The 60,948-nt window shown below is 40.7% G+C and overlaps 2 protein-coding genes across 4 annotated transcripts; one reads left to right on the top strand and one right to left on the bottom strand.

Annotated features, from left to right (window-relative positions):
• Positions 1–8,540: 8,540 nt before the first annotated feature.
• TRAPPC11 (trafficking protein particle complex subunit 11) lies at positions 8,541–45,522 on the bottom strand. 2 transcript variants are annotated; one of them, XM_052661347.1, is made up of 30 exons: positions 45,385–45,522; positions 40,198–40,422; positions 39,179–39,348; positions 38,388–38,458; positions 37,455–37,569; positions 36,603–36,702; positions 36,167–36,240; positions 34,510–34,606; positions 32,407–32,540; positions 31,611–31,758; positions 29,492–29,585; positions 28,467–28,546; positions 28,287–28,365; positions 28,126–28,180; positions 27,618–27,763; positions 27,073–27,134; positions 26,845–26,977; positions 26,129–26,259; positions 24,743–24,898; positions 22,271–22,458; positions 22,018–22,166; positions 21,712–21,833; positions 20,290–20,409; positions 19,128–19,193; positions 18,863–19,019; positions 17,873–17,984; positions 14,852–14,943; positions 13,074–13,207; positions 11,429–11,596; positions 8,541–9,482 (listed from the first exon to the last, which is right to left on the bottom strand). In XM_052661347.1, exons 2-30 carry the CDS (start codon positions 40,399–40,401, stop codon positions 9,438–9,440), a joined length of 3,402 nt encoding a protein of 1,133 aa, XP_052517307.1. In that variant the 5' UTR covers positions 40,402–40,422; positions 45,385–45,522; the 3' UTR covers positions 8,541–9,437. The 2 variants fall into 2 exon arrangements, with proteins under 2 accessions (XP_052517307.1, XP_052517308.1); XM_052661348.1 differs by having other exon boundaries at positions 8,541–9,476.
• A 307-nt stretch (positions 45,523–45,829) lies between these two features.
• RWDD4 (RWD domain containing 4) lies at positions 45,830–55,371 on the top strand. 2 transcript variants are annotated; one of them, XM_052661419.1, is made up of 8 exons: positions 45,830–46,016; positions 47,380–47,460; positions 49,446–49,555; positions 49,640–49,787; positions 50,928–51,045; positions 51,902–51,951; positions 52,091–52,093; positions 53,523–55,371. In XM_052661419.1, exons 1-8 carry the CDS (start codon positions 45,993–45,995, stop codon positions 53,553–53,555), a joined length of 567 nt encoding a protein of 188 aa, XP_052517379.1. In that variant the 5' UTR covers positions 45,830–45,992; the 3' UTR covers positions 53,556–55,371. The 2 variants fall into 2 exon arrangements, with proteins under 2 accessions (XP_052517379.1, XP_052517380.1); XM_052661420.1 differs by having other exon boundaries at positions 45,999–46,016; positions 49,450–49,555; positions 51,902–52,093.
• The last annotated feature ends 5,577 nt before the right edge of the window (positions 55,372–60,948 follow it).

Raw genomic sequence — 60,948 nt, 5'->3', positions numbered from 1 at the left:
TTTTCCAGAAGGTTTCTACTAGTCTCGTGAAGCTTTGCTAGGTCACGAGAAACAGTCGTCACCATGAAGGATTTTAGTGCTTTTCTAGATATGAGGAAATACAAGAATTGGGCTCATAAAATTAGTTCCTGAGCATAGCTAACTCTCTGAAGACCTGTCCTGCCAGTTCACCCCAAGCACAGAGTGCCTCGTTTCTGCTCTCCTCCCCCGGCCCTTCGGGGGGTATCGGAGGTCAGCAGTAGCACATGATTTAATCCTTGTAGAGGTGGATGGGGAGCCCCCACAGCAAGTGCCAGTCAGCAACTGACTCCCGGTTCAGATACTAGCCGCCTGCCTTCTGGACACAGAGCTTCTCCACTCTTCTATCAGCATCTGAAGCGGTGGGGGTGAGCCGGGAGCTCGGGAAGGCCGGGGTGTTAGGACACCCGGTCCCTACATCTGCGGGTGGCCTGGAGGTTCTAAACTGGACACAACCTCTGTCTTTCTGGACTATGATGCCTCCTCCTGGAAAGAAAAGGTAGATTTAATTAATAGGGCTCCACACCCTACGTGGGCTTGGCAAAATCCTTAGAAGCTTTTTTGCATTCACTTTGAAAACGCCCCCAGGGGCCTCTCAGAGTAGCAGCTGGGCCGGCTTTCTGGAAGGGGCTGCACCACGTTTAAGCCAGGGGTGATCCCACTAGGGTGAACATCCGTCTCAGACGCGCTAGGGGTCCTCACGCTGGAGCCCAGCCTGGTTGCCGCTGCAGCGGTGGTATCCTTTCAGCGCGCGCTGCGGGGAGGCAGGGAACTGGGGGTGCAGGGACCCGGGGATGGGGGACCCGGGGACGCGGGGACCCGAGGATGGGGGGATCCGGGGGTGCAGTGGAGGGGAGCCTGAGTGCGTGCCTGCGTGCGGAGTCCGCGCTCACCCGCCCAGCCAGGGTTTCTGCAGGTCATCCCAGCAGGTACAAGAAAACCTTTTCGCTGGCTCGTCACAGCTGGGTTCTGATTTTAAAACATAAAGGCGCCTTGTCCTGAAGTCACCCAGCCTGTCTAACCACTTTGGAAATTTCTTTCTGCTTCGAAGAACTCGGAGTGGAGTCAGTCATGCGACGACGTCCTCCTGCGTCCTGAGCTAGCATTGTTCACGCACTGAGCCTCTCGCAAGGGGAGGCCCTGGTTTCATCTTCTGGGAGGCAGCTGGTGGCAACACTTGAAAAGAAAGGTTCAGCTTACCCAACCCTCTCAGACACTCTTGACTTTGAAAGCAGCAAATACTCTACTACCTGATAGAGGAAGAATGATTAACCTGAAAAATAAAACATCGTGGTTAATGGTTGTAAGTGGGCACCTACCCCTCCTTTGACCAAACTTTAATCAGGCTCCTCTGGAGACCTTTGCTCAACCAGGTCTGACAGGCTTCTCTGCCTGTCCATGGAGAATGGTACTCGACCATCTCCGCTGCCTTCAGCCGGCATTCTGTTGAGTTGGTCTAGCAAAAATCCCTCTTACCCCTTAGGGTTTGCCTCAGCAATAAAAAAACAAATATCCCCAGGTGGCTCAGTGCTAAAGGATCCACCAGCCAATGCAGGAGATGAGGGTTCGATCCCTGGGTTGGGAAGATCCCCTGGTGAAGGAAATAGCAACCCACTCCAGTATTCTTGCCTGGGAAATCCCATGGACAGAGGAGACTGGTGGGCTACAGTCCATGGGGTCACAAAGAGTAGGACATGGCAGAGTAACTAAGCAACAACAAATTTCCCATCCACTGATGCCCACCGGCTCCTTGCCTTCAAATCCACACTCATCTCTGTCAGAGTTGAATCTGATCTCGCTCCCCTACAAAACCCCATCGCAATAGCCTCTCTTGAATAAGTCTGGCTAACCGTCATTAACAAGTATCCCAAATAATTTTTTAACAGTATCTGCGTCTGTGTTGAAAGATCCACCATGCTGTGATCATCGGTTTTCAAAGAATTCATAGAAAATCCATTTATTAAACATCATTGAATCTTTCCTCTGTATCAGGCTCTTGCACTAATTCCTCCAGGGAATCACTTGGGACCTCTGTAATATTGATTTGTAATGTGTGGTTGGCCCAGGTTTGCAGAAGTGAGTGTCTGACAGAAGTTTGTAGAAGTTTTCTTGTTGGTCTCATTCTCACAGCTGAAGATTCCTTGCCAACTTTACTTTTCAAAGCAGAGACTTTACAGGGGTAAACACAGGCGTAAGAATCCCTCTGGGGACCTCCCTGGTGGTCCAGCAGTTAAGAATCTGCCTTCCAAGACTGAGGACATGGGTTGCATCCCCGGTCAGGGAACTAAGATCCCACATGCCCTGGGGCAACTAACCCACGTGCTGCTACTGACCCCATACTCTGGAGCCCACGCCCTGCATGAAGACCCAGCATAGCCTAAATGAAATAAAGTTAAAAAAGAAAAAAAAAAAGAATCCCTCTGTTCAGATGAAGCCAGATGGAGGGCACTGAGCGTCCCTATAGAGGGGACAACAGTCACCAAAATGTAGAAAGTCCTCACACCAGCTCCCCTGTGTTGCAGTCTCTCATTTACGATTATTTCATAAGATAGAAGAAAAGGAGAGGACCAGTAAACCAAAACAAAAACCAAAGCTCTTGGCTAACAAAGAGTTAGTTAAGGCATGCCTCATTACCCTGAAAATTATAAAGAGAAAGAAGTTATTAAAAATTCTTTCTTTCCTATAGGAACTATTTATTAGAGTAATTACTAGACCTAGTAGGTGAGGGGGGAAGAATGCTTCTCAACAGCATAATTCTAGCCAATAAATGCAGGCTAGCATATTAAAATTATATTTTGCAACTTCTAATTAAGTGACTGATTCAGACAATTGCCACTGATGGATGTTTAGCTGAACCTTATAATAAAGGGATTAGGCCGTCATCCTGTAAGCCCACTAATCCATTTCAGCATCACTAAAAGTGAGGCAATCAGACCTGTGTGGCAATAGATATGCATGAGATCAACTGTGAGATATTCTTAAAAAAAAAAAAATGGGGAAAGGGAGGAGGTAGGTAGAAAGGGACTCGGGCAAGCTTTAAACCCTAATTCCTAGTCCACAGGAAATCCAGGGGAGAGAGAAACAAGCTCAATGACACAGTGGGAAGCAACCAGCCAACACCAGGGTGTGGACTACTTTACAGGACACTGACCTCGTTTCTTCAACAGGTCAATGATAAGGCATAGAAGTGGGGAAGGGACTGTTCTACAGTAAATGAAGCTCAAAAAAGCCTTGGGACATAATTAAACATAACGATGGACCTTGTTAGGATGCTGATTGAAACAAACCAACTCTAAAAAGACTGCTTAGTCCATTAGGGAAAATTGAACATATATTGTATATTAGGCAACTTCTAAGGAATTACTGGCAACTTATTAGATGTAATAATATTATTGCATTGTATGTTTTTTTAAGTCCTTTTATTTATGGGTGAAATTATACAAAAGGGGAATAGATGTGGGTACAGTGCTATGTAGACGGTAGATAGCAAAGTATTCATGGTTACAGAGCTGAGTAGAAGCATGGAGGTGTATTATAGCCTCTTCTCTTGTATATGTTTGGAAATTTTCTCTATAAAAGAGTAAAATGAATTAAGTGGTAGGAATTACAACCAGAGAAAATATTGTAAATGTAGTCTGAACAACTTGTAGGCACTAACACCTCTGATAGACATATGAGCTGCTGCTGCTGCTGCTAAGTCGCTTCAGTCGTGTCCGACTCTGTGCGACCCCAGAGACGGCAGCCCACCAGGCTCCCCCATCCCTGGGATTCTCCAGGCAAGAACACTGGAGTGGGTTGCCATTTCCTTCTCCAATGCATGAAAGTGAAAAGTGAAGTGAAGTCGCTCAGTCAACACATGAACTATCCTGTGTTTAAACAATTCAATATTTAAACACATCTTGAATGTAGGGCTCCCTACTGTTTCCTGGTAAGTTGGGTATTTGGGATTCAGTCCTTTGTTCAGACTATGGTTTTTGATTACCATCCAGGGTCAAACATTTTTCAAGCTGCAACTCAATACTCTGATGAGAGCATTATACAACTAACAAGAAGACAGACTTTGTTCAAAATTATCAAATTCTAACAGAAATAGCTCTGCTCTCCAGAAGCAGCAGTGCTGAAGAGCAGCGAGCATTCTTTCAGTTTTCAATGAGTTTCATTCCTCCCCTAATTCTCTTTATCACTAAATGTGAACCTCTCAGGCAGGGAAAACAAAGCCAGCGCTACTCAGCGGTGCAAGTCTGTCTACATTAAGAGAGCTTGGCGTGCGAGGAGGTGGGCAGGAGCCGATACCAGCCAGCACCTCTTCATCACCTGACCTGTCTAGTTTACAAACTTTTATGTCTTAAAAACCCAGCTCCTGGAAACAGTGTTGGTTCAGCGGCGATGGAAACACATTCCCTACAGGAAAAACTCCCAGGAATTTCATTAGGAACGTGGAAGCCACTCCAGTGTCACTCCAGGAGTCAGCCCCTCCTCTCTGCTGCTTCCTCACTCACACTCTATAATCACCTCCACTGGGCTTCCTCTCTACCTTGAATCTTTTATGAATTTTTTTATCATGGAAAATTGCAGACATATCCAAAAGTACAGCCCCCCAGGCACTCTTTACCTGCTTTAAAGAATGATCAACGTTTTGCAAATTTTGTTTCATCCACTTCTTACTGACCTAGGTTGTCTTCCGGTTTTTTGTTTTCTGGAGCATTTTAAAGCCATCCCCACACATCTCATCAGTTCACCGGTCTTGTGCCCACCTCTATTGCATTCATTGCATGGCAGCATCTTGTGCTGGACTGCTGGTCCTCAGGAAGAGGATTCCTTTATGCTTTAGCCGCTGACACAGAAACTGGCCCATGACAAGCGCTCTGAACGCTTGGAAGTCAACGTGTAATTAAGGGCAACAGCGTTGCTGCCAGACTTAAGAATAGGTCTCAGTCACAGAGTGTGCAATGCCTCAGTCATCAAACCCATATTTAGCCAAAATTCATTTATTTAGGAGCAAACACTGGCAGCCTTAGAGCCGTAGCTGTGTAGCGTGGAGGTTCAGCACGTGGGCTCTGCAGGCAGAGGGCCTGGATTTGAATCCCAGCTCTCCCACCACGTGCCATGTCATTGGCTAAGACAGGTTGCATTTTCCAAAGATTGCAGTGAGCTCTCCTGTCCCTGCTCTTCTTCTAGGATGTGACCATTTCCCCAGCAAGAGGTAGGGTTCATGTTCCCTCCTCTTAAAGGTGCATGGGCCTGTGAGCATCATGGAAGTGACGTTCTGTGCTACCCAAGGCCAGGTCACAGAAGGGAATGAGGCTTCTGTCTTCCTGGCTGCACCAGCCACACCGGAGCTCTATGCCGCCATGTAAGCACCCAAGCATTCTGAGACCGCCATGCTGTGAGGAAGCCCAAAGACCACCTGGAAATGTCCTGGGACTACATGGAGAGATACCTGGCTAACCCCATGCGGCTTCAGCCTCCTTGTTCTCACCATCCTATTTCCTACTTCACCTACTGTCAAACAGCTGCATGAGTGAACCCAAACCAGAAATGCCCAGACAAGCTCTTCCTCAATTCCTGACCCACTGACAGCATAATGACTGACTGTTGTGTTCAGCCATCAAGTATTGGGATGATTTGCTGTGCAGTGATAACCAGAACATTGGGCAAGTTACTTAACTTCTGTGCCTCAGTTTCCACATCTTTAAAATGGGGATGATAATAATAGCATCTACTCCACACTGGGCTTTTCTGAGTATTAAACAAATGAGGTTAAGACCAAAAATCACCTGGTACTCTGTGGCCCTCAATAAATATTGGCAATTATCATTTTGGAAACATACATGGTTTAGAAATCCTGGCCAACCTAATAGATATCATTTGCAAGGCGATGGCATCCCACTCCAGTACTCTTGCCTGGAAAATCCCATGGACGGAAAAGCCTGGTAGGCTACAGTCCATGGGGTGCCGAAGAGTCGGACATGACTGAGCAAGCTCACTTTTATTTTTCGTTTTCATGCATTGGAGAAGGAAACGGCAACCCACTCCAGTGTTCTTGCCTGGAGAATCCCAGGGACAGCGGAGCCTGGTGGGCTGTCATCTCTGGGGTCGTACAGAGTCGGACATGACTGAAGCGACTCAGCAGCAGCAGCAACACATGCCAGGCAGGCTGATACATTCTGTGTGAGAAGTGTTTTCCATAAATGAAAAACCAGCTGCAAGGTGGCTATGAGTTTTGCATTCTCTGAACGACTGGGGAGAAACTAGAATTTAAAGCATGGCTCAACCTATCATTTGCACGGTATATGTCACCGGAAACGCAGGCGTGCCTGGCAGGGCTGACTCTGGTAAAACACGCTTCAGAAAGCAGACACAAAAGGCCCGGTGAACACTGTCTCTTTCGCTCCCAGGCGCAAGTAAATTGAGTGGAAGGGAAAGTTTCTCACCAATTTGACCTTGGAAGAGAACCTGAATGTACTTAAGCCAAGAATTTCTTTTCTCGTGCGTGAAAACACGGGGCTTTACACTCATTTGGCGAACTGTATGCAGCCCTTCGGTAGCTGTCTGAGAATGGCATCGTTGACTAAAGTACAAAGAAGATGGTGGGAATGGGGCTCACTCATCAAAGGATGGCATGAATATCCCCTGTTGGAAATGTTTCAGAACACAAATGCACAGCAAGAGCAAGTCACACTTCTATTTGCTATCACATGTTCATTCAACAATCTCTAATCACCAATGTTGCACCTAACCACTTCCTGAAAATTACAGTCGTTACTATCAATTCTCTCAACCGGTAAGTAACACAATCCATCTTAAGCTTTTTTTTTTTTTTTTACTTAGTGTAAAAAGTACTAGGAGTTGGGACACTTTTGGTGCCTTTTCTGGGGTTTTAGATCAAGAGAGGAAGTTTCAGAAAGGTACATGTGGAGGCCACATAGACGCTCCTCACTGAAAGAGTGAGTTTAGCTTTCCCACTTGTTTCTTCCTTGAAAGCACCCCCTCTTTCTTTGCAACACCAATGTGGAAATTACAGCGCAGAATTCTTCAGAGCTATTGTTAGGGACAGCATCAAGAAGAGAGGCCTTTCATATTCTGGGTGGAGCTATGAACGGGCCATGAAAGAAATGACTGAATGAGAACAAAAGAATCTTTTTTTCAAGTAAGCTGAAGACATTAAAAAAAAAAAAAAAAAATCCATCCAAGAGCCATGATCCCATACAGTCCCTTAAAAAGAAGAATTCAAAGATAAGGAACCTAACACTTCATGAGGAAAACTGAGTTGAAGTTATAATTTTAGGATCGTAAGAATATAAAATGAAGCAAACTGGAAATCATTTTTATTCCAAAGACATTACTGTCCTCATCCTCTTGGTAACACTCCACACTGATTAAAAACCAGTGCTTACTTTCAAGAATCAGAAAGCAAACTTTAGTCACTCCCCGAAAGCCAAAATTTTAAATCCTTTATTTAAAAATGTGTTCCCCTGAGTGATGCATAGTACTGGTAAGGAGTAGTAGTGAGACCCAAATGGTGACACCGGGGTCAGAGAGGAGACAGGAGCCTCTCAGGAGGGACAGAGGGGCTGTGGCTGAAGCACAGAGGCTCCAAGGGAAAGGCTCTGCGGTCCTTCTGGACACTTGTAACCTCAGTGAGTCAACGGCTCCTGCAATGCTGTGATAGCTCTGTTTGGGGAACCCAGGCAAGATCACCATTTCATGTATTTCTGAATCAAAATTTGCTGTAATTTAAGTAAATGGAATACATGTGCAGTAAAATGAACGACATGGGAGGATTCCTGGTTGAGAAAGGATTACGCTCCTGAGGGGAAGCGCAGGCCGATTTATGCGGTGTATTTGCACTCACAGAGATCACACTGACATCACGGCTAGTGATGCTGAAGTGGATGCCAGTGACCCACGTGTCCTAACACGCCCTGGGTACTTCGTGTCTGACAATGGCGGTGTACACACAGGAGACGTTTATTATGTGAGTACGGCATCAGATGCACCTTTGAGTTTTTCAAACTGCAGGTTACATCCTGTTAGTGAGTCATGAAATCAATTCGTTACACCAAGAACATCTTTTAACAAAACAGAGTAGGATATAAAATAAAAGAGCATAGAGAAAACATAACTTCATGGCAGTTTTGTTTACAGTCCCTCTGGTGTTTTTATCATCCTCATAACATGCCTCCCAGGTGGTATTATCATCATATCATCCATGTCTTCCAGGTAAGAAGCTGAGACACACAAAGGGCAACATAAGCAAAGTCACCAGAGCTGGGACTTGGCCCTGGAACAATCCAATGAGCTGCTGTGGTCTCCCCCTGAGCAGCGGGGACAACAGGGAACTCAGATTCCCCCAGCCCATCACAGCCCCTGGCTCCAGAACACACCCCCCACCACACACACTTCTGCAACGGTGTTTCCCAGCAAAAGCCGCTCCACAGAGCAGCTATCCAACAAGCTCAAAATAAATAAAAGATACACACAAGCATGTGTGAAAGAGAAAGTTATTTATTTACATCATTCTTTTCCTTTTTACAACTCCTATACTTTTAAATAATAAAAATTTCTGAACAACGGGGGAGTTTTACATTAAGATATTTTAACAGAGGATTTTCACAATATGTTTATGTACATGAATTTTCAAGAGTTTTAAACAGTTCTTTTCAACCTGCATGACATAACTAAAAGCTCTAGAACTTTAGATTTAGACCTTGCATCTTCCTCTAAAACTTTCAGTTTAGAAGATTATGCTGAGCATCTTGCAGTTCAGATCCTGACAGGTGAGGATCTTGTTTACGAACCTGCTTTATAAACGAACCAAGCAAGCTGAACCTATCTGAAATGTTTTGGTGGTAAGCAAAGGTTGTTTTTTTAAGACATCTTAAACTGCTTTCATTAAAACTTTTTGGAAGCTGTCTCTGTCAGTCCCGTGACTGCTTTCTGGTTCCTCTGTATGGACTCTGAACAGACGTTAGATGCATGAGAACAGATTTATTCTATTCCATCTCTGGTTTAGCCAACTCTCAAAGGCACCCACGGGGATTCCAAGCTTTCCGGGGGAGACACTGGTGCTTGACTCCCCTTTTCCAGGCGTATTTCAGAGACTTAACTTTCTTCGGCTACTGCACATATAAAACCCCCTTAACTGGGAAGATGCCCGTGTCCACAAAACAACTTTCAACAAAAACAAAGGGCTAACACCCTTTCACGTCACGCTGACAGATTTCAAATATTTATTAGTCAAACTAGAAGAGAAATTTTCCTAATATTTTAGGATGACTTCCTCTGAAGAGTTGGTGTAACATCCATTAAAAAATAGAGAAGATTAACCTGTACCATGATCAAGTACAGCTCACCAGGAAACAATCACACAGTTTCTGTCCAGTTTCTCCAAGAACGGCTGAGGCCCGTCCTGAATCTCACGCGGCTGCGATGGAGGCATCGTCCATGAGCCGGCCCTGTGGCTTCGGAGGGGAAAACAAGGAGGGTTTGCAAGGTAAGAATGACGACAGAAGTGCTGTTAACTGGAGAGAGTCTGCAAGTACTTGGAACTGTTTCACAGACACAGAATAAACATGTGCAAGTTTCCAAACAAGCTTATGTTCATCTGTCTCCTTTCCCCACCTTTTCTCGCCACGTGAGCCTGGGGACAGCGACCTCGCAGCCTCCGTGTGGCCCGCTCCCTCTGTTCCTGGTGGCAAGCTTACCAGCACATCACATCCTCTGCCCGTGGAGTCCCCTCGCCCCCTAACCTGCAGCCACCACCCACCCGTCAGTGTACGGTGGGCGACAGGGCGCCTAGCCACCACTCCTGCTCGAGTGGGAAAGCTTTACCCTCCCTCTCGTGCTCAGCCTGTGTCCCGAGCTTTAAGCAGGCCACAAACCTGAGCTGCCAGCAAGCTCCTTGGGACTCAAGGGCTCCCCTTCTCCTGTTTGGGAAAGAGTGATGTGTCATGAACTCTACGGTGTGTAACTACAAATACTGCGAGGACCGAAGCAGAGGATAAACATAGAATGCCCCTTTCTCGAAGTTCACTGACCGAAAAATTTTAAAACATGACATCGGAAGAGGAAAAGGTAACAGTCAATAAAAGATATCGTGACTGCTTTTAGGTGTAAAATTTGACAAGTCAGAAAGTCTGACAACACCCCAGAGAGTCATCAAGTAGTTAAAAGAATGAGATTCCTGCAAATGACCATATTATGCTGACGGACTTTAAAAGCAGACCTTTGTGGGGAGAGCAGGAGGGGCACCAGACCAGCGTGAGAACCACAGCACCACAGGCCGACGGCTGTGCGTTAAGCTGACGGTCCTGGGGGTTCCCTGAGGCAGGGAAGGGGTCCTCCTGCTCTGCTCTGTTGCTGGGAGGTTTCATACGTGTAGGTACACATGCATGCATGTGTGAGTGAGGCAACTGAAGCTCAATGCAGGAATGGAACGAATAGAAGGCTAGGTCAATCAAAGCACAGGAACCTGGAAATCATATCACGGTTTAAAAAAATCAAAACATTAAGCCCGAGTATAGTTTCCAACTGGTGATCACTTTTAGAAAAGACCCAAATCCAGTAGCATTGCACAGTTATTAGAATCAGAAAAGTTCAGGGACTGTATTCAGAAAATTAATCCATTTTGATTAAAAACGAGTTACAAATTGACTACAATTTTAAAATATATTTCTAAAAAATAAATTATAAAGTAAAATAAAAAATTTTTTAAAGAATAAAATAGAAATATATTTTACTAAGCCAAAGGAAACACATGTTTAAGGATGCCATGAAGATAAATCTTCATTTGCCCAAAGGAATAAAAACCTTTAAAATTAGATCTAAGAAAAAAATCTATAAAATAGAAAATAAAAAATTGATAAAATAGTAACTTAGTAAGAAACAAGTAGCAATATTGCCAAATTTATGTAGTAACAGTCAAAATACTAACATTGCTAGTCTCAAAATACTACTTAGTGACGTTTACGTGAAAAAACTGTGGTGTTGGAGAAGATTCTTGAGAGTCCCTTGGACTGCAAGGAGATTAAACCAGTCCATCCTAAAGGAAATCAGTCCTGAATATTCATTGAAAGGACAGATGCTGAAGCTGAACTCCAATACTTTGGCCACCTGATGAGAAGAACTGACTTATCTGAAAAGACTCCGATGCTTGGAAAGATTGAAGGTGGGAGGAGAAGGGGACGACAGAGGATGAGATGGTTGGATGGCATCACCGACTCGATGGACATGAGTTTGGGCAAGCTCCAGGAGTTGGTGAAGGACAGGGAAGCCTGGCGTGCTGCAGTCCATGGGGTCGCAAAGAATCGGACACAACTGAACAACTGAACTGACTGACTGACGTGAAAAAACATCTACTTCCATTTGTTTCCAAGACAATAAAAAACAGAAAATGTCTAAGCCTCACCTTTACAAAAATACTGGTTGGTATGAAGCGCCTGAGCAGTTGATTTGTGAAGTTGGGAAACCTGAGCAAGTTGATGTTGAGAGACGGCAGCTGCTGGTACCCAGCCATCAGAGGGTAGAAGTTATATAACATCTCCTGTTCCGTGCCAGGGAGGATACGTAATCGAATCTAAATCACAAAGTGACAGAAAAAGATAAACACATCCATGTATCAGAAAAACTTCCAACAGCTACATGTTGTTACCTGTCGCATTCTGGCAAATGATCAGACACTTAAATCCTGAGAAATATTTGTACCCTCTCCTATTCCATCTTCTAGACAGACACCAAAATGTAGGGCTGAATTAATGAGGCCAGAACCACACAGGTAACAAGTGTAACACAAACATGTGCATGGTTTCTCAGTTTCCACCAACAGCAAAAGGCAACCTGTACTTGCTTAACAATCCAAACACTAGACAGCTCAGCATTTCCTGTGTTTCAGACCAGGCAGGCGTTACAGCCACAGTGCGCTATGGGATAATCTATAGAAGAGCATCTCTGCAGACACTATGTTAACAGGAGAGGAGCTGGCTGTTTCCTGTGTTTTGTCTTAGGGATTTTACCTTTGTGGTAAGGCAAGTACCTTCAGGGCAAAAGGAAAGAGAACTACCTGGTAAGATTTTCAGTACTTTATCTAATTATTTTCAAGTCAATATGTGAAAGAGATCAGGACAATCAAGAAAAGCCTACTCATTTGCAAATGAATACATAAAGGTATTCATGTATCATGCATCAGAGATAATACATGCGTGTGTGAACCAACATATTCAGCCAACAGTATACTTTGAGTATATTAATATTATAAATTTATATCAGTGTACAGACTTATAGTACACTTCATGAGTAATTTTACTTTCATTTAACAGCAAACACAGCACTCAGGACATGCTAGCCAGATGGTTGACTCAGGGTGAATACTACTTGGCCTTATTACAAGTTTACACCCTTATTATTACACCCTTATTATTAATAATAAAAAGCATGTCCTGACCACTGAGGTGTATCTGTTGCCATTCTGACAGAGGAGGATAGTATTCTTACTGAAAACATGGTTTTGCCTGAGAGCATGTTCCACCCAAAAATCTGATGAACTTTTCCACCTCTGATATGAAGACATGAAGAAAAACATCTGAATCATGTATTTCTCTATGTGGATACAAAATTGTGCCTACACGTAACACAGATAACTCTATGTAGGATCAAAATCTCTAAAAAATTATACTGATAGTTCAGAAGCAAATTAGGCTTTTAATCTGTGCAGTTATGCTTCAAAAGATCTCAAATTTAAAGATACACGCACACAAATGCATTAGCAATAAAAGGAATAGTTTTAAATTTTCAGGAATTCTATCAGTCCAGGGAATTGTGAACTCTTGTTTTATATGGAGAAAGAACCTCTATGTGTGATCTCAATATGGAAAGGGTGGCCCATTTAACCCACTTCTACAGCAAGTTGTAATTAAATCTTCAAAAGTACTTAAGATTCACCACTATCAAAACAAGAGGGACCACAATCAGCCTTATCAATTCATTTCTGACAGCTCTCCACTTTCTGGCCACACTCCTGTGTCTTCACAAGCAACCCCGTGAGATACAAAGTGTACCTGTTTAAGCCCTGAGAACATGAAGGCATCACTGGGCTCCACGGAAATCTCCACATCTTGAACTAAGTCAGTCTTATTCTGCAGGTGATACCTGACAGGTAGCGACTCTCTGACACGCCCGAATGATGGCAGATCTGCAGAGGTGACATTTCTCTTGGTTAAAAAAAACAACAACAAAGCTCACCATTCATGGTTTCCTTTTGTAAATAAAATTCATTCCATAGACATGGAATTATTTAAATTAATGATAGCACTGCATTGTTGTTAATGTATGGATGCGAGAGTTGGACTGTGAAGAAAGCTGAGCGCCGAAGAATTGATGCTTTTGAACTGTGGTGTTGGAGAAGACTCTTGAGAGTCCCTAGGACTGCAAGGAGATCAGCCCTGGGATTTCTTTGGAAGGACTGATGCTAAAGCTGAAACTCCAGTACTTTGGCCACCTCATGCGAACAGTTGACTCATTGGAAAAAGACTCTGATGCTGGGAGGGATTGGGGGCAGGAGGAGAAGGGGACGACAGAGGATGAGATGGCTGGATTTCGTCACTGACTCGATGGACGTGAGTCTGAGTGAACTCCGGGAGTTGGTGATAGACAGGGAGGCCTGGCGTGCTGTGATTCATGGGGTCGCAAAGAGTCGGACACGACTGAGCGACTGAACTGAACTGAAGAAAATTCTCTGATTGGAAAATAGCCACAGGGCTATGATAAAGCAGGCTAAGAAGAACCAAAGTCTCCTTCTACAATTGATTTGGCTCAGAAAGGGTCTTGGCTACCAAAAGCTGAACTACCTTTTAGAAATAATTTCTTAAACCCACAAAAAATTTCCCTAAATATCAATAATGGCTTGAGATGGGATGACAGACCTTATGGGCTCCTTGGTGGAAATTATGATGTATTTTTGTCACAACCTTTAACCTGAATTTGATCAAGACTATAGATCTAACTGGGCTTCCCAGGTGTCACAGTGGTAAGGAATCTGCCTGCAATGCAGGAGACACAGGGTTGGGAAGATCCCGGGAGGAGGAATTGGCAACCTGCTCCAATATTCTTGCCTGGGAAATGCCACGGACAGAGGAGCCTGGCAGGCCACAGTACATGGAGTCACAAAGACGTGACTGAGTGACTGAAAGCGCACACACGCACAGGTCTAACTACCAATTTACAGGGGCAGAGGAATACTTAAAAATGATGCAATGCAAGTCAGCAAATCCAGACTGCTGGCAGCTTTACAGGAGAAGGACAGTTTCTTCAACAAATGAACATCAAGGAAGTGAAGGGGGAGGTGAAGGGCGTAGAAGAGGTGATGGGGGGTAGAGGCAGCGCAGAGGGGGAGAGGCTGCCTGCCTGCCCAGGGCTTTTAAGAGTCTAGACACCAACACCAATCAACAGCAATGCAGAGGCCTTAGAACAAACTATGAAGAACATTCAGAGTCAGCTAGGGAAATTTCAACACAGCAATTTGATCATATTGCAAAATTATTGCTAATTTTTAAAGTTATCATAATGACTCTGTGATTACGTTTAGAAAAATGGCCAGTGATGTTAAAGCTGCATACTGAAATCTCTATAGATGAAATAACATTCTTGCATTTGCTTCAAAATGTTGAGAGCAGAAGGGTTTTGTAGAGGTATAGATAAAACAAGACTGGTCACTATCTACTTTTTGTAAATAGTGGGCATTTCTTGTAACGGGGAAAGTTAGAAAGAAAAATCTTAGAAGCTAAAATAAATATTCTTTTAGGATTCCATAAATCAAATAAAATGTGAGTCAGGTCACCTGCGTTCACGTGGAGAGGGATGTTTTCCACGATCACGTGGGGCAGGGTGATGACGGTGCTGATGACGGGGACGCTGTCCATGGCTGAAGTCCTATGGCAGAAGAGAGGCCCCTTAAATCCACGTTTCATGTGAAAATACATCAAAACCAGGGAACAGGGTATTCACCAACTCACTACAAAGCAAATACAAATGACCCCTTTTCTAAAGGTTTAATGGAAGGAGTTTTGTGAAGTAGGAGCTTTTCCAATCCCATTTTTGAGAACTTCCAATGAAAGAGCGTTACAACTCAAGGCTGCTATTTGGTCTCAGTGATGAAGTCAGGACTCGCATTAGAACCTAAGTCAACTGTACCAAAGAGCACATCATCTGACCCAGCGTTTTGGTAGCAAAATGTCCTCAATCGGTAGCAGAGTGGTGTAACATTACAACACGACGCCTCCTCCCACTGAGGACCGTCCCCAGAGGAGCCCAGGCCACCGGACACGCGCTGCTGTAACGGCCATGTGGGTGTGCAGGAGAAACTGAAGACCTAAAAATATTTCACTATCAGCAGACACAGTGGCATTCCAGCATTACTGAGATAAAGTGAGTAACGTTATGAAACGGTCAGATACTTTCCCCGTAGGGCAGTCAGGGTGGGAACCACAGGGGCGGCTGGCAACTATCTGACAACCCGTGGGAAGAGCCTGTACGCAGAGGTGGAACAGGTGACACTGTTTCAAAAGTGCAAAGCATTACTGAGCAAACGCCACGGGCAAAAACAGCCAACCCCTCCCTTTTAAGAAGTACCTGTCTTTACAGTATTACGGTAACACGACAGAGTAAACTAAGCAGTGCCTTCAAAACACTGTTTTAACTCCTACAAATGGGAACTGAGCTAAACACAGACATGGTAAATTCAGCAGCGTGGAAAGAAAGACAAGTTATTTTTTTAAGAAAATTATTTTTTCTTTCTTACTTTTAATAATTAGTTTTAAGATTTATAAAATAATTAAGCTGCACAAAAAAAATAGCACATGCAATGCCATGTATCCACCTCCTAGTCTAAGAGAACATAACAACAGAGCTGAAGCTTCTCGTGGATCCATTCCTGCTTGGAGCCCCCTACCCTCCGCTCCAAAAGCAACTACTAGCTTGAATTTGGCATCTAACATTCTGGTTTCTTTCTGCTTTTCCAAATTACACATAAAGCCTAGGAAGCATATGTTTTACACGGTTTCCAATTCTGCACAATCTGTTCATATCCTGAACATCTGCAGTTGCTTTGTTTCATTTACCATTGACAGGCTGTTAGCCGTAGCTCTGACTCCTTCACTCTCACTGATATACAATATTCCACTGCACAATCGTGCCACAATTTACCTAATTTCCTGTTGGTATCTAGGCTGCTTCTAATATTTTATTATAAACAGTGCTGCTATGAACACTCCCAACCATGTTCCCTTCCTGTATGTTTGAATCTTTTCTAGGACTGCATGGTATAGCCATCAGCTTACCAGGTATTGCCAAACAGATTTCCAGAGCAGCATTCCAATCATACTTCCCCTTGTGACAAACTCTACATTGTTAAACCTCTTTATTTTTTCCAAGTAGTGGGAGTACACAAATTTCAGATTACTTGTAAGGCTGACCTTCTTTCCCCTGTGTTTAGTGACCATTCAGCTTCTCCTGATCACTATGCCTACTCAAGTATTTTTCTCAACTTTCAGCTTAGAGGTTTCTTTTTAATGACCTGAAAAAGTTCTTGCTCTGAATTCGAATCCTTTGCTCATTTCAGATGTTGTTAAGTAGCCTTCCCCACTTTGTACTGTCTTTTCACATTCTTCATGGCATTTTCTAATGAACTGAAAAACTTAATTTTAAGAAATCAAATTCATCAATTTTAGAGGCTCATACTTCTAGGGTCTTATTTAAAGAAATTCTTCCCTACACCAAAGTCATAAAATGATTCTCTTATTTTTCTCCTAAAAGTAGTAAAGTTTTGCTTTTTTACAGTCAGAATTTCGATAAATCTGAAATTAATTTTCATATACAATGTACAACAGATATCCCATTTTCTCCCCAAGTCAATACTCAGTTGTTTACCACCAATTCTAAAACAGTTCATCCTTCCCCCAGTGGTAACAATGCTACCTCTATGGAACGTAGTTTCCACCTGTGCATCTGTGGAACAATTTCTAGACTTGTTCTTCTGTTCCACTGGTGCCCCTGAGCCCTGAGCCCACACCACAGTGATGGCCATAGTAGATTTACGAGTCTTAGAGTCTGAACACCTAGCTGCATCTCTTCTGAGAATTGTGACAATTACTGACATTTGGCCTTTCTATACAAATTTTAGATCCAAGAGTGTCAAGTTCCACAGAAACAAAACAAGCTGCTGAGATCTTGAAGGAAGTTGCACTGAATCTACAGACAGTTTATAATATTAAATCTTAGCCAAGTCCTATCAGAGACTACTTCGTACCTCTCCCATTTCTTTAGGTCTTCCTTTAATGTTTTAAATTTTTATAATTTTTTCCATAAAGGTAGTATGTATCTCCTACTAGATATGTTTCTTATCATTTTGCTGTTACATAAATGATACCTGTTTTAAAAGTACTTTGCCTCGAGGTTTATTATTAATATATAGAATCTGATTTTTGTATACTGATGCTATATCCACAGCAGTCTCGCTAAAACTCTTTATAATTCTAATAATGTATTGGTCCCCTTGGGTTTTCTGTGCAAATAGTCCTACTGACTGCAAATGAGGCCAGTTTCTCCTAATGCGTTTACTGGTCCTGTCGTCAGAATTTGGCTAAAATCTCGTCAGTATATAGATCACAAGCTGTAACAAACATGAATAAAAGGTATCCTTTTCAACCTTTGTGTTTCTGACAAATGGTCAGTGGCAGCATGCAGCTTCTCATCTATTCTACAGGCTGGCAGAAGCTCTCAACTATTAACTGACAGTGACACACAATAAAGGCGTGAGAATCACACAGATAATGGAGAAAAGGCAGGGCGCACACGATCCTACCTCTTCCAGGAGATAATATAATGCCCGGTTGCTACTCCGCCTTCAACATTTCCAGCCGACGGGCATCGCAGGCAGAAGCACTCGCTGGCGCTCTCTCCAGTCTGCAAGACGACTGCAAGACAGAGACTTTATAATCCTCCCATCATTCCATCTATAAACAGAGCACTTTACATCCAAGTAATGTAACAAAGAAAGGACACTTATCAATTTTCTGTATGTTATCTATAGAGACTTGGAGATGTTAAATGACTTTTTCAAGGAAGACAGGTAAACAGAGCAACTAAAATAACCTGCTTATATTTGGTCTTGGGCTTCCCTGGCAGTTCAGATGCTCAAGAATCTGCCTGAAAAGCAGGAGACCCAGGTTCTATCCCTGAGGCGGGAAGATCCCATGGAGAAGGGCATGGCTACCCACTCCAGTATTCTTGCCTGGAGAGTTCCATGGACAGAGGAGCCTGGTGGGCTACAGCCCATGGAGTCGTAAAGAGTCCGACACAGCTGAGCAATTGGTATTTGGTCTTAAGACTACATCGTGATTTTTTTAAACCCTCAAAATATTTGCCCTTATAATCCAGTTGACCACAATTCGGTTGGGCTAACATTCAAACTAGTTTTTATTCCTTTTAAGAAATACAAGAAAGCCCAAAGTACCCTGAACCAGAAAGGTATTATCTCCTCTATAAACTGTTTTACTTTTAGTTGGATGATTTAGAAAACTTGTCTACTTTTCTGTTTTCCAAAGTTTCTTTGATAAACACCTTTTTCCATTTCAAATTATAAACAATAGTAAACATCAATTAAAAATTAATAGGAAAAAAAAATCTATTAAAAATCCAAACAGGAAAAAATACTGTATTTTCAAGTATATTTCTGAGTCACTTTCTTAATGTATCAAGAACCTGATCCTTTAAAACAAGGTCAACTGTAAACGATGCTAATCGTCCCCCCCACTGCCTTCTGCTAGTGAAGGGGAATGAGCCACATTCTCACCTCTGTCCACCTGGGACTCCAGCTGGTCCATGGAGGTCATGGAGGGAGCTAGCTGCAGCTCACTGGAGACGATGGTGAGGGCCCAGGGGGAGGCGCTCAACAGGTCCGTCATGAGCAGGAAGGGGATGTCCGCATAAACCCTTTCCAAGTGCTCGAACTGTCGCAGATGGAGACAAAGGTCTGTCAGGAAGTACACTAGCCCATTTCCTTTTTTCTGTTAATTTCTATCAGCTAAGTGATTTCCAATATGCTTCCCAGGACATACCTTTGTAGAAACAAATTTAACTGCAACGTCAAATGGAAAGACCGTTTCTATTGTTACAGTTTCATCCTGCAAGGAAACGGAAAGGGTACATCAATGGCTTTTCTCAGTCTTAACAAAAGAAGATTACAAAACACAAATCGATTACTGATCAAATAATCCCAACTTAAATATTATGAAACTAGGACCTTTCCCTTAGACAATATTTGTAAAAACCTATGTTGAGAGTCCAGGTTAGCATTGCTAACAAGGCACCTATGGTTGTGTAACGGCTCACCCTGCAGAGCGCTTTCTCATACATTATTTATGGCAGGATCCAGCAACAGCGGGCAGGGCAGGCGCCATCACCATTCCACAGAAGAGGAACCAAAAGTTAAAGACTTAGCAATTGGCCTTAAACCATGACGCCAGTGGTATGAAGCCTAGAATCTGGGTCTTCTTCCTAAGTCCCTTCCTTCGCCTTGGCTCCAGGCGACTAGAATAAGGATGATGATAACAGCAATAAGGTAATATGACATAGCATCACTGTGTGTGGTCAGTCCTGCCTCTCTGCAACCCTGTGGACTGTAGCCCGGCAGGCTTCTCTGTCCAGGAGACTTTCCAGGCAAGAATACTGCAGTGGGTTGCCATTTCTTCCTCCAGGGGATCTTCCCGACCCAGGGATCTAATCTGTGTCTCCTGCATTGGCAGGCGGATTCTTTACCACTGAGCCACCTGGGAAGCCCCTTATAATCGCTGTACACGTACTGTAATGCTCGCAGTAACTCAAGAAACAGATGTCAGTACTACTGTTGCTTTAAGATGGGTGGGCGCGGGGGTGGCGGGGAGTCACAAAGCTAGTAGGTGACACAGGCAGCAGCTGAACGGAATCTGACCCTGGAGTCTGGACTCCTAACCCACGTTCCATCTCCTCTGCCAGGGTCTATTCACAAAACAATGGGCTTTTATTTATCTTTGCTTCCCAGTGACTTTTAAAAGAGCCCGCAGCCCAGACTCTCTGCAGTGACAAAACTAAAAACCCCCAGATCTCTGGGTCTTCTCCTCTGTTGGGCTGGGAGGACGCTATAATCACCTAAGCTGCTTATTTCACAGGTTAACTAAAATAACACGAAATAGGAAAACACTCCACATATGATATTTCCCAAAGTCGCCATGAAAAAAGTACCTTGTGGCACTTGCAAACAATTTCTTTTCCTTCAATCGTTGTATTGATCAGGTAAGAAACATACACAAGAAACATTCTCGAGCCCACTGTTCCACAGCGAACATATAACGTTTTCTCCAGCTGCAACAACATAAAAGTATTTTAATTAATATTACAGAGACTGCCTCCTGATACATATTCTAGGATAATGCTCCCACCTTCCAGAGTTTACTGGACTAACTGGGTAAACACCTGAACACTTTTTTACAGCTGTTCCTGCCACAGCCTCAGAGTGGGGTCATTATCACACCAACTTTTTTTTCTATTATCATTCTCAACTTCTCATGAACTCTGTTTGCTTTGGAAATAAAAATTGACTGAAAGGTTCTTTTACGAAGTTGTAAAGTTTATGTTATTTAGTTATTTTATCAGGCAATGGATTTCCTATATTAGGATCATTTGTTATAAAATCCCTTGTATAAAAACTGCTGAAGATATTTTATACATTTAAATATGTGACACCACCCTATGGCAGAAAGCAAAGAGGAACTAAGAGCCTCTTGATGAAAGTGAAAGAGGAGAATGAAAAAGCTGGCTTAAAACTCAACATCCAGAAAACTAAGATCATGGCATCCGGTCCCACCACTTCATGGCAAAAAGATGGGGAAACAGTGGAAACAGTGACAGATTTCATTTTGGGGGGCTCCAAAATCACTGCAGATGGAGACTGCAGCCATGAAATTAAGATACTTGCTCCTTGGAAGAAAAGCTATCAGCAACCTAGACAGCATATTAAAAAGCAGAGACATTACTTTGTCAACAAAGGTCCATCTAGTCAAAGCTATGACTTTTGCAGTAGTCATGCACGGATGTGAGAGTTGGACTATAAAGAAAGCCGGGTGCTGAAGAACTGATGCTTTTGAACTATAGTGTTGGAGAAGACGCTTGAGAGTCTGTTGGACTGCATGGAGATCAAACCAGTCAATTCTAAATGAATTCAGTCCCAAATAGTCATCGGAAGGACTGATGCTGAAGCCAAAACTCCAATCCTTTGGCCACCTGATGGCAAAGAACTGACTCATTCGAAAAGACCCTGATGCTGGGAAAGATTGAAGGCGAGAGGAAAAGGGGACGACAGAGGATGAGAGTGGATGGCATCACTGACTCAATGGACATGAGTTTGAGTAAGCTCCAGGAGTTGGTGATGGACAGAGAGGCCTGGCGTGCTGCACGCAGTCCATGGGATTGCAAACAGTCAGTCACGACTGAGCGACTGAACTGAACTGAAATATGTGAAATATGTGTATAAAATGTGCATTAGTTAAAGGACTTGTTTAGTCTCAGGATGTGCTGTTAAAATGTGCTAAAGCTGTCTAAAACCCACTCCATATTTAACACTACAACCTGACCCATTTCCTCTGAGTCCCGGCTGGACGAATTCACCTGTTCCCCGGGCTGTAAGTCCCCGACAGGAATGTCAGTGAGCAGAGCCGGGTAGGACTCGTCACACAGTTCTGTCCCATGAAGAGTCACATGCGTTTTCTGAGTTAAATTGGCATCCTGTCCTGAAAGCACAAATGTTGACATTTTAAAAAAACAGAAGATTCAAATGTTGTCCTGAGAATCAACACTACTGCAGAGAGAGCACTCAATCATAACCATTTTCAAAACAGGTTTCCTGAGGTTAACACCGTGATGTTCATTTCATGTTGGATCAACACAGATGAAATTTTAAAAAGAAAAGTTTACCAGGTTTTAAACCAGCAGTGAGCTTCACATCTCTGATCGGGGTCTTCTCGTGGGACTGAACGGTCACAACCAAACAGTACATTTCGTTAGTCAGGGCGGGGGGGTCATGTCGCAGATGGACCGAAATGTTTGGAACTCTGGATATGATCCTTTGGGGGAAAAAAATGCTAGCTAAGTAACTGATCTAAAACCAACAACAAAGGATTCAAAGAAGTGAGACGACCTTCCACGACCGGCCCGCGGCCCAACTCACATGGTGCTCGCCTGGATCACGATGCCGTCCCAGTGGACCTCGCTGTCGGGGAGCCTGGGTCTTCGTTTGAAAGAGCGCGAGGCCTGCAGGGCCTCCTGGGCGGACGCGGCGTCCCCGCCTCCTCCCTGCCAGTTCAGGACCACACACCTGCCCGCCTCGCTGCCCAGAACCAGATCCACGGACGTAATCTGCGAGGAGGAGGTCTGTCAGAGATGCCAGCTCACACAGTTTGTCACCATCCCCTCCCAGGAAGTCTCGGGGTGGGCTGCTGGGCTGTGGCGTTCCTGGGACCTGCGACGTGACACACAGGTCGGAACACCCATTCGGAGAGCCCGGTCTTGGGCTCCCGTTGGCTGGGACACTGGCTAGTAACCCTGCGCCAGGTTTCAACCTCTCCACCTTCACACGAGGACAATAACCCGACTCTCCAGCGGAGATGGGCCGTGTGGCAGTTACCTCAGCACCTGGGGTGGTGCCCGAGGGAGCAGACACGCAAGCAGTGGCTGCTGAGCGAAATTAACGAATGTTCTGGTAACCACTCACCTCCTCTGAACCTAACTCCTAGCTCCACACGGACCTTTCCTGATGACATCAACAGCACAAGCAAGGAAATTTTTTACTAACTGAATAAATGTCCTTTCCACTAAATCTATTTGCAAATATATCTAATAGCATTATTAATTTTGACTTGCATCTCGTAGGCTTCCTTGGGGTAGCTTGCAAAACGGTTTTTAAAAATTTACCTTAGTTTCTCATAAAAAATTAAAACATGACATTAGGGGTTTAGTCAAAATCATGAAGAATTTTTTTAAATGAACAAGCAAAAACTCTGGATACTGGTTTACAGATTATATAATAAACAGATTCACAAAAATTGTTATGGGAATACTAGGGGTGCAGTCTTATGCTTCTGTTTGAGAAATGGTTCCAAGTTCAGATTAGCTTACCTGTCCCATTCCAGCCATGGGAAAGCAACATTTCCTGAGAGGCTTACCCCGTCCTAACCTCTATTCCAGGAAATTTACACTAACTGATTTAATCCTCATGAAACACTAAGAGGTAGGTAACATTATTATTCCCACTTTACAGATGAATAAACTGTGATAAAAGCAGTCAAGTAACTGCCCAGGGCCACAAGCAGGTAAGCTGGAGAGCTGGAACTGAAACCCGTGGAGTTTGGCTCCAAAGTTCATGCTCAATAAAAATGAGTTTCATCATATATTCCTGAAAGACATTTTAATTATTTACATTAAACGAACCCTTTAAAGTACCTATCTTTTTAAAAAGACGCAATCAGCAATGTTTAAACATCACAATGATATCACACCTGAGCGTGAATTATGTCAGATTTTACAAAATATAATTGCTACATTCTAGAATGCTGTGCTCAGTCACTCAGTATCTGACTCTTTATGACCCCATGGACTGTAGCCCGCGCCAGACTCATCTGTCCGTGGAATTTCACAGGCAAGAACACTGGAGTGGGTTGCCATTTCCTCCTCCAGGGGATCTTCCTGACTGAGGATCAAAGCCAGGTCTCCTACATCTCCTGTGTTGGCAGGTGGATGCTTCACCTCTGTGCCACCTGGAAGCCCACATTACAGAAAACATATACACACACATATACAGGATATATATAGTTTAAAATTCCTCAACTGATTATACAGGCATTAAAAATAGGGTTGGTCTCATGTGTTAACAGAAAGTGATGTCTAACACAACACTACCTAGCAATTACTCCTTCGAAGAAAAGTTATGACCAACCTAAATAGCATATTGAAAGGCAGAGACATTACTTTGCCGACTAAGGTCCATCTAGTCAAGGCTATGGCTTTTCCTGTGGTCATGTATGGATGTGAGAGTTGGACTGTGAAGAAGGCTGAGCGTCAAAGAATTGATGCGTTTGAACTGTGGTGTTGGAGAAGACTCTTGAGAGTCCCTTGGACTGCAAGGAGATCCAACCAGTCCATTCTGAAAGAGATCAGCCCTGGGATTTCTTTGGAAGGAATGATGCTAAAGCTGAAACTCCAGTACTTTGGCCACCTCATGGGAAGAGTTGACTCACTGGAAAAGACTCTGAGGCTGGGAGGGATTGAGGGCAGGAGGAGAGGGGGACGACCCAGGATGAGATGGCTGGATGGCATCCCCGACTCAATGGACGTGAGTCTGAGTGAACTCCGGGAGTTGGTGATGGACAGGGAGGCCTGGTGTGCTGCGATTCATGGGGTCGCAAAGAGTCGGACACAACTGAGCTACTGAACTGACTGACTGACTGAATATTATGTATAATATATCCTCACTGACAGGAAACCTATCAAAAAAACCGTAATGAATGATTTCCCTTGCTAAGTCCAAATGGAAGATTTCCATTTTTAACTTAAGAAACTTAAGTATTATGGACATTCTTTCTGATGCATACTCATTATTACTTGTATCATTTAAAATATTTTTTAAACACATTTTATAACTAACCTCAATTTTCTTTCCTACATCTTCAGTTTTTGCAACAAATTTAAATAAAAACTTCCTTGTTTTACCAGGAACTAAACACATCTTGCCTTGAGTCAAATTTTCTAAAACGTCACTTGCTTTGGATGCTTCTTCAATTACACAGAACTGGTTGTATTCCTGAAAAAGACAAGAGTGAGGGTCACGGTTTATGTTTCTTAAACATAAATTTCATGCTCTTGCTTTAAGATTCTCCAATTAATCAGAAGGACTCCTTGGGTAATGGTTTGTAGTTGAATAAAACATACTAATCCTCAAGTGACCCAGGCTTGCTCCTGCCCTTGCTCTCAAAACGCTTCTATTTTAGTGGGGTTGACATACACTAAACTTTCTCAGGTTCGCCAAGATGCTAAGAATATTGAAATTCAAAAATGCTTGCTGGTTAACAGCACAACATACTTTCTGGGTCACCAGAAAATTAGAAGTGGGCTTATAACTGAAACAGAATATAATCAAGCACTTGCCTACGTCATACTACAAATATGTTCAAATGTGAGAAATATACTGTCCCAATTCTGTAGAAAAAAGTTGCTTATTTATGGGCGCCATACAGTGTTTGAACTATTTGAGAAGTTAACTGTGATGCCCCCAAAGGAATGAAACTAGAAGAGCGCACGTTTACACATTTACTTCATATCCATCTATTCCACTTTCATTTCTTTAAAATCAAAAAGATAACAGTTTTATGTTGTTAAGTCGCTTCATTTGTGTCCGACTCTATGCAACCCCATAGATGGCAGCCCACCAGGCTCCCCCCGTCCCTGGGATTCTCCAGGCAAGAACACTGAAGTGGGTTGCCATTTCCTTCAACGCATGAAAGTGAAAAGTGAAAGGGAAGTCGCTCAGTCATGTCCAACTCTTAGCGACCCCATGGACTGCAGCCTACCAGGCTCCTCCACCCATGGGGTTTGCCAAGCAGGAGTACTGGAGTGGGGTGCCATTGCCTTCTCCAAACAGTTTTATAATGAAAACCTAATACTAATGTGAAAATAAAACAAATGCTTTTGAAAATCTAATCACACTCATTCTAAATATATCTTATTTGAAATTTAAGTTACATATTACAAAACTTGTCTCTATGTATAGACAAAGTCCATAGGCTTCCTAAGCAAGAAGTGAAAACAAAAATTAGAATAGGAAAACTGTAAAACTTGCATTGTGGACACAGAAGTTGAAAATTACAAATACATTTATTTTTAGATAGACTGTATCATACACCTAGTAGTGAGAAATCTACTAAGACCTAAAATTCACTAAGTTCATTTTACTTTATTTAATGCAAGTTATGATACAACAGATACATGGTTAAAAAAAAAAAAAGACCACACACACATTAAAAGATACTATTACCTGATTATTAAAGCTGATACAGAGCTTAGAAAACCGAATGGGATGTGGACAATCAGCCTTCAGATAAACATCGAACTGCACAGGAACATCGACATGAAAACTTGGAGCGTGGAACTTGGCTTTGCATTGCACTAGAAACAAAACAAAAGGGGCCAATTCAGACACCACCAGACGTGCTAGCCCCACGCACGATATTCTCCGACCTACATCTGCTCTTCAGAAAGGAAACATCTCTACTGATTATTTTAACTGACTTCTGAACTTGAAGCATTTCAACAGACAGAAATGCAGTTCACTCTTTAAAAAAATATTTAAATCAACTCTACCTCCAAAACCTCTTTAATTTTAAAAGCATGCTTGCTCCTGAAATATAACTGACATATGATTTTAAAGAAAAAAGAACCATTCTGTTATTTTTAGCTTATTTCAAAATACCTGCCTAGATAGGAAAGCATAAACCTTTTAAATAACTGTTTTTTCAAATAACATCTGAACTAAAAATGAACACAGCAGGAAATTTTAAGATCTAAACTAAGTATTTAAAATTCTGACCATCTTTGTATGTCAATGCGGAAAGTAAAAAAAAAAAAAAAATTAGTTTATCTACAAAATGACTGTATTTGGAAAATTCTTTGACTTGTACTATTCTGCATCTATTTATTTCTTAGAAAATGGACAATTTCTCTAAGATAATACTATAGATGCTGGTTACCCACCAAATGGCACAAAGTCTTGTACGCCTATTGTGAAAACATTGCTGCCAGCCAGAGAGATTCGGTCTGCCCACAGCTTCTGAGCAGTTTTCACAGCTAAGATATCACAGTCAGGTTCAGGATCAGGACTTTCATTCTGCACCAACATGGAGTTAAACGTTTGTTCAGCTAGTTGTAAAAAAAATACACATATCCAGATACAGATTTTATATATAAAGAGTTCCAACCTACCATTAAAACATTTATGAGGTTTTTTTCTATCCGAGATTTCTGGTCATCTTTCAGCGTTGAAGCTAATAGGAAGGAAGAAGCAAAAAATCAGAACTACAAGACAGGCAAGTAAGCCCATGACCCCGTACAGGTATTAGTGGGGTAAGCCCCAAGTAAGCCCAATACTACCCCCCCCCCAACAGGTATTAAAATACTGTAGATAAATCTCTCTTCTAAAATGGCTAAACACAATTCCAGAAAACTGATAGCTCAGCTTTCTAAGTCAGCCTCAACACTTTATGTATGTGCACTGGAACTCTTATGTGAAAAATTACTTTACACCATAATTTGAAAAGGCAGAAGAAATCTGTTCTTCTCAACTACAGTAGGACCTTCAACTGTGACAAGTTCCATTAAAGTATAAACCTCTTCTCTCAGCAAAGTGACCAGCAGGTGATACAAGTACTATCAGATATTTGATACTGAATTCTTCTTCCAACTATAAGAACCTTAAAGAGGCTCTGTAGTTGTTAAGATTCCAGATTTTACTGAAGGAATGTTGTTACCTCTGCCAAGGAGTTCCAGGGAGTAAGTGATGTAATCTTTCAGCTGGGCCATGAGGTAGGAACACTTCAGAGCCGTGGTCAGTATAGACGTGAGCAGGGTCCACCACCCTTCACTCCGATAATCACACATCACGTAATCTAGCAACCTGATAGAGGACGACACGTCAGACACGCCAGACACGCCAAGCCAGCCTCACAAGGCAGTGCAGGAAGAGTTCATGCAGAAACTAAAAGAAAATGCTTTACTCGTTTTATATAAACTTCAGAAAAATCTTCCTGAAATAGCTCAACAGGTATTTTCACATTAAATAAATGTGAGGTTTGCTAAGACTCAGAAAAAGACTGTACCAATAGGCATTACTTGAAAATATAAAAAATCACATAAATGGTGTTTAATACAAGTGGGAATAAACACGGAAGTAATAAATCCTCCAATACAAAATTCCGTTCTCATTTAGCTGCAAGGGAATCAGAATGCTTACAAAAATAAATAGTGAACAGGACTCACTTCAAAGCTTTGGTATAATCCTTTGCATAGTAATATTCCTCTCCCATTTGAACCACTATAAAGGAAACAAAGACTGCATGAATGTAATCTGAAATCTTGTATGAACGTAATCTGAAATCACTCAAAGTCGCATGAAGTCATGGCATGTCAGGGATACGTACTCAAGTGACTCTTCATTCTTGGACACTTATATTTCTTAAACTGTGCAACAGCATTGCTCAGAAGAGTTATTATTACTTCCTGTTGGGAAAGATAAAAAGTGTGAAACATTCCAATAAAAATAATCTAATGTTTTCCCTGAAAATACAGTTTGTGTTGAGGGAGAAAAAAAAAAAACTCACGGAGTGAACAACACTTCTCTCCTTCAGCTGAATGGCAAGAATCCCCACCTTCTCTTTTTCGGGATCCGAAAGATCAAAGCCTGTGTAAGAGAGGACACAGCCCATTTCAGATAGCTCATTGAACACAGATCCTCCACACGGACATCGGATGTGTGCACTCCTTGAGGCCTTTACTACAATGTACTTCAGACTCTTCAACATTCTAGAACTCTGAAGAGTCTAAGAGGCGGCTCTATCAGCATGGAATCTTCGGTGTGGCCTCTGTTCTGAACGGTGCGATACTGAGCTCAGTACTCTTTTGCTCAGTGGAAACGACCACCTCAAAAGTGATATATAAAAAAAAAAGTGATATCAATATCATTCTCTAGATAGAATACATTTCCTAGAGACCAAAGTAAATAATTTCTCTCTTTTTAACTTTTTATTTTGCATTGGAGCATAGCCAGTTAACAATACTGTGACAGTTTCGGGTGAGCAGGGAAGGGACTCAGCCATACGTATACATGTATCCATTCTCCCCCAAAGTAAATGATTTCTTAACACTTAAGGTTTAATAGCCACAGAAATTGCTCTAGTTAAGTGTGAATAAAACAAGAAAGATGCAGAGAAATTATTTTTAAGGTAGTACAAGTAATATTTTAAAGTGTCAAATATAAAAATTGGCCACAGTGGCTTATTAAATTCTTTCGTTTAAGACAACAAATGTCCAAATGTGTTGATCACATCATTAGCTATGTTACTCTTAAGATGCAGTGACAGAAACAACACATTCTAAAAAAAATCTTAAAAAAATGTTTAGAATCTAAAAAAGGCTGAATATACGTATATGTATAACTGATTCACTTTACTAGACAGCAGAAACACAATACTGTAAATTAACTGTACTTCAATTTTTAAGAATGCTTAAAAAGCAAATATTTCTACCTCAACATAATTTGTTATACTAATGCAGCCAAAGGAAAAATTAGATAGCAATCTCTTGCCTTTCAAGGTTGACAAAAAAGGAAAAAGGAAAAATTATTTACTGAGTATTCCTTGTCGCCATGATCGTTGTCCATAGAAGTCAAGAACGCCTGCTTGCGTTTCTAAGGGATCAGGGTTGGGATACGTTACAGAAGCCTGTAAGTTAAAACACAACCCTGAGTAAGTTTACACAACCTGTCACTAACCAACTCTTCCCTAATCATTGTCAGAATAAAAGAGCTTTCGTAAATACAAACCACACAATTAAATATCAAAGTTGTGACTATTTTCACACAAACTGAACTTTCACAAAATTAAACAAAAACTGTTTAATATTGGATGTGGGTGTTCTCAGTTGCTAAGTCATGTCCAACTCCTTGCAACTTCATGGACTATAGCCCGCCAGGCTCCTTTGTCCATGGGATTTCCTAGGCAAATGGGGTAAATTTCCCTGGGAGGGATCAGGTAGTGTCATAAAAATAAACCTGAATAAACCAACCTGACTCTAACAAATGATTTAATAATAACTAACTTCTCTACATTTTCTTTTTATTTATAAACCAGTAAAAATATATTACAAATTAAACTTGACAGTTAAACCATATATATTTTTGTGCAAATAAAAATGTTATCAGAAGTTTTCTAAAGAAAGATATGATTTTCTTTTATTGCAAGTGTATTAAGTCCTGGTATTGGTGGAGGAAGGATATTTTTGGCACCAGGGTTCACAAATTTACGCTGCTTTCCTTTTCTTTTTAATAACCTTTTACCCTCTGAAACCAAAACATAATAAGAGTTTTTGTTGAAAAATAAAGAAAACTTCCAAAAGGAAAAAAATTTAATTACCTGTAGACCTACCACCACTATTAACAGTGTGTGCATTATTCTTCCAGATTTTATATGCGAATGTTTGCTTGTCATCAGCTAACATAATTTTTCAACCTACTTTTTTCTTTTAAATACATTACCTGTATCTCACCATATCACTGAATATTCTTCCAAAACATTATTTTTCTTTTTTTCAAAACATTATTTTTCATGGCTGCCTGCTATTCCACATTTTAATAGATTCTCTACAGTTGTTTACATTATTATTATTTTGCACTATGGTTAATAGTTTATAAATAATTCTTAAAACTTATCTCTTTAGGATCCCTTATCTGCCTTAGGCTTCCTGAATATGAAATTCTCGGTCAAAAGGTAGGCATGATTATATAATTACTTGACGGAAGTAATCACTTGACAGAAATATCATTTTACACTCAAGCCAGGACTTGCAAATGCCTGTTTATACATATCCTGATGAGACCTAGTTTTAATCGCCTTTTAAAATACTGTGCTCAAATGATAATATGACAAACTTTAAAAATATAAAACATACAATGAAATTATACATCATATACAAATAACATGGTAGAAAACAGTCTCAGTATATTATGATTTAAGGGGAAAAAATTCAAATATTTAAAGTACTAATGTGCAAATTGCTTTTTTTTTCTAAACAGTTTTTTAAGTAGCACTGTTGTTTAAATTCCCTTAACTTTAGAGAAGAATTTTGAGATCTTAAATGAAAATAAACTGACATAACTATATGAATGCAAGTGTCTCTATCTATGTATATAAACATACACATACCATGATTTTATTTTAAAAGGTGCTTATGGAGTAACTGGTATTTAAATATAAACATGCAAGAGAAAGGCAATATAAAATGTCAAGTTTAAGAAACTATGCAATTAATACTCTTAAACAGATTCTTTACAGTTTTCCATGGAGGAGAACCCCAGGAAGAGAAAGAAGCCCAATGACGTTCTCTCCACTGGGTCAAAATAAAGCACGTTGCTCAGTGTCCTTCACACTGCAAAACAATGAAATTACAGTGTGGCAAAGACTAAACTGTGGCTTTTATTTTAAAGCAACTTTCCCTGGTCAAAATCACTAACTTATGGCTAATCAAAAATCAGTTCTTCAAAGAAAAATGTCTGCTTAGTTCATAGGTGAAAACAGAGTACTCAGGCTAAAACTGAAAATAATCCTAATTCCTGAAAATATCAACGATAAAAAATCATTATAGGCAAAGGCTTGGAAAAAAAATTATCAACACCAACCAACTCTATCCTCTTTCAAGAGAAGGTTAATAAACTTCCTAATTGCCAGGTAATACAGGAGTTGGTGACTTACTTCATGGTTACAGAGGGCTTTGGCAACCTGTTTCCGCTCCTGGGCATAGTACGCTGCCTGCTGATAATAGAAACCAGGATTCTGAGTTTGAATAGCTGTCAACCCCAACTTAATAGCTTCATCAAATAAATCTCCGAAGGCCTGGAATCTTCAAGGGGAAAAAAAAAATCAAGAAATTTTAAGAGAGAAAAGAAAAAGCAGCTTACTTCTATGAATACCAGTCTTTCATCCTGAAACCATAACCTCAGAAGACTGTATCCAGAAAATGCCACTGGTGAGCTGTAAACTGTGCGGACTGCTTTGTAAATACTAATACACACTAATTGTAGGTTACAGAAAAATTCTCTAAGTCAACTCTCCCATGCTAGCGAGTCTATAAATGTATCCTCAAACCAGATGTCAACATGGTTCCAACCACTCAAATACATTCATGTGTCTGGGAAATATTTCATTTTAGCAATTTTGTCATCAGTCTCAGAGAGCAAATTCCATATCAGTAGGGATATTGTCTATTCACTGCTATATTCTTAGTGTCTGAACACATGACAGAAACTTGATATATATGTATGTGTGTGTGTGTTGAATGAAAGAGATGGGACCAGTAAACACCTGATTCCCATTAAGGAACTGTATGAATCAATATCTGCCATTACACCAAACATACTGGATCGTTAAAAACCTACTTACTGACAAAAATCTTAGTGCGATTTATAACCAAAGTCCATGTTAACTCCATTCCTCCAAATTCTAAGAGTTTGATTTAAAAAAAATTCTGAAAATAAAATTTAAAACATACTGTTTAGACATCCATGCTGCATGCTCAAAAGCCAACTCTGCACTTCCAATTTTTTTCTTACACAAGTCAATATGCTTTCGGAACTGAGCAATTGCATCCAGCGGGGTGTTGTGTTGAAAACACAACCTACAGATCTGCAAGATGTAAGACCAACGCCAAAGTTAAGAAGAAAACCAAACTCAAAGGTGGGTTTATTTAAAAGTTTATAAAATTTGAGACTAATTTTAAAAAAACTACGGAATGTCCCTCTCTGAAGTTCAGCAGAATTGAAGTATAACAAAACTGATTTTCTGTTAGAAAAGTTATCTAAAAAGGTTATGTCCCATCGATTAATGAAATAAAATTATTCACTATTTGTAGTGAATCTATTCTATACCTTAGAAAGTTTTGTTAAGGTATAGCATAAGGAAATATTAAACCCAGTGAAGAGCATAAAGATGGGCAAAAATAAAATATTTCCCACAGGTAACTGAGAAAGGACAGATGAACTTTCAGTTTTAGAACTGTCAGAAAGCAAAAGATATTCTGCAGCACAATAAAAGCATAGCAGCCTCTGTATCAAAGGATTACAGAAATTCTATACGCATGTAGGGTAAATAAAAAAAAAAAAAGAAACAAAGCCTAAATTTATTTCTACATGCTTACTGTTGTGGCTTGGTCACTCAGCCATGTCCAACTCTTTTGCAACCCCATGGACTGTAGCCTGCCAGCCTCCTCTGACTGTGGCATTCTCCAGACAAGAATACTGGAGTGGGTTGCCATGCCCTCCTCCAGGGAAGCCTCAGGGATCGAACCCGTGTCTCCTGCTTGGCAGGCAGATTCTTTACCACTGAGCCACCTGGGAGGCTCACATACTTATTAGCAGTTTTGATTTTATTTTTTAGGTAAAAAGGAATAAATGAAAAGTCATTCTCTCATCCATCCCTGTCCCTTGGGGATCCAATTTCCGCCTCTAAAGGCAACCAGCTCCTGGCATTCGTGGTATAGTCTATGCTCAGACAAGTACGTGCATGCATTTACACGGGAACTATTAATACTATTTTCATACAAATAGCATTTCACTAAATATACTGTCTGTGCCTCACTTTTTTCACCTACCAATATATTTTCAATATCATTCCATGTCAATATGCGGAGCTGCCTCATTCTTAATAGTTGTGTATTTCATTGTTCGGAGTTGTTTATGTTGACCAATCACTTACTGCTGGGTTTCCAATCTTTTCTTATTACAAGATGCAATAAATATCCTCATACATGTGATTTGTGAGTCTTAGCACAGACGTGGGATAAATTTCCAGAAATGGAATTGCTAGGTCAAAAGGAATGTGCAAATTTAAATCTTCACAGTCATTATAAAAAAATAGTTTCTGTACAAGGTGTACCAATCTACACTTACACGAGTAATGAATCAAGTGTCCATCTGCCCTCACGCCACTAACCCAGAGACAGCCTCTTTAAAAGATGAGTGCAGAAAGATGGGAAGCACAGCACACAGCCTCTCTTACCTTCCAGAGGTGTCTACTTGGACCATATACAATCTTAAAGCGCTCACTTAACAGATATAAAAGTTTTCTCTAGAGGAATAAGTACACTTTTTCAGGACCTATGCCATTACACCAAGGAAGGCTTACCCAGTTCCAATAGACTGCATCTTTTAAAATTCAGTACTAGAGGCAGCTTTCTTCTCACTGTCTCCTGTGCCCACTTAAAAACAAATGACCCTCCTGGAGGAGTTTTACAAAGATAAAACTGCTCTAAATGAGAACTCTGGGACCCATAGCTCACAACCAAGCACTACAATTAGGCTGCTAAGAACCAGGGCAGCCCTTGATAAGGGACATAAAGGAACAGAACACAATTAACCACCTGGAGAAGGGCATGGCAACCAGCTCCAGCATTCTTGCCTGGAGAAGTCCACAGACAAAGGAGCCTGACGGGCTACGGTCCAGGGGGGTCACAGAGTCGGACATGACTGAGTGCCTAACACAATTTATCAAGTGATCGCTTTTCAAAGCAAGTGACTAATCAGGATTCTCAAATCCTAAGTGGACAATCCCATATTTAAAGCCAAATATTCCTTATTCTTGGAAGTGGAACTATTACCTTGTAGTTTATAAATCCTGCCATGGTCTTAATTTCCAGAATGTTAGTTTCATGGGCTCTCAATTCGTGTACAAGGTTATAGGCGGTCCTGTAATTCCTAACATAAACATGGGGAAGGCAGTTAAATGATGCTGGTTGATTTTAAAGAAAAATTCCTATCAGCAAAATTACCAGAAATAATGGAGTCGACATTTACTCAACATGTCTTAACACTCAATAGCTTCAGTAACAACATACACAGATCAGTCTCTGATGTCCTGGAAAATGACACACTGATTCGTTATGTGTGGGAGGAGTCAATGTCTTTCCACTAAGAACAGAACCCACGGTACATTGTTCGGTCACTAACATCTGTCTACAGCTGACAAGAAATAAGTTGGAAAAACAAAAGTAAAGTGGAAAATTGACCAAGAGTTACATGGCAAAATTAACATTCTGTTAAATAACAAGTAATTTTTAAAAGCATCATTGTTGAGCTCCTCAAACAGACAGACATTGTATGAGCAAAGGAGACATCAAGACAGAGATGGTCAGCAGCTTTAAAGCCAGCTTTCTCTCCACATGAAGCGGGAACCACTGGTCTAGGGCAAGGGCTCAGTGGAGACAGCCTCAGGGCAGCTAGTGCTTAAGGAGAGAACACGGTGAGAAAGCGAAGTCTGACAGAAGACAGAAGGTAATGAGGAAAATCGCAGTCTTCTCCAAAGAAAACTGCGCCTGACTTCTCCAGGTAACAGCTTTTTTCCCAGCACTGTTTTCGAACAGAATTAGAATTGAAGGTGTTTCACTAATACCATGGACAATAAATAAACTACCTTTTAAAACCAGCTAAAACTATATATGAAGTTGCTGAGATTTATGAAACACGATTTGGTGTTTAACACCTCATCAGAAACAAACAAGAAAAGGTTCCTGCAATATTCTTCTGAATGACGGACTTAAGATTTTTCTCTATTCCACTCCCAAGTAGACTTAGTCCTTCCTCAATTTTAGGGTATAAAGCTGGTTTTTATCCTTTTGCTACACTGGCACTGTCAATCTTAAAAAATTCAGTTAAGCTAGAAAGAGATGTTTTACTATATTGTGTGTAGCAAAATAAAAGCATAGGGATAAAATATCTAACCACTGCCAACGCCTCTGCAACTATTCTTCAAAGTGCTAAACAGAGCCTTTGAATAATAGATGATGCTACTGGCAGATATTATAAACTAAAAACAAATTAATTAAAATAAAATCAGAGTTGAATTGAATAAATGTACTACACACCTTAAAAAATTCAGTTTGATTCAGATAATGTTCAGTACATATTAAACTTTGAAAATCAGTCTTAACACGAGGGTTTTACTGAGTATACAAATGAGAAGCAGGCAACAAGATGGGAAAAATTTTAGTACTCTATTTCTTTAGATCATGAAATTAATTAAATTAGAACAGAAAGCTTTTTAATACTATAAAATTTACTTCTGATAATAAAATGGATATTTTTCCAAAAAATTCAAACATTATATTCCATTTATCTCTAGAAAAATTAAAGTGAATATTACGAACCTGAATCTAACCAAGATAAACATTTTAAAAATTAAAGTTTGGTTGTGATTCAGAAATTGCTCTTAATATGTTACTGTTAAGAAATCTAGTTTGACAACTGTTAGAAACTTACTTCAGAGCATTCTGCGTATCTTGTTTCAACTCACTGAAGAAAGCTATTTTGAACTGATGTCTAACAAATAAAAGCTGAAAAAATAGGAAAAAAAATACATTACACATCTTCTCTTAAAAAGATAAAAACTGTAATAATGCTTGTTAAGAGGAAATCTAAAGTATAAAGGAAACTATTCGAAAGTAAGGTTCAGCATGACTCCAGGAACCAAATGTAGTTAAGAAGGCTATAAAGGTACATCTGAATGAGCTTTAAGGGCAAAGAGGACAAAAGATAAATTAATTTTTAAAAGCTTTTAAAAAGAAGCTCAAAAGTACAGAAGACATTTTAAAACATCGAAGTATTTAAGAACTTTAATCTCCTCAAAAATAACTGATGATGAATAATCTGCTCTAGAATGCTGCTACTATTTCCTTCTTTAGGAAAAGACACGTACCTGGTGTGTTGTTTTATTCAAAAATTCTTTATGAGATTTCACTCTTCTAATCTCAGTGTAGTAATAAGTCTGTGCATGTTCATAAAAGGCATTTTCTAATCTGTTAAAAAAAAAAAAGACAACATTCAAACACCAAAGTTACTTTAAACCGAAGTGTTTTTAAGAATCACATTTCTAAGACCCGAAAGTAAATCCTAACAGAAATACTGCCTGATTTACTTCGTAAGATAAAAAGTAAAACAAACTATAAACTAAATTTTTAGGAAAAAAAAATCTAATAATAAGACCCACCAAAAGCTGTTTAAAATTATTTACAGTTTAAGAAATAATCAATAAAAATAACTCTACAATTTGTAAAAATTAGGTAAGCTCTAAGATTACAACCAGTCTAATTATTTTATTATTTTATAAGTATGAAAGAAATAAGATATCTAATACTCAATTATATTTGACTGTTTTTGTGACTATAACATTTAGGGTTTAAAGATAAAGAAAACAGGGAAGGGACCAGAAGTGAAAACTAGCAAATGAGGTGAAAGTAACATTTATGTAAGTTAAATCCTGCTTCCTTCTGTAATTATGAGATTACAGAGGAACAAAATTGCCTGAAGATGGATAAACAACTCAAAGTTCTGCTTATGAAAATAAGTACATATCAGAAGTATCTTCCCAGGGATGAAAGAAAGCTGACTTCAAAGTCAGACAAAGATTGACCTTCAAGGCTCTTCCTCCTTGGAAGAGTTCTGAAGTTATAAAAGGGTTTCAGTATTTCTAACGAAAATGTGCAAAAAAGTAACATAAAATGGATTAGTCAAAACTTAAACAATTCAATATACTGTCTCGGTTATTTACCTTATAATATAACCCACAAGGTGGTCTGTATGGGGCAGTACAAACAAAGACTTTCCTGAGAGCTCACATGCATTGCATAAGGCTGCAGCCCTTTCTGAAGCAATGACATCTTCTCCTGTTCACAACAAGTTCCATAAAAAGAGAAAATCAATATATTTTTCTTAATGAACACTTCCCCAGATTGGTACAATGTAATTAAAAAAAAACTCAAGCCACTTTTCACATCTGTAGGACCCCAGGCGCCCTTGAGAGCTCTGTGGGGTGCTTAGAAGCTGTACCACACATCTCTGTCATAGAGAAACACTGTGGAATATTCTACAGAGCCAAGACAGACAGGCCAAGGAACGACAACAGATACACCACATAACTGTTTCAAAATCGTAACTAAAAATAAAAGCAATAATTCATGAAAATGGTTTGGAAAACTATTTAAGATGCTTCAAGTTTCAACACTGAAACAAAAATACATTTTGGCTTCTAAAGTTTGAGATGGTATAAGAAATAAGCACTTGAAATAAGACATTTTCTTATAGAAAACTAGACCCAACCCCCCACCCCGAAGCACTTTTCTTTGCCCTATTGGAAATTAAAAAAAAAAAAAATTATGTAAGGAATATAATTTCAACTAGATTTCAAAAGCAAAACAACCTTTAATTTTAAACATTAAGTGAACAACTACGGTGTCAATTAATATGTGCCTCCCTAGGTGAGTTGAATGGAACTAGGGAGCAGCACTTGAGAAGATGGGCCCTCGTTAGTGTTTTTAATTTTTTTATAATAAGCATTTACTCCTGTGTTATTGGCACTTTTTTAAGGTTAACACACCATCACGTAACCGAATGCAAAAGATTTTAATATTAAAGATGATGTCTTCTGGTAATAAGAACTGGTGGGATAAACCAATCAATTAGTTGTTAAGCAACCTTCTGCTACCTGGGGGTAAGGGAGTTTTCTTCTGAATCAGAACCACTGCAACTTTGGTGTTTCTCCCTTGTAAACTCTGCCTGCAGCAGAAAAAGAGCAATAAGATGAATTAATAATTAAACTGTTTTTACTTAAAAACTGTATTCAAAAAACAACAGCAAACAAACAAACAAAAAAGTGTATTCAAAATTTTACATAAGATACAAGATTGACAATTTAGTCCAAGAAAGACAAATTTAAACTAAAAAAAAAAAAAAAAAAAAATCAAGATTAGGGGAATTTTTTTCCCCACATATAATGAAACACACATGCCACAATGATTTAAGTCTTAAAAGTATAATCTCACACTGAGCTCCTATTTCTTACAAAAAAATCTTCTTAGAAGGCAAAAGTTTAACATAAACTTTAATATAAAAGTTATATAACAACTTATTTCTTTATAGTGATATGTTAGAGAAGTCATCCAAAAGAATTATTTAGAAACAAATGGTGACAAAGCAAAAAGTGCTTTATTAGACTAAATAATAAACCGCTACAGTTCAAAAAAATATACAAATGCAAGAAAAAACATTTGGATATTCAGGCCAATTTGTCTTTGAAATTTCTTCCCATTGCTTAGCATACTGTAAGTTAAGGTCAGTTAATGCTGCCTGTTACCAAGGCAACAGGTTTCCCCAGAGGCCAGTGATCCCCAAATGACCACTGCAGTCTTAACAGCACTCAGCTGCCTTCAGTAAGTGTCGGTAAGCTCCAGAGGTGGGTCTGACCTCACACGGTCAACCTCACAAAGGGGACCATACCTGACTATTTCCACTCTGGTGGCACATTCGGACTGCTTCTCCTTCCACTGGGGCTCGTCCCAGTCCAGTTCATAAAACACGACCACCAGGGCTGGCACCAGATTCAGATGTTTGTTCATCCAGCCAGTTTTTAAGATCCCTTTGGGGATGTACCATTCATACGAAGTTCTCTGCAAACATTGACCAAAGTTGAAAAGAGGTACTTGACAACGAGAACAGCAGAGACCACTTGTTATGGAGTGCAGGCACTTTCTGTGTATTTCTCTCATTTCATATACACATGCCACACTTTTTAAAGATAAAACTTTTTACAGAGACCAAATAAGAGACAGCAATTTTTGGAGGTAGACACTCAACCCTAGAGGCAGTACCGTAACCATTTAAAGAAGGACCAAAGCCAAAGCATTTTTAATGACGTCAAGTCTTTCAAATAACTATGTCAAGCTTTCAAATTCAAGAGGCTGAATTAAACAGCCCTTTCCCCAATAAATTCTACTTATATTCCTCACTATCCCAGATTCTGCTTTTAAAAGCTGCTCAGGTGTTCTCTAAAGCCCAAAATGGCTTCATTTGTTTTGAAGTCATGTGACCAGGATGGCATTATACCCCCTTGTGGGTAAAAGAAAAAAATGAAGGCTAATTCCTAAGTACAGTGGCAGAAGGGCAGTCACTGTGAGTCAGCAGGAGTGCCACATCATGGGAGGGGATGGCCTGAAGCACCCAGAAACTCTCGAATCACCCCCAGAGCACCTGCACCAACCCAGACTACTCCAGCTCATGCCGGTCCAACCTTTACTCCACGTGAGGAAAAAGAGGACAGGATACGAAACAGCTTGGGAGCTTGCAGCGTATTACACACATGAAAAGATCTAGAGTTTTCTTCATGCACCTCTGTAACCATACCCCTGATCAACTCAAGGGGTTCTCTGCACAGATATAGGGACAAAAAAGATATACACACTAAAAGAAGGGGAGACAGAGGGAGAAGGAGGGTCCCCTTGCAAGTATAATGTCATTACCTTGGGTCTACATTTAGGATACTCGTGGTCACCTGGGAGCACCTTGAAAGAAATCGGTACCCGATCAGCCCTCCGGTTGGCACAGAAGGCATCCCAGACAGCTCGATGGACAGCATTATAGACCACATCCAGGCCTGTGAGAGTGACGAAAGCCATAGGCCGACAACATAATTCCACAGGGAAGTCCCACTGGGTGGGGCTCATGTTTAAGACGTCACGGAAACTCTGAAATGCAAACATTAATACATCAATAGTCAATTTAGTGAAAGCCCACATCCTCATCCAATGTATGAACCTCTACCATTCAGGAAATATTACGAAAAGGCAAAAGACTTTGAGTGCTTACAAACTATCGAGCAAATCCAAAAGAAGACAGCAAATGGGAAAACTTTAATTTTTGAATTGGACCTATTAGAATTTAATAACTACACATGGACATCACCAGATGGTCAATACCAAAATCAGACTGATTATATTCTTTGCCGTCGAAGATGGAGAAGCTCAATACAGTCAGCAAAAACAAGACCAGGAGCTGACTGTGACTCAGATCATGAACTCCTTATTGCCAAATTCAGACTTAAATCGAAGAAAGTAGGGAAAACCACTAGACCATTCAGGTATGACCTAAATCAAATCCCTTATGATTATACAGTGGAAGAAATAGATTCAAGGGATTAGATCTGATAGACAGAGTGCCTGATGAACTATGGACGGAGATATGTACGGACATTGTACAGGAGGCAGGGATCAAGACCATCCCACAGAAAAAGAAATCGAAAAATGAACAGTTGTCTGAGGAGGCCTTACAAATAGCTGAGAAAAGAAGAGAAGCTAGAGGCAAAGGAGAAAAGGAAAGATATACCCATCTGAAAGCAGAGTTCCAAAGAACAGCAAGGAGAGATAAGAACGCCTTGCTCAGTGATCAATGCAAAGAAACAAAGGAAAACAATACAATGGGAGACTAGAGACCTCCAAGAAAATTAAGAGATACTAAGGGAACATTTCACGCAAAGATGGGCACAATAAAGGACAGGAATGGTATGGACCTAACAGAAGCAGAAGATACTAAGAAGAGGTGGCAAGAATATACAGAACTCTACAAAAAGATCTTCATGACCCAGATAATCACAATGGTGTGATCACTCACCTAGAGCCAGACATCCTGGAATGAGAAGCCAAGTGGGCCTTAGGAAGCATCACTACAGACAAAGCTAGTGAAGGTGATGGAATTCCAGTTGAGGTATTTCAAATCCTGAAAGATGATTCTGTGAAAGTGCTGCACTCAATATGCCAGCAAATCTGAAAAACTCAGCAGTGGCCACAGGACTGTAAAGGTCCATTTTCATTCCAATCACTAAGAAAGGCAATGCCAAAGAAAGCTCAAACTACCACACAATTGCACTCATCACACACGCTAGCAAAGTAATGCTCAAAATTCTCCAAGCCAGCATTCAACAGTATGTGAACTGTGAACTTCCAGATGTTCAAGCTGGATTTAGAAAAGGCAGAGGAACCAGAGATCAAATTGCGAACATTTGTTGGATCATCAAAAAAGCAAGAGAATTCCAGAAAAACATCTACTTCTGCTTTATTAATTATGCCAAAGCCTTGACTGTGTAGATCACAACAAGCTGTGGAAAATTCTGAAAGAGATGGGATTACCAGACCACCTGACCTGCCCCTTGAGAAATCGGTATGCAGGTCAAGGAGCAACAGTTAGAATCGCACATGGAACAATAGACTGGTTCCAAATAGGAAAAGGAGTACATCAAGGCTGTATATTGTCACCCTGCTTATTTAACTTATATGCAGAGTACATCATGAGAAACACTGGCCTGGAGGAAGCACAAGCTGGAATCAAGATTGCTGGGAGAAATGTAAATAACTTCAGATACGCAGATGATACCACCTTTATGGCAGAAAGTGAAGAGGAACTAAACAGCCTCTTGATGAAAGTGAAAGAGGAGAGTGGAAAATGTTGGCTTAAAACTCAACATTCAGAAAATGAAGATCATGGCATCCGGTCCCATCACTTCAAGGCAAACAGACGGGGAAACAATGACACTTTATTTTCTTGGGCCCCAAAATCCCTGAAGATGGTGACTGCAGCCATGAAATTAAAAGATGCTTGCTCCTTAAAAGAAAAGCTATGAAAACCTAGGCAGCATATTAAAATGCAGAGACATTACTTTGCCAACAAAGATCCATCTAGTCAAAGCTAGGATTTTTCCAGTAGTCATGTATGGATTGAGAAAGTTGGACTATAAAGAAAGGTGAGTGCTGAAGAATTGATGCTTTTGAACTGTGGTATTGGAGAAGACTCTTGAGAGTCCCTTGGACTGCAAGGAGATCCAACCAGTCTATCCTAAAGGAAATCAGTCCTCAATACTCATTGGAAGGATTGATGCTGAAGCTAGAACTCCAATACTCTGGCCACCTGATGCAAAGAACTGACTCACTGGAAAAGACTGAAGGTGGGAGGAGAAGAGGATGACAGAGGATGAGACTGGATGGCATCACTGAATGGATGGACATGAGTTTGAGCAAGCTCCGAGAGATGGAAAAGGACAGGGAATCCTGGCGTTCTACAGTCCATGGAGCTGCAAAGAGTGGGACACTACCGAGCGACTGAACAACAACATGTACAACGACTGTAGTCAACTTTAAGCAAATCACTATTTCTTGTAACATCTCAAAACCACACAGAACTTCAGGATGAACAGACCAAAATCACAGGAGGGTGATCAAACTACCTACTTCAGTTATTAAAATAATAGTAATGATTGACTGACTTCTACAATAAAGTACAATTATCTCTAACTTCTCTGTAACTGCTAATGTCTAATTTCTGATTTTCTGAGCTATCATTAAAATTGTATGCTAATTATCTAAAATAGCTATGTTTCCTCATTTCTCCACAATTAATGCAAATACATCACTTAAAGGAAAATCTACACGGGAAAAATTAATAATGAATGGAACCCTCTAGGAGAACATATTTCTATTGTGTCCTTTAGCTGAGAAGCAGTCTGTATCAATCCAAGATGCACTAAATTTACAAAAGCAATCATATAAAGATGTGTTTATTGTGAACAAAATTATCACTGTATTACAAGAATAATTTCTTGATTCCATACACATGTACCATAAGACTCGTTTCAGAGGTTATCTTCACCAGCATGTCATACAGGACTCACACACAATTTCTGTGAGAAGCACTTAGGCCACTGAAACAGTATTTTTACCTGAAAAGTTGATTTAGGAAAGGCTATTAGGCTTCTCACCTTAGGTCCTAAAGGAACACTGGGTATTAGATAAACCGTTTGGAAAGCCTACCAGAAACAACAGATGTCTACAATAGACAGATGTTTCAGAACTGCTTCAACAGACATTCTGAGGACAGGAGTAAGCTATGAGGGCAAAGGACGGCATGTTCAGAAAAATAGCTATTCTAGTTTCAGTGAATTTGGGGTGAAAATAAAAGAGATGGTCAAAGCACAATCTGAGTGCCACCGCTTGATCCCAGAAGTCTAGATTAGAGCCCTAAAGGCCCACTTCCTTTAACAACCCCAAAGACTCAAAGGAATTATCTGTGGTCCTTGCATATGGGGTGGAAATAAGGAGAAACAGAAATGACTATTAATCACTTAAAATCAAAATTCTGTCCAAGAGAAATATAACATAAACTACTAATACATAAATCATTTCATCTTTTGTAGTAGTCACATTTAAAAAGGATGAAATTAATTTTATTAATATGCTATTTAACCAATGTCCAAAATATTATCAATTCAACGTAACTATAAAGTTACTAGTGAAACCTTTTACCTTTTTTAATACTAAGTCTTTCAAAGTCTGGTGTGTATTGTACACTCAGAGCACATCTCAATCAGGCTAGTCTATTTCATATGCCATTTATGATGACTGGCTATTATACTAAACTAAGCGAATCCCAGGGACAGGGGAGCCTGGTGGGTTGCCATCTATGGGGTCGCACAGAATCGGATACGACTGAAGCGACTTAGCAGCAGCAGCAGCACCATGCAGCTCTAAATGATGGTGACTCTGTACCAAAAATTACCATGTGAAAATATATCAGAAAGTCTTGCCGCATACTGCCTTAGGAAGTTTGTGCATTTGAAATGGCTATGCCTAATCAGCGGCCCCCCCAAAATGGGAAGAATATCAGCAAAGCCCAACTGCAGAGGTTCTATGGATCTCGATGACAGCCTATAGGAGAAATTCCCAGATCTCCTGGAAGAAACCAATGAGGCAACTAACCAAACTATGACCTGGAAGGAGATGTAGAAGTAGGAAGTAAACACTCTGGATGGGAGAGCAAGTAGTGCAAGGGAAGTAGTCTGGAAGCTGGCGTGATCATACAATTACAAGGAAGACGCTCAGAAAGAATGCATGAGTGCTAAGTCGCTTAAGTCGTGTCAGACTCTTTGAGACCCCATGGACTGTAGCCCACCAGGTTCCTCTGTCTATGGGATTCTCCAGGCAAGAATACTGGAGTGGGTTGCCATTTCCTCCTCGAGGGGATCTTCGCAACTCAGAGACGGAACCCACCACCCTTATGTCTCCTGCATTGGCGGGTGGGTTCTTTACCAGTAACGCCACCAGGGGAGCCCCCTTAGAAAGAATGACAGACTGCAAAGAAAGGTGATCTAATCAAAGTGGCAGGTAATAAGAACAATAATAATGCAGTCCCTATTTTTTAGTTAACGGAGGTTCAGGATGCGCAGAACACAAGGCCGGTAAGGATGGGACTCAACGATGTCCAGCTACAAAAATGATCAAAAGAGGAACGACAGCTTGGAGCCAGGACGGTGAAACAAAAGCTGATGTTGAGGGTGTGAAGCAATAGCCCGACTTAGGAAAAACATGCGCCGCCCCCGCCGCCCCGCGGTCCAGAATCTTGCTCCCCGGAGCTCAAATGAAGAAACGCCTGCAGCCCTAAAGGCAGACGCTTACCTTCCTCCTCTCCTTCCCGCCCCACCCCCTTTAAAGCTGGGGCGTCTTTTCTTTAGCAGCTAAAAGAGGAATGCACTCGCTGATGCTGTAGGATATCACAGGCTCCCCCCGCAACCCACCCCCCCCCAAAAAAAACACAGCATCTTTAGGCGCTAGCAATCTCCCTCGGCGATTTCTCCCGGCCCCGGAGGTCTTCCGACTCAGACTCACTTGGGTCGCACGTCCCGGGCCCGCTGCGGCTTTGGCCGCTCACCACCAGCCGGCAGAGGACGAGAGGAAGCAGGGAGAGATGTCACAGAACGCCGCCGGGGAGGCTGGGTCCGTCGTCCCTTCCGCCGCCGCCCCTGCGCCGGGGCCAGCAAGCGAAACTTCCCAGGGCCCACCTCCGCAGGCACAGGAAGCACTTTCCGGACCTGACTGACAGCGCTCTGCGCCAATCGCAGCCCCGGAACTGGACACCGCTCCCGGAAACGTAAGGAAGGGGCTCCGTGTCCTAGAGGAGAAGGAGCTGGGGGGGCGGGAAGGGGAGGAGCCAATAGGAGCAGCGAGAAAGAGGAGAGGGCGGGGCTTTTGCGGTCACCGCCCCGCCGCCGCTCCTCCAAGCCTCCCGGAGCCCCAGCTGCCGCGGTCTCTCGTCCTCAGTCAGCGGCCCGACTCCTTTGCTCAGCCCGGGCATCGGGGACGCGCGACTCTTCTGCCGCGCAAAGTGTGTGTCTCAGCAGCCCAGGGCGCCGGAGAGGGAGCGGCCCGGCCTCGGGGCCACGGCCCTTGCTTCCTTTTCGTTGTCACGAAACGCCGTGCACCCCGTGACCGGGGCGATGGGTGCCAACGAGGACCAGGAGGTGAGTCGGGGCAGGACGCCCCTTCCCCGCGCAGGCGCGGTGCCCCTCTCCGCCCGCGGGTGCCCCTCGCCCCCAAGGCGGCAGTCTAGTTGGAGCAGCCTCAAGTTTGCCAGCGTCCTGTGGGGAGAGGCCCCGGCACGCGTACCGGGGTGGGGGCCCACCTCTGCTTTTTCTCCACCACCACCCCCACCCGCCCCGCAGTTTTGGATTTTTGCAAAGCCGGGGATCCGCCCCCCACCTCCGGGTCTCTTGATAATAAGGGCGAGTGTCCTTGGCCCGCAAGCCGGTGCACTTGGTTTACCTTAAACCCCGCAGCTGTTTAGCGCCCGCGTTCCGAGTTAGGCTTCTTGGAATCCCATCTCCTTTACGTCTTAGAATCTGTTGTTGGCCGGCAGAGAAAGTTAATTGAGTTAGTTAAATTTCTGGTGCAGGGAAGTAATCATCCTAGTGTCTTCTGGCCATATAGCTTGGTGGAAGGAATCATTTATCCACCTGATGGTTTTCCAGCAGATACGAAGTCTGTTTTGAGCATCCATGTACTAGCGTAGTTGTATGGTTTACACTCAGGTATTTTCTCATGAAATGCCACTTTGACATTGAATCATATGACATGGGAGTTGGAAGGGATGCTCCAGGTCATCTCTAGAGGGAGCTTCTAAATGTGTAATGTGTACAGATGAGAAGAAGGGCCTACAAACATAAAGTGACAGTCCCAGGGCTGCACAGTGAGTTTGTGGTAAAATCAGGTCTAGAATCCCAGTCTCCTAGATAAATAATCCCAGTCTCACTCTTCATTTAGAATATACTGCTTGAAAGTTAGCACTTTTATCAGTACATGATAGAAGTAATGGTATCTCGGGGTTGGAAGTTACCTTTAAAGAAGACCCACAAGCCATGATGTCCCAATGCTTCTAAAATACTCTTGCCAGGTTAGTTTCTAAGCTAAGGCTTGAACAGTTCTTACTGTGAAGCGTGCAGTGTACAGTGTAATGTTCCTTCCAGTTTGGCCCAGGGACCACCACCTAGAACCATTTGGGCAATTGTTAGTAAAACAGATGCCTGCTCTCTGTCTCAGATATACTGAAGCAAAATTCCTGCAGTGAGAACCAGATCTCCATTTAACAATAAAATTCGATTCTTCTTTCATAGGACCGATTTTCAGATGTTTGAAGATCATTTTCTTGCCCAGTTTTTCAGACCTCCTCTTCTCACACTGACTGGTTCCTTTCAGCTTGTCTCCATTTGTTCATTCTTATTAGTTCCTTCAGGCTTCAAGAATCGTGTGACCATGGACATAAGTTTATGTTCTATTTCTAACCCATTTGTACGATTAAACAAAACCCTTTTAATTCATTTCTTTCAGATGGAACTGGAGGCATTACGCTCTATTTATGAAGGAGATGAAAGTTTCCGGGAATTAAGTCCAGTTTCATTTCAATACAGGGTAAGACCTGACATGAATAGGAGCACTTACTGCTTTGTCGGGAAGTTGTTTTTTTAAATGCTGTTGTTTTTTATTTTATTAATTTAGTGGCTTACATTTACTATGTCTTTGGATTTGCTGACACATTTAAATGAAAATGAAAACTCATCACCATGACATCAGTTATTTTCAAACTTTGAAAACTTAATTCAGAAGCTTTTTCAAAGTAAGATAAATGTGTTTATTATAAGAAATATAAAATATTAGAAATGGAAGACACGTTAGAAATTGTGGTTTTTACCTTCTTATCTTAAAGATAGCATCTCAGCCCTGACTTCCCAAGTTTCCACAGTGATATTGACAAATGTTAGGGTTAAAATCCAGGTCTCTAGGCCAAGCCTAGTTTTCTTCTTACTGCTTTACAGCTTAGTAAACAAAAGCTGATGTTTTTGTAGTTCTATGTTATCAACATGTGTGAAAAATTTTCACATATATGAAATGTCAGTTTTTCTTTAAAATACAGGTTGCTTATAATTCTTTTTCAGCATGGAACAGCACCAGTATTTGATTTCATAAACAAATAATATAGACCATTTATCCAAACTGTTAAGTAGTGGCGGGTGGTAGAGGAAGTATTTTTTTTGTAAAAGACTTAGGAAAGGTTTATGGTTGTTGAAATTGTCACCATTTACAATAAATTGATCCTTATGCATGATTGTTACTGACTTCACAGGAAATAAATCCTTTATAGTTATTTCCTTCAGAAACTCCCCTCTCTGCTCACTGCTTCTCAATTCTCTTTCAAGCTCCACAGTCCTCACACCACCCCACATATAGAACAATGGAGACTTAGTGGGCACTAGGCCCTTCTCTTTGCCTCCAGTCACCTGCCCAGACTTCCCCATCCATGGCCCCCCTACCCTAGCGAATGGGAGAGGCCCCCGTCCTCCCCCAGTGTCTGCGCTAAGCCAGCAGTTACTCATTAGGGATGTTGCAGGACATGTGGGTGTCCTGTCGTGTAGACACTGATGGATTTGTACGCAGTGAAGTGTGCGTAGTGTTCATTGTTGTATTCCAGCTTTTCTGTAAAAGTTTTCAAAATGAAGAGCTGGGGAAAGCAAAAGAAAAAAAAAGAGATCTTTAAGCAGCTCAGGTCAAATAGGCTGTTGAAAGATATAAACTTCCAATTATAAGTCCTGGGGATATTGTGTACAGCATGGCGACTGCAGTTGATAATACCCTATTGTGTATTCGAAAGTTGCTAAGAGAATAGACCATAAAAGTTCTCATCATAACAAAAAAAAACTATAACTGTGTGTGTTGATGGATGTTAACTAAATTCATTGTGGTGATCATTTTGCAGTGTATACAAATGTCAAACCATTATGTCATGCACCTGAAAATAACATAATCTATGTCAATTATACCTCAAAAATAGAATAAATAAAAAGAGAAAAATTTAGGAGTTGTCATCCAGGCTAAGGCACGCCTTCCTTATCTCTCTGCCCTTTATTCCTCTGAATTTTACATTTCATTTTCTAGTTTCTGGGGATTGTGCTGATTAATGCCTATCCATTTACATGTTCTTAATGTCTATTATGATTTAGCAGCTGGAAAACTGAAGGGAAAGATGAGGTATTTCAAGTGTGTGGATTTTATTTATTCTCTTCCTTTTCTCCACGGTTGTTGTCTTACCTTTGTCCTCAGCAATCTTTGATGGTATAAAAACTGTATGTATAAGACATATAGTTGCTGCTGGGAAAGACTAGAGGCAGGCCGTGGTCATCAACCAAAGCTGTTAAAACAGGCTCAGAGCGGGTTAAAAGTCACACACGTTTGCACTGCCCTCACCCTCAGCAGGGTCTTAGCTCGTCCCCTTGAACTTTTCAAAATAACAACATTTCCGATCTGATCACAAGCTTTTGAGGTCATCATTTTAACAATCATCATTTAATATTCTGTCTTTGTAGAACTTTTTACAAGCCTAAGATTCCCCTTTTCTTCAGATAGGTGAAAACGGGGATCCCAAAGCCTTCCTCATAGAGATTTCCTGGACAGAAACCTATCCGCAGACACCTCCCATCATATCCATGAATGCCTTTTTTAACAACACCATGTGAGTACTGTTACTTTGTCATTTCAGTCATGGCAACTCCCTTTTTTACTTTTCTCTTAGCGGTGTATTTCTTGTGCATTGCAGATCGTCAGATGTGAAACAGAGCATATTAGCCAAGTTACAGGAAGCAGTGGAAGTCCACCTCGGGACGGCCATGACCTACACGTTGTTTGAATACGCCAAGGACAATAAGGAGCAGTTCATGGAGAACCACCATCCCGTTCATTCTGCTGTGAGCAGGGGATTCGGCTTTGCCACGTTTTGTTTGTTTTGGTTTTATGCTACTAGTGATTCATTTTTACTACTTATTTACTTATTTTTTTAATTGGAAGGAGACTCTGTTTCTGGTGGTTTTTTTAGTTTTATTTATTTATTTGGCGGTGCTGGGTCTTCCTTGCTGCATAGGCTTTTCCCTCGTTGCGGTGCATGGGCTTCTCATTGTGGCGGCTTCTATTCTTGTGGAGCAGGGGCTCCTCAGCGTTTGCACGTCCGTAGTTGCAGCTCCTGGACTCTAGAGCAAGGCTCAGTAGTTGTACACGGGCTTAGCTGCTGCTCAACTTGTGGGATCTTCCCGGATCAGGGATCAAACCGGTATCTCCTGCATTGGCAGGTGGATTATTTACCACTGAGCCACCACCAGAGCCTAGAAGGAGACTTTGTATTACGTGCAAAATGATAGTTACAGCTGGACCCTGAGAGGCAGCTAGAGAAGCAGAGAAGGCCGGGGACTCCTGCACTGGGAGCGAGACCATGTGGCCCTGCAAATGCCCTCTTTGCTGTGTGACTTTAGGCAGCTTTCTTAATCTTGCTGTGCTCAGTTTTGTCATCTGTAAAATGGAAGTTATAATAGTAGTTACTTCATAAGATTGTACTCAGAATCAAATGAGTGATATATGTACAACACTTACAGCAGTGCTTGGCACCTTGTAAGCATTTTCAGTTTTGTCTCTCTGACTCCATGAACTCATATAATTTAAAAATTTTCCTTCATTTCCTCTGGGAACCAGAAGGCTCCAAGTAGGCACACGAGATTTTTCTAAAGACATATTTAAGCTTTCAAATAATAGCAAATGAACTGAGTTGTAAAATTACTTCGGCACTTCAGAGCTTTAGGATAATCCTGGTATCAGATCTACTTTCTCAAGAAACTGGTGATAACAGTGTAACAATATTATGTCCTTCAGTATGAACTTCTAGGAGAGTAAAACCAGTCATGTGCTGAGCTTCCTGACCTGATTAATGAATATAATAATGAAGGATTCTTTTACTTCACAAACCTAAAAATTGTCAGCTCATTTCAGGATGTAGGCATATTTAGTTTAATTCAGTAAGTTTTAAGGCAAGAGTCTAAGAATTATTTCTTTTTTTCTAGACATCCATAAGCAATATCATCTCAGTTGAAACTCCTAACACAGCTCCATCAAGTAAGAAGAAAGATAAAAAGGAACAACTTTCAAAAGCCCAGAAACGTAAGCTGGCAGATAAAACAGGTTTGTGTTATTTTTTTCTTTTATGATACACTTGACTGCTCTTTGATGTGATATGGGTGCCTAGTAAGTATTTAGATTTAGAATATCGGTTCTCTGCACTCTTTATTCTTAAACCATTTGGATCAGAGACAGTTTTAGGTCACAAATATATATTGAAAATATTTACTACTACTTTACTGAGCGACTGAACTGAACTACCACAAGAGAGAAGTATTTAAGAAGGTGAAGTGGCAAAGTATACATGAGTCTGAATACTGTCGAATATTAGAATAGTGAACAAATATGTGTCCTGCTGGTACCCTCTCTGACATGTTTGGGATTTTCCTGTTTGTTTACCTTTATGACAGATAAGTATATTGAAAATTTTTTTGAACTACAGCTTTCATTTGAAATGAAGTCTGGTCTACCATCAGATCATAACACAATAAATAACGGGTTTTTTCTGTAATTGATCTATTTATATAACTCACAGAATAGCACAGTGACGTAACTTATTTCATTAAGCGGGGACCTTGTATAAAGCAGGGAAGTTGTGCAAGGGCATCAAACTAATAAATTAGTTAGCTTCTCTTTCTGGCATTACCAGCTCACCTCCATCTTTTTTCCGTGATGTTAGGTTTTGTCTTGAATGGGAAGAGGATAAATAAGAAAGGCAGTACCTCTAAAATGCCTTGCAAGTACTCCCAGGGGAACAGTGCTTTCAGTGCACAATGATGATAAGCTGTTTTTCCACCTTAGTAATAAATGATTTAAATTTTCAATCCATTTGTGGTATAGAATAGTATAGAAAAATCTTATTTAAATTTAAGTATTACTGATTGGTCTTAGCAATAAAGTTACTGTTTTTCTCCTCTAGATCACAAAGGAGAGCTTCCTCGGGGATGGAACTGGGTTGATGTGGTGAAGGTTTGTAACATTTTGCTCTCCTCTTCAAAAGATTGTCACAGTTACTGCTGTCAAGTAATGAAATTTACTTCTTCCATTTTCTCCCCCATCAATCTTTGCATTGGACCGGGGATGTCTGTGTTTCCTTTCTGACGTTCAGCATGTAAGTATTTTTGAAATATCCTTTACATTTTTCTCTTCCCTAGCCCCTCAGTTTTAGGTTTTGTTTTTTTAAATAGTGGAAAATCTGTAGAAGTGAGTTTTAACTACAATAAAGTGTGACTGTTTATGTAAAACGACTCTAAGTTATAGATAATATGCAATTTGAAGGAACAAGTCATGAAAAGGAGTGCTTTGATTTCTCAGTGGAGGTGAGGTACTTTTTTTCAGGACAGACCCCTAAATGTGGCTGCCCGCTGTCCTCAGGAAAGGCTTTTTGTTTCTGTTGTGCAGAGCTATTTACTTTCCACTTGGGATTTTCGGCCCAGTTCTCTCAGTGCTTGTCTTGCATTCCTCGTCAACAGATCCTTAACACAGCGAGTTAATGCCCTATCTGGTACTTTGTGAAATGCATTTTCACGCCAATTATTGTCACTGTGCTGTGTGAAGTAATTCCTGTGATCCAGAATTAGGATCAATGAGGACCCACAAACACGGGTAATTTAAAAGCGGTGTTTTCGTAAAGTTTATTTTGAAGCCAGCTGTTTGGGCCTTTTCTATAGAAACTATTTGAAGCAATTTATGTGGTTCTAAAACCTAGTACCCCGTCATCTGAGAGTTAGGAGCCATGAACTGCACTTGGAATAAAGAAACTCAGTATGGACAGACCTCATATTCCTGCAGTTCGCTTTATTCTGCTTCAAAAGATACCGTTTTGTACAAATTGAAGGTTTGTGACAATCTTGCATTGTCAGATGAGGGTTTGTATTTTTCAGCAATGAAGTATTTTTTGATAAAGGTATGTGCATTGTTCTTTTACACATAATGCAACAGTATAGTGTAAATATAACTTATATTCACTGGGAATCCAGAAAATTTGTGTGACTTGATTTATTGTGATGTTTGCTTTACCGCAATGGTCTAAAACCCAACCCACAAGACTTGAGGTTGATCTTTATTTCTTATCGTCTTCTTGGGCAAGAGGCTGACCCTGCAATTTAAGAGTTGTACCATTTTCAAAATTTTAAGAATTGCCTGGTTAAGATGATAAATCTTAATATTTTTTTTACCACAATTTAAAAATTTTAGAATTTATTGTTTTTTTTTAAAAAATATATATCATTCATTTTATAAATGGCACCTTTTGTATACTCTTGGTTCCAATTTATTTCTTGGAAAGCTTTAAGGAATTTTTTTTCCTTTTCCTGTTGAGGTTATGTTATCAAACAATCCTGTTTAAAGTAGCTGAGCCTGAAGTTAAAAAGTATTAGTATTTCCACATGGTAAAATCTTTAGGTGGTACAAGTTACCTGAACCCTGTTGCCTGTTCTGTTAACTATAAATGTTGACTTTTGTTTTTAAGTGGAAGAAGTGAACTCAGATAAGACGATAGCTTAAACTTGTTGAATATTTGTTTTCATCTTCTTTTGTAGTTGAGCAAAACTGGCTCTAAAGACGATGAATAGCCCTTGGAATCTGAGACGAGGGAAGCGCATCCTTTAATAAGTAAATGGGGTTCCAAATCTTTCATTACTCTTTTCTGGTATTGAGGTGGCTTTTTATAAAACAATTGTTTTGTATGTTTCTTATGTAAAAAAAAAAATGTTTCAAGCTGAAAGTTCATGAAGGGTATCTGGTTGTATTAAATTATTTTCACAAACTTGCCTTAATAAAAGGTGAAAATGTTACTGTTTAGTATACTTTATGGAACCAATTATAAATGGACAAATACGAGGAAATACAAATAATCGATGTCAATTTATGTGATCTTATTCCAGTGGATGTGATATTTTTTAAAGGAGTTTCAAGCCTTTTCAAATTCTTATCCCAATGGAGAATAGCGAGTGAACAGTGTGTTCACAGTATGATCCCTATTAACAGGCTTCTCATCTTTAAGTCTTTTTTCCTTCTTTCTCTTAATTACTGAAGCGTAAATTGCTTCAGAGAAATTTAAATACTTTAAATTTATAAGTAATACATAACTTATACGAACTTTATATGTAATATTCTTTCTAGGTCCTTTTCATTTTTCAAGGGTGAACTGCTTTTTAAGAAATGTATATCTGTTAATATTTTTGATTTGGGTAACGATGTTTGATCCTGAGAGCTTTCAATGATACATGGAATCAGAGAAAGGAAAAAAATAAAAGATCTGCCAAATACATTAGAAAATATGTGAATAGAAGTGCTGTTTCCTATTTAAACCATTTCTCTTTGCTGCATATACCTAGATGGGAGCAAAAGATGCCTTAATATTTAATTTTTATATTGTTAAAGACAGCAGTTTTAATAAATTCCTATTTATCCATTGTGTATTTTTAGTTGTTTGGTAACTGAGTTCTTCAAAGTGGTTTCACATAAAACCACATTTTAAGCCTTGTTGATTTTCTAGTATCCAAATGTGTGTCTCAGCCCAGGCATCCATGTACAAATAGACTTGGAAATCTTTCAAATGCTAAACTGTAGTGCTTGCTGGATTTTTTTTTTTTTAAGTCATTAACAGAGGAAACTATTAGTGCAGTTTTCGCAGGAAGTTACTGACATGTATGTGAGATAGCATATGCTTCCCAGCTTCACAAATACTTAGACTGCTGCCGTGGTTTCTGGAAAGGTTGGCTGTTGGTCCCTCAAGTTATACCTGTGCAGCTTGGGTCTGAGTTTCTAACAAATAGTGAACTTTTAAAGACGTTTCCTTAGCAAAAGAGCAGATTGTTGTAGCCATGGTTTTTGCTAGGTTCACATAGGCGTCAGTTAAACCGCTTGAATTCTAACATAAGCATAACTACAGTGAAGAAGCTCAGTCTCATTCTTAAATGCTGAATCACATTTTTATTGCTTGAATTAGTCCGATAGAGACATCAAAATGAAGGACCACTGGAATACGCTAACGTTTGTTTTCATGTTGTGTGCGTAGTTTTTGTTGTGCCAATTTGCTGGTTTTTTGAAGAAACTGAAACTGCTACATCTGCTAGTAGGAAAAAATGCTTTGTTTTATGCAGAAGATTCTGAAATTATTCAGGTGTGTCATGGCTCATAGATTTCAAAGAATGATGCTAGTTAAATGCCAATGAACTATTTTTACTCTTTTTATATGAAATGTACAAATTCTGGGGGGTGATGGTGGCAGTGGTGCCTCTTACTACCTTATGTAAAACACTTGAACATTCTCATCAAGGTTGCCATCATCTGGTTAATACTCCCAGTATATTTTCTCAAAGTCTGTTTACGTAAAGTTGTATGGAATGATGTAATAAGCAATAAAACCTGAATTTTACCCACTGACATTTCTGTATGTTTTATTTCACGTCCCTTGAGAGAGAACTGTTGGTTTTATAACTGTTCTGACTTACAGTGCAAGATGTACCGTCCAGTTAGAAACAGTGCAAAATGTTGGACCCCCCCCCCCAAAAAAAAAGATATTTTAAATGAGCTGATGAGAGGGTAAGGAATACCCAGTGTCTAAAAAGTTTAAATGCAAGTTGGAAACCTTTAGTTCTCACAGCCTCGGGGGCCCAGAAGACAGGAGATGAGGTCCAGGGTCAGCTCAGGGTAGAGAGACACACGCATGCACAGCACACATGAGGCTGTGCCCTGGCCCTCGTGGGGCCCCTGGGGAAGAGTTCTTGTCTTGAACGTTGGTTCTGCATGGAGCCGTAAATGTAGGTATACATACATGTGCTCTCCTGCAACTCATAGCAAGTTATCTCACTCTTGGGTTTCAGCCTAAATTCATCCCCGCTGTGGTGGTGGTGGTATAATCGCTAAGTCATGTCTGACTCTTGCAACGCCATAGACCATAGCCGGCCAGGCTCCTCTGTCCCTGGGATTCTCCAGGCAAGAATACTGGAATGGGTTGCCGTTTTCTTCTCCAGGGGATCTTCCCAACCCAGGGATTGAACCCGAGTCTCCTGCATGGCAAGCAGATTCTTTACTGACTGAGCTGCCATCTCAAAAAAAAAAAAAACAAAAAAACCCTCAACCCAGGATGGTAAGGAGTGGGAAGAACCTCTGGGCAGCTGATAGGACCACAAATCTACTGTGGAAGGTTGAACCCACCCACAATCCAGACCTCCAAACAGAAGGTCTGTGGAAATAGAACAAGGAGTGTTACCTGGTAGGGATTACCAGGAGATCTATGATTCTGAATTTCAGTGTTTTTGACAAAATAAGTGATACACAGTCTATTGCAGGAGTCCCCAACCTTCGGGATCTAATGCCTGATGATTTGGGAGTAGAGCTGATGTAATGATAATAGAAATAAAATTCACAATACACACTCACCTGCCAGTCCATGGGAAAATTGTCCTCCATGAAACTAGGGAATTAAAGAAAATACCAGTGGATATGACATGTAAGGTATTCTGTGGTGCTTAAGTGTTATGTAAAATTTATTTCTTAAAGTCAGTAATGGTGAAACAAGTTTGAAAGCCACAGCTGAGAGCATATAAAAGATGAAACAAATTTTACATGAAGGCTGTTAATTTTCAAAAAGACAAAATGAGCCTGCCTTTCAAAGTACTAAGAAGGTTCGTTGTTGATTTTTGCCTTATTCCTGAAGACAAATTAGCCACATTGCATAGTATAGTGGGAGAAGAGCAAAACATTTGATTTAGAGTAGGGTGCTTTAATGACTGTAAATTTGTAATATGAAAATCCTTGCAAGACAGTTTTAGCTTATATGAAGAACTAAAGAGAACACCTAAGAGCTAATACCTGAATAAATAATTAGACAAATAATTTTAATAGCTTTAATTTCATACAGATAAGAACTGAACATAAAATTATCAACTTTCCCACCATTTCTAGAGGAATGATCATTTTCTTCCTGGGTTTCCTATATCAATCCAGTTTCCAAAGTAAACCTAAGAGAGAATTGTTGGCTTTATAACTGCACTGACTTACAAATGCAAGATGCAGCATCCAACTAGAAACGGTGCAAAATGTTGGACCAAAAAAAAAAGATTTTTTAAATGAGCTGAAGAGAGTAAGAAATACCTAGAGTCTAAAAAGTTAAGTGAAAGTTGAAAACCTCAAGTTCCCACTAATTGCTGACAAACACCATCTGTACCTAGTGATCCAGTGGTTAACACTCTGCCCTCCCAGTACCAGGGACCCAGGTTCTTCGATCCCCAGTAAGAGAACTAGATCCCATGTGCCAGAGCTAAGACCCAGTGCAGCCAATTTTTTTAAGAAAAAAACATACTTTGACAAATTACAATCTGCTTACCAAAGTATGAAAGTGAAAGTCCTCAGTCGTGTCCAACTTTTTGCAACCACATAGACTACATAGTCAGTGAAATTCTCCAGGCCAGAATAATAGCATGGGCAGCCATTCCCTTCTCCAGGAGATCTTCCCAACCCGGGGATCGAACCCAGGTCTCCCATATCGCAGGCAGATTCTTTACTGTCGGAGCCACCTGTGATGGTGATAAAACAGACAGGAAGCATCCCTGTCCCAGCCCTCTGTTATTACTGGCAGCTAGGGAATTTGAAGTGACCTTGCACATTTCTCTGTGTCCTTCTGGATGCTATAAAAGGTCTATTTCTGTGGCTCCCACAAAGACTGGCCCTGTTGGGATACTTCTTGATACTTGAAACCACAAACAGTTCTGTATGATCAGTTCTTTCTTCTTTCATAAAAGAGAATGCAAGTTATAAAGTAAGGAATAAACTGTCCCAGTGAGAGAGTAGAGGATACAGATGAGAAACGTCTTGCTTCATGATTAAGTGGTTAGAAATTAACCTCTTAAGCTTTAATTGATGATGGCATTTAGAGCCCAGGAGATAAGGAGAAAGGTTTTCCTGTGTGGAATTGCAAGAGACCAGCCTTACAGCCCCGAGTGTAGACTGAAGAATCCTGTCCTCTAGCGCTTCATTCTGTTGTGACTACAAAGTGGTAATGTGTGTGTTTTGACAGAGCACAGTCAGTGTCCTGAGTCACTACCCACCTCATTTGGTGAAGGAACATACTTAAGACCCAGACCTTGTATCCTGGGAAAATCTGAGTGCCTCTGAGGTTTCAGTGGCAGCAAACCCTTGATAAATTCCTATATGCTTTTCCCTGTCTGCTTTGAACTCTTAAAATCACACCCTTTTCAAATTCTACCCAATAGAATGATTTTTTTTTTAAGAACAAATGTGAATGAAATTAAGTGAAACCTTTTCGTCTTTCTGTCCTGTGTCTCTGAAGATCACTAAATCTAGGATTTACAAGTTGGCCATTTCATTCGATATGTGCTGAATACACTAAATATTCCTTCCCTTGCAGGGGCTGCTCAAAGATACAGTTTTAAATTGGTGGTGGTTATTTATTCAAAGTCTCCATGATAACGAAGAAATCATAGAGTTTGGTTACAAGAACATCCACCCATCTGCTAAAAGAGAAGCTTCACTCCCACTAATTGCTGACAATGCCATCTGTTAAAATTTCCCCTAGTTTCTATCTTTTCCTCCAAGTCTGTTTTTCACTCGCAGTAAGGTGGACAGCCTCAAGAGGGGTTCCCCCCAGCTCTATTGAGCTGTAATTGACATCTAACATTGTGGTTTGATACACTTATCAACACATATACACTTATATACACATATTTAACACTTCCATCTCTTCACATAATTATTTTTACGTGTGGTGAAAACATTTTAAGATCTATTCTCTTACCAACGTTCAAGAGTGAAATCAGCATTGTTAAGTACAGTCACCATGCTGGACATTACTTATTCATCTTATAGCTGGAACTTTGTTCCCTTGGACCAGCATCTCCCCATTTTCCCAACCCTCCAGCCCCCAGCAGCCACCAATCTACCGTGTGCTTCTGTGCATTCGAGTTTTTCAGATTCCACATACACACCACACCATAGTTGTCTTAGTCTATCTGGCATTTCATTTAGCACAATGCCCTCAATTCTATCTGTGTTGTTGTAAATGGTGGGATTTCCTCTTTTTCATGACTGAATAATACTCCATCACATAGAGGGCTCTGAGCTGAGGAGTGAGACAGGATGACTTTTGTTTGAACTGCTTATTGTGGCTTTAGTGTTGGGAATGAACTGAAGCTGGAAGGCAGGCAGGGAGAGACCAGTGGGGAAGCTGTTGCAGAAATGTGGAAAAGTGAAAGTGGAAGCTAGTTGCACAATCATGTCCAACTCTTCTCGATTCCATGGACTACAGCCTTTCCTGCTCCTCTGTCCATGGAATTCTACAGGCAAGAGCACTGCAGTGGCTGGCCATTTCCTTCCCCAGGGGATCTTCCTCAAGTGGGGATCGAACCTGGGACTCCTGCATTGCAGGCAGATTCTTTACCAACTGAGCCAGGAGGGAAGCCTGCAGAAATGTGGATGGAGATATCAATGGCTTGAACTAGGGTGAGGGGGTGGAGGTGGGTGAGCAGTGATCAGCTTCTGGATGTGCGTTGAGAGAACTGCCACAGGGCTTGCTCACAGATCAGGTGAAGGATGTAGGAGAAATGAATAGACATGCATCAGTAAGGACTCCAAAGCTTTTGACCTGAGCAACTGAAATAAATTTGGTTTTTGAAATACCAATTCTCCCTAAATTATCCTATAAATGTAAGGCAATCTCAGTGATTCCAATATTGCATAGGAACCTGGAATGCTAGGTCCATGAATCAAGGTAAATTGCAAGTGGTCAAACAGGAGATGGCAAGAGTGAACATCGATGTTTTAGGAATCAGTGAATTAAAATGGACTGGAATGGGCAAATTTAATTCAGATGACCATTATATCTACTACTGTGGGCAAGAATCCCTTAGAAGAAATGGAGTAGCCATCATGGTCAACAAAAGAATCCAAAATGCAGTACGTGGGTGCAATCTCAAAAACGACAGAATGATCTCTGTTCATTTCCAAGGCAAACCATTCAATACCACAGTAATCCAAGTATATACCCCAACCACTAATGCTGAAGAAGCTGAAGTTGAACGATTCTATGAAGACCTACAAGACCTTCTAGAACTAACACCAAAAAAGATGTCCTTTTCATCATAGGGGACTGGAATGCAAACGTAGGAAGTCAAGAGATATCCAGAGTAACAGGCAAATTTGGCCTTGGAGTACAGAATGAAGCAGGGAAAAGGCTAACAGAGTTTTGCCAAGAGAACACACTGGTCATAGAAAACACCCTCTTTCAACAACACAAGAGAAGACTCTACACATGGACATCACCAGATGGTCAATACCAAAATCAGATTAATTATATTCTTTGCAGCCAAAGATGGAGAAGCTCTATACAGCCAGCAAAAAAACAAGACCAGAAGCTGACTGTGGCTCAGATCATGAACTCCTTATTGCCAAGTTCAGATTTAAATTGAATAAAGTAGGGAAAACCACTAGACCATTCAGGTATGACCTAAATCAATCTGTTATGATTATACAGTGGAAGTGACAAATAGATTCAAGGGATTAGATCTGATAGACAGAGTGCCTGAAGAACTATGGATGGAGGTTCATAACACTGTACAGGAGGCAGTGATCAAGACCATCCCACAGAAAAAGAAATGCAAAAAGGAAAAATGGTTGTCTGAGGAGGCCTTACAAGTAGCTGAGAAAAGAAGAGAAGCTAGAGGCATAAAAGAAAAGGAAAGATATACCCATCTGAATGCAGAGTTCCAAAGAACAGCAAGGAGAGATAAGAAAGCCTTCCTCAGTGATCAATGCAAAGAAATAGAGGAAAACAATAGAATGGGAAAGACTAGAGATCTGTTCAAGAAAATTAGAGATACTAAGGGAACATTTCATGCAAAGATGGGCAAAATAAAGGAAATGGTATGAACCTAACAGAAGCAGAAGATATTAAGAAGAAGGGGCAGGAATACACAGAAGAACTATGCAAAAAGATTTTCATGA

Source organism: Budorcas taxicolor, chromosome 24 (genome assembly GCF_023091745.1).
Source record: "Budorcas taxicolor isolate Tak-1 chromosome 24, Takin1.1, whole genome shotgun sequence".
NCBI lineage: Eukaryota > Metazoa > Chordata > Mammalia > Artiodactyla > Bovidae > Budorcas > Budorcas taxicolor.
Note: the sequence above shows the minus strand (reverse complement) of the source record. Positions and strands in the feature narration are given on the sequence as shown.

Bases quoted from the DNA above. Each gene is read 5' to 3' on its own strand.
- TRAPPC11 (XM_052661347.1), bottom strand. From the start codon at position 40,401: ATGAGCCCCACCCAGTGGGACTTCCCTGTGGAATTATGTTGTCGGCCT. The intron at 31,759-32,406 runs GTATGTTTTAAA...TTCCCCTTGAAG, and splicing joins GCAGCATGGATGTCTAAACA to ATTCCAGGCCTTCGGAGATT. The intron at 22,459-24,742 runs GTTAGTTATAAA...TCCTCCTCGCAG, and splicing joins ATGTAGGAAAGAAAATTGAG to ATTACGTCCGTGGATCTGGT.
- RWDD4 (XM_052661419.1), top strand. From the start codon at position 45,993: ATGGGTGCCAACGAGGACCAGGAG. The intron at 47,461-49,445 runs GTAAGACCTGAC...CCTTTTCTTCAG, and splicing joins CAGTTTCATTTCAATACAGG to ATAGGTGAAAACGGGGATCC. The intron at 49,556-49,639 runs GTGAGTACTGTT...TGTGCATTGCAG, and splicing joins GCCTTTTTTAACAACACCAT to ATCGTCAGATGTGAAACAGA.